A 72,089-nucleotide genomic window follows, 5' to 3' on the forward strand; every position below is an offset into this window, starting at 1 on the left:
TGCTCCTTCGGGGAGCGTGTCGGGACTGGTCATCACAGTGGGGTGACCGGCACTTACGGACACATTAGCCAGGAAGCCCTCCCACCGCGAGGAAAGACAGCAGCGGCCGGAGTGCCACTGGGCAGCGGCCTCTGAGCCTCCGCTGGGATGGCCCGGCCCTGACGGTCTCCCCAGTGTCTCCTGACTGAGAGTGAGTTCGCTGAAGGAGCCGCTGTCGCCGGGGTGACCACTCGCTTTGTTCACCGCGGGCGACATGGTTCCTGTTGCCCCCATCATCCTTCTACACACGCCGTGATCGGTTTGTAGTTAGACGCTTTCGCTTCGGGAAGCCATGTCTTTGTTACCATCTTAGCCAGCGATGCTTCTGCTGAGAGCTTGCTGTGAGTCCTCCAACGAGGCCGGGCGAAGCCGACTTCCTCGCCCGCCCCGTCGCCTCGAGCTCACCTGCTTGTGGTTTGTTTGCGTCGGGGGTGCATAAACTTGGGGTGTATCTGCAGGTGTTCTTAAAGAGTACATTTCAAAACTTTGAGAATGACATCATGTTAAGTTGTATTACGTTGTATTACATCGACTTCTTGAGACAAAATGGTATGAAGCAGTCTTGCCACGTGTCTGAAAAGCGAGGTACATTTGGAGCCATGATCAGTATTATCGAAAGTAACATATCGTCCTTAACAAAATGGGTGAGGACGATGACCGAGGGTGGAGGTGACACCAGCGTCCTGTGTCGTGGCTGCTGCCTGCTGAGCAGACACCGGCGAGATCGCCCCTCGGAGCGGGGACGCTTTGTCAGAGATGAGGTGGCACCGCACGGTGCTGAGACGTGTCCTAAGGGACAGAAATGTAATTTCGACTCCTCAGGGCTTCTCCAGGGCACACCTCCGCTTCTCCCTCCTCCGTGCGAATGGTGGCTCCTGAGTGTCCTAGACGGGAGTTGGGGCGAACGGCCGGTCTCGGGGTGCGACCCGCCCAGTGTGAGTTCCTGTCCTCCTCTCCCACTGCCCGAGTGAGGAAAAAGCGCCGACAGCAGGGTGTGCAGCAGATCATACGCTCTCGCCGTTCTGTGGTTCTTTTGCTGTCATTTTCTGCTCTTGACAGATGCTGATGGATCTGTTACAAACACTTGTGCTTTCGTTAGATGCGATCGGGGTCTCCAGTGCCTCTTGAAAGTCCCCCTTCGATGTGCGTGCCCTCTCCCACCAGCCAACAGCAGCCGAGAGGAGAACGTAACAGAAACTCTCTCCCCTTTATTGTGTGAAGTTCTTTTCAAGTGGGACGTCGCATAGGCTGTGGGAAAATAAGGACTTTAAAGACCTCCTCTGCCTTCCTTCCGTATGCACCTATCACTATGTGAAAGGAAGAGGAACAGAATGAAGATAAATACGATATGCAAAGAATACTAACGGGGGAGGAGGGGCGGGGGGAGGCAGCCAGTCCTCTTCACAGACAGAAACTAGCGTTAATGCTTGTTTTACTGCTTTCTAAAAGTGCAGTCTACTTGCAAAATGCAGTTTGCTGTAATAGAAAGATATGGACGGCACTTACATTCAAAGCAAGACCACGTGGGAAGGGTATTGTAACCCCCCCTGCGCCCTTCAAATGGAATTGCCTGTCCCTAAGATTCTGGCTCTGAGAAAGATCTTCGTAGCTGTGAGCCACTGCTGTAAATGAGAGGTATGGTTAACGCATCAAGTATTTCTCTTTGAAAAAGGTGACGTCCTTTGTGATGTGAATTAGGGGTTCTCAAACTGCTGCTATGTGGTGGTGGGGGTGGGGATTGGGGTCAAGGAGCTCAGGTTAGAGTCACCTGGGAATTTCTTTAAAAGTTACAAATGTCCAGCCTTGACCACAGACCACGTGGATCAGACTTACCTGGAGGTGAGTCTGGGCATGCTTAGTTTCAGAAATATACAAAGATCCTACTTCTCTTCAAATGATTTAATAAAATTGAGAAAAAACATGAAATATACTTGACCACGTGTTAGAGAAATACAGTGAACATCTACTTCAACTTACAGTGGGCTAGGAAAACTAAGAAAAATATTTTTGCTAAGAACAATTATAAATCCAGATAAAATGTATTAACCTTCTCAAAAGTTTCTATAAGCTACTAAGATAGGGAGGAATTGCATGGCCAAAAAAAAAAAAAGTGAGAAAGATGAGAATCCACAGGGGTAAGATGAAATTCGAAGCCATTTTTCCTGAGGGCATTTGCCTAGGTGTGGAGGTTTGGGGCAGCCTATCTGCGCTGCAGGTGGTGAGCGACCGAAGAGGGAAAGCTGGTAATACCACGCCCACTTCCCTCTGATACCCCAGAGAGGTCTCCACTTCGGGTGAGGGCAAACTGGAATGAAAAGATCCCCTTTTATAGAGTCTCCCCCCTACCAGCATTGATTCGTGTGCCTTGGAAAGCTTAGAAAACCTCAAATCTTGAACATGGCTTGGGATCCTCCTGAACCGATATCCCTGGGTAATCAATAGCAACAAAACTCAAGTCATCTCCATAGCAACATACTTTATCGTGAGCCTCACGTTATTTATACAAATATTTTTTTTCATGATTTTGCCTAACACATAATCAAAAATAACTAGACACATAAACCATCTAGAAATTTTGAATGAAAAACAGCAAAAAATAAGGAAAATAAACTCACACAGCATATGTTAAAAGAAATTAAAAGCGAGCTTGATCGTATATAAAACAAAAATTACGAATAGTGACAATGTAGATTAAAGTGATTTCAAATAAAACGTTAAGAAATAATGCAAGGCTCTAACTGAAAACTGAACGTGAGAGTTTAAAAAATATTAGACATGTCTGAAAAGAGAATTAGTGGAACATAAGCTAGATGAAAAGAAATTGCCCAAGGAGAAACAGGAGAAGACAGAATAATGAAAAATTATATTCGGTAGAATGAGGGGCACACTGATGAAGGGAGATCTAATATCATTTTCATGAAAATCTAAGGGTGAGCAAAGGAGGATGGGGAAGACGTATCCTGAATACCGAAAAGCCTGAAGGATCCACTTCAAACAGATGAAATTTGACTTGATAGTAGCTCCGAGTTTAAAAAAAAAGAAAGCGGCTAATAGGCGGGTAATTCTAACTGCTTAAACTACCATTATATCGTGTTTAACAAATACCGAATTAAAATACGCACCACCGGCAGTATGTAAGTTAGGAAGACTTAGTGTTCTCAATTTGTATTGTCCTCAGAGACTGCATAGGGGTTGATTAGTATTACATTTTGAGAAATAGAAAAGCCGTATGTGATTCACATAATAGAAACAAGAATGGATAACTTCCAAATAAGAGAGCGAATAAATACAAGTATAATAATTTATAAATGACCGAAGAGAAGGTAAGGGAGGCTAAAGATACACAGAGCAAGTGGTTGCAGACTAGCCTAAAAAATCTATTGATGAGAGCTCTGTGTGAAATATGAGGATAAAAAGAACTTAAAAGTAAAGCAATGAAGCAAAATATGCATTTGAAGTATTTTCCCCTTGAAAGAAATTTCTAAGAAATGCCGGTCGTTTCTATTTTGAGTGAAACCCTTTCAGGCAGTACTGTTTTTCTTCCTGACTCTCTCTCTTTCTGTTCTTCTTTTATTATGCGTCAAGCCGTTGTAAACTCTATAGTCACTTGATTTATTATTACAGTTTGATGCACATGTTCTTCCATTCAAGACTAAACCCTTTCTTTATTCATGGAAACTACCTTCTGTACAGGTAGACAAGAGGGAGGTTTGGGAGAGGCCTTCGTGTTTCATGTTTGCAACAGCCAGGGGATTTTTCAAAAATCAAGGCGCACTTTGTCTCCACGGTGATGTTTTCAGTGAGCTCAGAGCAGGTGAGCAAACCTTTCCCAGTCAGAAACAGTCGCTCACTCTGCAAATCTAAGCCTTTTAGGAAACCTGCAGATCAAGGACCCATAAGAGGTGGCTTAGGGGTGAGCCGTAGGCTAAGGAGCGGTCAGGACATCGAGGTTTCAGTTCTGGCTTTCAGAGTTTATGTGTTTTGGACAATCACCAACCTCAGTGCACCTGATTTCTTAAACCTGCAAGATAGGAGTGATGACCTACCTGCGGGCGAGTCTGAGCGCACACGTGTGGGCACTGTGTGTACTCGGTGGGAGTGTTTGCAGGCACAGGTTCTGGCTGATAAGTCCCTGGGGGCCCGTCTTTCCCCTGTGCCCACCGTCGTCACTGTTCTTTGTACAGACATCTGTTATTGCTTTTGTTGTTTTGATAAAAACAGGGATAACAGTATCTATCACAAGATGCCACTGTCATAATTAAATGAACAAGCAGCCAGGTTCTGTCCCCAGGCCTGCCGCACAGCGGGTGCTCAGCAAGTCGTGATGACAGCTGAGCGCTGCTTGCCGCACTGCTGTTATTATCACGATATTTCCATTTTTTGTTACTTACACATCCGTTTCCCGTTTTTATGTCTTGCCTTTCAAGGACAGGCACTCTGTGTCATTCAAAGGTGTTCGTGAACCTTGAGTGAATTTGCAGATCTCAATTTTTAAAGTTGTAGTTTGTGGATTATTGTGTCCTAAGCAAGAATAACCTTCGTAGGAGGGGCCAGAGTTACTGGGACAGAGTGCGGAGGACGCAGTGACCGGCTGGCCCCAGGTCGGCCGCCTGGATCCAAGCCACGTGGCACAGCTCCAAGCAGCACGCCCTTCACCGTGTTCGGTGCTTCAGCCGTGCACGGAAGTGGGTGGCAGGGTGACAGGGCCCAGCTTCTGATTGTTTGTACACCCTCAGTGCACGCACTGCACCTACACATGCGCTTTTGCTATGCTGCACATTTACACACATGCACACACACACACATGGACATGTACACCGCTAACACACGCAGGTGGCACACACACAGGCATATGCACACACACGCGCACACACACGCACACATTTTAATTTTTTTATATTATGCCAGAATGATTCATTTTGTTTCAAAGGAATTTATCTAACATACAAAGAAAGAAAAATGAAAGAGAAAAAAGAAAAGAAAAACAATTGCATAAGGAGTAAAATGAGCAAATAATTCAAGAATGGGAGATATTACTCGGATTTTCACATTATAGAGCTTAAATATAGCTTAATTTTTGTAAGTCAACGTGTGTCTATATCACACAGAGGGAGACTCTGAAATTCACAAATAGCCAGTGATGTATAAATTGATCCAGTGGAAGGATCGAACTCCCTTCTCAAGAAGCAGCATAGTTTTTGCAGTATATTAAACAAGTGTCGTTACTTGCTAAAGATGAATGAATTGCTTTATGAATCCTTCGACTCTGATAACGTGGAACAGTGCGACCTGCGTCTTCAATGCAGGCCGGACTCCGTTATTAAGCATCGAGCATTTAATTCAGTACTACGAAAGCGAAGTGAGCCAGGAGACAGCCTTCGGTCACACATAATTATAATTGATGCACTTACTGATGACAACGGTGTTTTATGAGATATTGAGATGCTTTTGCAATTAATGACAAAAAAAGAAAAAAAATCCCAACTCCAGATCTGCCTGTGTTTTGCAAAGGAGAATGTCTATTTTCCCATTGTGCTTAACCATACACTTCGGCAGAATGGAAGAAAGTCTTGTAACTTATATTTTCAAAAAGCTAAACCAGGTGATTGTGGCCGTCAACCCCGGTTTAAGGAATCATGGCCCCAAAGCAGAGAAACTAGTTTTCATGTACAGTGTTTTACTGTTAGCACAGCGGTTTTATATGGTCCCTCTGGGACAAGAATCCTCCGGCACTCCGTGTAACTCGGCGAAATCCTAACATTTCTGATTTCTCCAAGCTTCCCCTAGAGAAAAACCGACATGATGAAGTACATCGATCCTCATGTCACAAATTCTGTATTTGTGAAATGGCCTCCCTGGGAAAATGTGTTTGTAGCCCCATATCAACACTCGCGGGCGTGCTCGGAGTGGTGACAGGTTAGAGTCACCTGACTGGCGTCTGCATGGCTGCAGCTGCTCGGGGCTCACTCTGCCTCTTGTTTCAGCCCCTGCACAGTAAACCTGTATCTTTTCCTTAGTCTGTTCAGTGTCACGTCTTTCTTATGTTCGTGCTTTTGGTTCATGATTTTACATCGACAGTGACACCCACATGTACTGCGGAAGCACTGTCTAGTGTTCTAAGCTCGAGAAGGCTGGGGTGTCACTCGCGGGGGAGCCACATGTGGGGTACGCTTGTTTCCATGTCAGCGAATCAGCGTCTGCCAGGTACGGTGTCTTTACGCGGAATGCCTGTGAAACAAGTCGATGTGTCGATCTGCTGACGAAGATGAGACCGAAGCTCGCAGGAAACTGACCCCGGGCTCCCTTTGATGTCCCCTCATTCAGCGTCCAGGCCGACTTCAGTGAGAATGGATTCCATGTATCACATGAATTTATCTCACATCTCAGATTAATCTAAATATCATTTAATGGCCTGTTGGTGATTCTTTTTATTTGTTTGTTTATTTACTTATTTGTTTATTTATTTGTTTATTTTTATGGTGCCGTTGGTTAACAAAAGCCATTAAGTTGCTGCTGTACACTTTAACATGAAGGCATATATATATTTACACTGTGTGTTCACCTCCCATATTTAGATTTCTTTCTGTCACCACGTATTTGACCCCCTTTACCCCGTCCACCTCCCCCCTCCCCTCCACTCCTCCACCGTCTGGTAACCACTAGTCTGTTGTCCATGTCCGTGAGTCTCTGTCTGTTTGTCCTGTTCGTCTGCTGCTCTTAGGTTTATATCCCACATATAAGCGATATCATGTGATTTTCAACTTTTCTGTCTGGCTTATTTCGCTCAGCATGGTTTCTCTTTTAATTCTAAGAATACTTTTCTTCGTGACCCGTTTCAGGTCTGCGTGCCAGGGCTAGACGTTGATGTCATCTCTGCCCTGCTCCCCGCACGGAGCGTGCCGCGGGCTCTACGCGCAGCCCTTGCCACACTGCGGGCTGCGTCCCCTGTGCTGTCCTCGGCGTCCCGCGATCGCTGCGCGTACTTCTTCATCCTTCAGCTCTTTCCCTCGACACTCAACTCCCCTCCCCTCAGGCGATCTAAAGAACCTTTCGAATTTAGAAAACAGGGTCCACTGCGAAATGTACATAAACTACGTTCTAAGTTTGAATGAATGTGCCTTTTCATCTGTAACAGTTTTACATGTTACTTTAAATCCCTCTTATGTAAGAACGTTATTTTATTTTTATAACTAGAGAAATACAATCATTATTATTGAGTGGTGACGACATTTACTGAAAAACTGCTAGGTGTCCGGGCTAGTGTACAACGCTACACACGGCTTTTCTCCATTTAATCTTTCCGACAATTGGGGGCACTATTATTAATTGATAGTAACCCCATTAAGGCTCACAGAGGTTTTGTGACTTGGCCCAGGCACTAGGCCAAATAGAACTAGAACCACCCATGAATTTTTATAAAATGCACATGTACTCGGTAGATCAGAGGCGTGTTGGGATAATGACCGTGTGACCTGTGGAATTCCAGTGGGAGAGGGTCTGTACTTTCTCGTCACTGTGGCTTCCTTGGGGACTGTGCAGAGCCTGGCGGGCGGGCACTCAGCAGTCAGCACGCATTGGGGTGTGTGTTGCCTGGGAAGCAGGGTTTGAGCCCAGGACAGGTGCTCAGTGTTACATCTTATCACAAGATAAACAGACCCCGGGAGGACTGTCTCACAGGGAGAATATCCGTCCTCCCTCCGGCCGTACGAAGCGTTGTCAGTGCTGGAACGTCACGGAATCGATCGCGGTCACACGTTTTGATCTGTACCATGGGAGCCTTACCCTCTACCTTGGCTGCACCTCCCCTCTGTGCCAGGATGCTCGCGGGTCTCAAGTGACATGCCGGTTTGACAGCGGTTTCAAACACTTAGGCGAGCAGAACCTCCTGCTGCTCCTTCTCATCCAGTCGTTTCTGTCATTTTGTCATTGCTTCATCCGACATTTAGAGTTTGATGACTTTTTATTTAAACTACGTTTAAATATGATTCTTGATATGTCAGGTTTTCTACTGGTCTTGCCTGAATTTTTATGAGCTGAACCATTTCTAAGACGTACCATGAAAACGAAAAAGAAGATCTTCAGCAATTTGTATTTTTTATGTTTTCTCCGAGTTAATTTTAAACTAATTTCTCATGTCATTTTTGATTACTTATCACTCAGAGTACATCTGAATTTGGCACTAATTACCTCTTTACTCAGCCATCTCAAGAAGAGATTAAGGTTCTTGTAATGGAAGACCCCCCTGCATTGAAATGAAATACATCAGCAAAGGAAAGCAGTGACATTTTATTGTTCTGTCAGTAGCAATCAATGGAATAAATTTTTTATTTTGCGATGTAGAAAATTTCTTTATGAACTCAACTTGAGTTCATTAGGTGACGCTTAACATTCTGGCTTCATCTTCCCCCAAAGCGGATAGTTTAGCTTTTCAAATGGCTGGTAGGAAAATTTAAGAGCTAGATTTTAGATTAGAGCAATTTATTTCATTTTTATGATGTGATACATTTTGATGCTTGATAAGCTCAATGAGAAATGAGCTCTGCGAAGCATTTGCTCAATAAATATTAATGTGGGTTGATCTACGATGGTGTGGCCTGCCATCCCTTTATGCTTTAGGGCAAGGCATTTAAAATGGTAACTGACAGAGGATGTACTTCTTAGATGGTCCTCGCCTTGGTCCGCAGACCGGGGGACTTATAAACAGCAGAAACTTATTTCTCACAGGTCTGGAGGTGGGAAAGCCAAGATCAAGGCATTAGTGGATCTGGTGTCTGGTGAGGGCCACTCCCTGGTTTGTAGACAGCCTCCTTCTCAGTGTGACCTCACGTGGCAGAGGGACACAGGGACTCTGGGGTCTCTTTCAGAGGGGCACTAGTCTCATTCGTGAGGGCTCTGCCCTTGTGACCTAAACACCTCCCTAAGGCCCCACCTGCTCACACCTCACAGAGGACCTCAGGATTTGGTGTAGGAATTGTGGGGAAGCAAATTCATGGGGGTCTCGCAAGGTGTCCCGCTCAGGGTCACAGCTGACATCCCAGCTGTGGCAATGCCGGACTTGGTGCTGGAGCAACGAGGCGACCTCAGGTCCTCTGTGTTCTCAGTGGAGCGACGCGGGGACATGAGCCGAGGGGAGGAGACGCGACACCGTGGAGTTTCCATGTCGGTGGGTAGAAACCTCAGTTGCCCATGGCATGGGATTGTCCTGTGACCACCAGGCCGTGCTGAGGAGTCACCCGAACTGTGTGTCTATGACTTTAAAATGAGACCCGTCAGCATGAGTATGTGTTCTTATGGGTACAGTCTTGAAGGAGGCAAAGGAACAGATAATCCGGGCGCTTGGATAATCGTGTGCTGAGTAATTCAAAATAGGGCTGATTCTTCAGTACAGCAAAATTATAACTTACTCAAGACGCACACATTTTTGTGCTTTCATTATGATGAGTGATCTACAGTTTTCTTCTGGGCCAACCATTATTATTTTGTGCTTCTATGTATTTTCAAGTACTGTTTTCTCCAACGTGCATGACCTCATCTTTTTCTCCATCCACAAAATTCCTCTTCACTTTTAGAGATCTCGCTCAAACGATCGCACCTCTTTAAGATGCTCTCCTGTCTAACCTTCCAGAATTCAGTGCTGACCCATTTCAGTCAGTGTTGGTTGGCCGGATTCGTTCATTCAACGCATTAATGCTGTTTCGGAGTGATGGCTTCCTGGTACCATGCTCTGCTGCTTCCTGGGCCTTGTTGTCACCACCTGCTCTGCCAGTTATAGAATATGGCACTAAAATACACAGACAGCCCGTGATGCCAAGCTCTCATTTTTCTCATCCTCCTAATTTACTTTCAGTACTTTCCCCTAAATTCATTGAGGTATTAGAAGCTCAAACCCTCCCTTTTTCCCTTGTCCGTAACCCTTCTCACGGATGGCTGGGGGGGATACACAGCCATAAGTGTGGAAAGCGCGAGAGGTGTTTTCTTACTGTAGAGAATACCAGTGCCTGACAAAACCAGCCCGCTCAGCGACGGCGTCTGCAGGAAACGGTTCTGTTTTTGCTGTAACACTAAGCAAAGAACGTGTTTTTACCTCTCCCAGGGCTGCTGCTTTGACTTCTGCTGCTTCTGCTTTTGTTCTGACTGCTCTTGTTAGCTAGAATTTACGGAGGCCTTCCTCTGAGCGTGGTATTTATCTCACAACTGGGATATGTCATCACGTTTAATCCTCTAGAATGACGGTTGTCAAAGCGTGCTCCCTGGCCCACCCAGCAGCATCGGCACCACGTGGGAACTCGTTAGGACGGCAGCTGGGTCCAGGGAAGGCCTGAGAAGGAAGCTCAGCGGTGTGTGGTCTCGTCACCCCAGGAGATCCCGATGCACACAGCGAACCCCGAGAACTGCCAGATGGAAGGATGATGGGTCCGTTCCGTTCTGACTCTCAGATATTCTGTTCATGGCAGACAGATGTAAACGTCAGAGTTTAACACTTCGTTGAGTTTTTTAGTGTTCTCTCTGTTCTTTTCTCAATTCTCTTGGGAATAGCTCCTAAGTACAGCCTGGTGTGTGCAGGCCCGGTAAACGCCAACAGGAAACGGCTTCGTAGTGCTTTCAGACCGCTTGGAACCACTTCACCTGATCGTGTCTTTACGTCCATGCGGCTGAGATTTCGTAAATGCTCGTGATGCTGACCTTGAGTTGCCTCACAGGACAGTATTATTTTATTTTAAACTCTAATACAATCTCTTAGATTTCGGTTAAGGTCGTGCTTCCAGGCTGGCAGTTTTAAGTAACCAAAAGAACTTCTTAGACGTTTAGTTAGGTTTTTAAACATGTCATCAAGAGATCCAAAAGAAAAGTGGGCCCTATAACTAAGTTTTAGAGTGCCCAGCTAGAATAAGATTTTGAGAAGTGACTTATTTGAACTAGAGAAATTCAGTTTTTGACTCCTCTCATTAAAATAATAAAAATAAAATCTATCTTCCTAATTCAAGAACAAAATGATCCCCCAATGCTTTTATTATCAGACTGTCCGAGCAGATTTTACGGAGGGAGATGAGTTGATAAAAAATAATGACACTTTTTATCGCTGGACGTTTTAGAATTCTGATTAAGTTTCGTTAGACTTAAATTTCTGACTTTGATCATGCCTAAAACCAAGTGAGACGCAATAGAAATAAAGGCTATTTTCCCCTCAAATCTTTGTCTTGGGACTGGAAAATGCTGAAGACAGGAGAGTATTTTCTGAAGAAAATGCCAGAGCAGATAGCCAGTGGGAACGGGCTGTTCATGTCACCGCTGTCTTCATTATGACTGAAATAATTTCACCTTTAATAGGAGCCTGGTGAAAAAAATGATTCTAGAATTTTACTAAAATTAATTCCAAATTAAATGCACTAATTAACTACCATCAATGACAATGAATGACCTAATCAATACCTCATAGTTACGTTGACAGATATCCAAGAGGATAAATTTGCATATTATAGCTTATTTATAAAATGATTAACATGTAAGGACTTGCCAATAGAAACATAAAGAGTTAAAATATCTTCTTGACGTAATTAATGTAAGTATAGCATATTCTCACTTGCAGTTCTAAAAGAGAATTTAAAAAATTAGGGAAAAAAACGTCGTGAAGCTCAGACATACCACGAAGCCACGTGACCCGACAGCATGTTGTCTTCTTGGGAATTCTGGGAGCGCTAAGGGGCGGCGGGCAGTTGAAACCCCACAGCAGCCTTTGGCAGTGACCCCTGTGGCGTTTCACCGGCCCTTGGATGCTCAGCTCACGGCCAACACTTTGTTTCACTGAGGTGAGCGGAGGCCCTCAGACCTGATGCGTCCCCGCGCCGTGGGTCATACTGTTTCCTGGACGAGGCCCAGGAAACGACGCGAGACTCGAGGCCAAGCCTTCTCCCCAAGGCCTCGGCCACCTCTGTGACCAGGTCACTGTCCACACAGACAGGACTGGGAGTTCCTAGCCTGTCACCTGGCAAGGTGAGGCGGGTGGATTTCAACCTGTCACCTGGCAAGAAGTCCTCACTCACCGATGAGACAGCCGGCTCCGAGCAGCTCACCTGCCACCACTGCAGCCACTGGTCCTGGAGAGGATGCGATTCCCAATGCCCGTGGCCGTGGCCTCTCTGTCACAGGGCTTCGTCCCGAGGTGGACGAGACGTCGCCTGGCTCACTGAGGCTATTAGGTCAGACCTTCGAGCCCTTTTTGTATTTAATTTCTTCGTGGAGGTTTTTCTTCTTTTCATTTGTTTCAAGAGAATTCTTAATCGCTTGTTGAAGGGTTTTCCTGATGTCTGCTTGCGAACCCTGGTCAGGCGCCTGCTACGTCTGGCTCGTTTGGACGTGGGCACCATTGCGTGTCTTTTCTCGTTCACGTTGTGCTGTTCTGGTTCTGGGTATGACATCCGCCTTTCAGTTCGTTTTGGGTGTGGCGTAGGAGACTCTCCAGCCACGTGAATCTCCATGCGGTGCAGCCTGCGGTCTTGGCGTCCTGCAGGGCTCCGCATCCGGTATCAGTTCCGTTTCAGAGCCGTCGCAGGGCTGTTTGCTGTGCTTCGTCACTTGTCCCCTGAGCTTCCCTTTCTGTCTCTGTGGGTGTGGGCGGGTGGGAGGCTCAGGAAATGCTGCTTCGCATCCTGAGGCTGGATGCGAGTCAGGAGATGCTGGCCCTCCGTCATTTTCTGCTGTTGGGAGGAAGGCCCGGGGACATCAGGCCACCTGGCACCGCGGGGACCGGTGTGGATGGGCCACCCATGCCACTGAGCGTGGGGCCGGTGGTGATGGCTGCCTGCCCAGGATTGGCTGGCGTTTACACTGCTGGCAGATCCAGCCACCACCGTCCAGGTGCCTACTGACTGCTGCTGTGGCTGGTCGGGCCTTCCTGTGCCCAGGTGGGCATCAGACGTGCAGCTCCCATGAGGCCTCTTCTGGTCAGCTCCCTTCTGGCAGTTTGTCGGGGATAAAAGCCCAGCACGTACATAGGAGACTGGAAACAATAGACCTACTCTCTAGCAGTAGAAATTAGAACAGTAGTCCTGAGGTGGGGGTCGCTAATGCTGGCTAGCGAGCTAGGCAGTGATTGGAAAGGAAGATGATGGAACTCTCTAGAAGGATGGGCAGTTCTCTCTCTTCACCGGGATGGTGGTTACATGGGTGCACCATCATTTGTCAAGACGTGTGGAAATGCATCTAAAATGATATGCATTTTCTGCATCAATTATATGGAAATTCAAAAGTGATAAAAACTTGCCTAAAAGTGGTCTGAACAGCTGGCAAGGGCCAGACCGTGAACGGCTTAAACGGGTTAACGATCCGGGCGCTGGCGTTTGATCCTCATGGCACCGGTGCACCAGGGGGTTGAAGCTGAGCGAGCCCCGTGAATGGTGCTTCTCAGCGACGCCGCCCTTACGGGGAGCATGAACAGCATCATCCAGCTCTGAGCTGGACCTGGGGAAGGTGTGGTCCCCGCGTCGCTGGCATCATGGGCGTGGTGTGGCTGGATGTCGAAGGCGGAGGGCAAGCGGACTTCGGGTGGCCCCCGCATCGCCTCCCTGGGTGAGCTGGTCCCCGAGATGCAGGAGGCGGGTGGGAAGCGGGGGAGCCCCGCGAGGCCCAGCCTTCCACGGGCCTCAGACCTCAGCGGTCAAGATCGGGGCAGGGTGGGGAGAGGGCAGGTGGGCGTGTGAAGGGCATGGGTATCGGTGGCGTGTCTTGATTTCCGAGCGAGGATTAGGGGCGCGGCACAGGGACCGTGGCTCTGAACTTTTAGCAGGGCTTCATTCTTTCAGACAGACGAGGGAGGGTGACGTGAAGGGGACCCTGGAGCCACGGGCTCTGACGCTGCGGGTTGACCTTACACACGCAGCTTTTCTGTAGAGGTTTTTATCAGTCTCAGCGTGATCCCGACTCAACAGGTTGCGAATTACTAGAGCACGTTACGCCGAAGCAGAGAGAAGGTGACATAAATTGTGTGTGTACAGATTTTTTTTTTTTTAATTTGGTGAAATAGGAAGCAAGGTCATTTGAAAGGGAACCAATGGAAGCACATTTGGGAGGCAGAAGAAAGTGGAATGGCTTTAGAACAGCTGCTGTGGAGAATTAGAGAGAGAGTCAACTCCAGATAATTAAAGAGATCGCTGAGTGTCACCGAGGGCTCAGCGGGGTAGTTCCGGAGCAAAAGGTTTTGAAAATAGGTTTTTCATAGTGGCATCACAATGGAATAAGGACGTATCTAAGACTCTCTGGACCTCTCTGAGGTAAACAGACTTATGTACACATAAGTTGATTTGTTCCCTAAAATCTCAGGCATATCATTTTATAGCCCTTACTCGTGTTAGAATGTTAAACCCAAATAAAGTCTTTCTGTTAGAGTATATCTTAGCATGCTTGAAAATGTTGACATTAAAACTCCTTATGTACTTGATAAAGCAATTTCCTTTAAGTAAACACTTTACCGGTCCTACCAACGTCACGGCTCAGGAGTGTTAGAGATTTAACCGGAAAGCAAGCAGCATATTGATGCCAGGAAGATTCTGGAGCCGTGAAACCGTAATCCTCTCTTAAAATATGAAACTGTTGCTTTGTCAGAGGTGAGAGGTGTCGTTTTGCCAGGAAGTAGATAGAGGCGTCGGAAGGTGACCAAGGATAACGAGTCAGGGTGTTTTTCATAAGTGGGAATCAGAGATGCTGCCCTGCGCACCTGGCACTTCATTTTTATCTAAGGAGGTCTGTGACATAACAGTCGAGTAACTACGTTCCACTCCACTCAGATGCACGTGATCTAGCATTGCAAGTGTCACATGACCTCCCAATGAATGAAATGAATGTGTCGCAAATATTTATTTTGCAAATATTTATTGAGCGCCTGGTATTTTCCAGCTTCAAGATGGTAACAAAATGCATTTATATGGGGACTAAAGTATGATGCTATAATCAGGCAAAAGCATTACTTGAGTAATAAGAAATAAATACAGAGAAGATCATATCATGATAGCTGTGTACCATGTCAGAGGTGAGTTACAGCACTGGAAAAACTATACATATAACTAACTATACGTACATATGGTTCCACTTAAAATATTTCCCCATTTTCTCTGTCCCCCGCTCCTGACAGTCACCATTCTTAAACATAGGACTAATCATAATTCCTTGCAGAAACTTTCCCTATGCCCGCAGTGGGCGTTGACTCTTCCCTATTTACAGTTCTGTGACATGTACCTTTCTCTTCAGTTTGTGTCATTTATCCATTCTGCATTGAATTACTGATAATTGTGGGATTCTCTCCAGCAACATCCGAAGCGAAAGAAGCCGGCTCTCCCTTTGTCACGAGTCTCCCTGTGTGGCGTCCCGTGTCACCGTTAGCATCCAGGGCTTGGTGGCAGTGGGGGCAGAGTCCACACTCGTCTCCCTTCACCGGGCTCATTTCACCAAACCCAGCAGCACCCAGGGCCGCCATCCACCCCGCCCTCTGCTGGGTTTGAGAGAACCGGGGGTTTCCGCCCTCTCAGAGGCATGCACAAAAACACATTTAGAAAACTCTCGTTTTTATTATTTAGATAATGTACTACATTAAAAACAACAAACTGTGGGAGCAAACAAGCCCACCTCCCAGATCTCGTAGAAGGGTGCCTGCTGGCTAATTCTAACCGAGGACCATATAGGAATAAGTCCAGAAATATGATTCCAGCTTGACTGAGCTGACGGTAGAACTAGACCACACAGCCTTCCTGAGCCTCAGCTCCCTCTTGAGTAAGATGCAGGGATGTGGGAACAGTTCAGTGCGATAATTAAGCACTTCACTTAGTGGCTGCCTTCGAGTTAAATGTTTAATAAATTTCCTTCTCGTTACCAGTATTATTACAAAATCATCTGTGTCCCCATTTTAAGGGAAATAGCTTCATTGACATCCAGTGCAGAAATATTTTTATTATAAACTTAGTTAAATATATGTTACTATAAAAAAGAAATAAGCTTCTTAAACTTATATAATTATAAAACACAGTTAATCCCCTTAAAAAGTAAAACTAAAAAATTAAATTAATAGCATGTATTTAATGTAAGAGACGCAGAAATGAATTTTCTCTTCAAAAAACAACTCCGGGCACACTGCCATGCTCTCGGTGCGATGACTGAATTCTGCTACTTATCTCTCCATGAACTTCAGAGGACTAGGCGGCAGCACATCGTGCCGTGACTTTGACTTTCAGCTGGCTGAAATTAATCATGTTACAGTTTCTTCTCCTAATGAGATGATCCAGAGACTCCACAAGCACAGACGGAATCAAGGGCAATAAAAACATCGGCTAAAGTTGGAAGAGAGAGTGGTCATTCAGACGACCTGAAATGGTATCTGCCATATGCCTTGTCCTCACTCGATAATTTGCTTTTTCACTAATCATCGCATTTTTGAGATATATTATGATGCTGTATGTCTAATTCATTTAAAAAATATATACCGCAATTTTATGTAATCGTTTCTATATTTATGAAAATTTGAGCAATTCCAGAACATTCTCTCTTTGAAAGTTAATGCAGTAAATATCCTCGTATGTGTTTCCGTGTGTTGCCAGCCAGGCGTCCTGCATCTTGTACTCATCTCCAGGCTCACATGTTATATTCTCTCCTTCTGTCTCTTATCTGTCTGCCTTATCTCTGTCTCATCGCGTCCGGTTCACTCCACACGTGTGCATGTTTATGCACGCGCGCACACACAGTGTTAGGTTGCTGTTATAAAAATCGTATGTACTATTTTGCACATTTCTTTTTTTGTTTCGTTTTGATTTCTAATTATGGCAAAAAACACATGCCATAAAATTGACTGTCGTAACCATTTTCGAGTGTACAGTTCTGTAGCGTAAGTACGTGTTCACGGCGTTTTGCAAGATCTCCAGAACTTTTTCACCCTGTGAAGCTAAAACATTCCACTCATTGGACAAGTTCCCATTTTCTCCTCCCAGCCCCTGGCAACCACTATTCCACTTTCCAATTCTGCAGATTTGACTGCTTCAGATGTCTCTTGTAATGGAATCATGTAGAGAGCCCGGAAATAAATTGCACATATAATCAAATGATCTTCGGCAGGGATGCCAAGGCCATTCGATGGGTAAAGAGCAGCTTCTGCAGCAAATGGAATTGGGAAAACTAAATATTCCTATGCAAAACGATGAAGTTTTGCCCAAGTTTTATATATCATATGCAAAAACTTTAAAAAATGGATCAAAGACCTAAACATAGGACCTAAAGCTGTAAAACTCTTAGAAGAAAGCGTAGGAAAAAGCTTCATGACAACTGGCTTTAGCAACGACTCCTTGGATATGACCTCAAAAGCCAGAGGAAAAGGAAAAATAGATAAATGGGGCTAAGTCAAACTTAAAAAAGTCTGGGCATGAAAGGACCCAGTGGACAGCGTGAAAAGGCGGCCTTTTAGAGTGGGAGAAAGTATTTGCAGTCAGTCATCCGACAAAAGGCTATCAAATGCCAGACCACAGCTAAGCGAAGTGAACTCAGCAGAAACCAGACACGTTGGAAGGGCTGTGGGGACTTGTCTGACTTTGGCCCGAGGCATACGCCTTTTAAACACTTACTGATGTCACCTTTCTTCACATTTTTCATACCTTTATGTCTTGTGACGCTCCAGGCGGTGTCAGCCGCTTGAATATCTGCTCCGGTTTTACTAGTGTTGTGGGCACGTTTGAAAAACTGACCTTTCTATCATCAACTTAGAGTAATTAAGAAAACGCTACAAAATCCTGCTTCCTTAGTTCGCACACTCACACCGCTCCGGTTGTACTCAGGGCTGGCGGTTACGTGCTTTCCTTGTTATTCCTGCAATCACAATGGCAAGTGGCGTCTGACAGGATTTAAAACATTATTTTCGCCTGCTTAATGGTTCTGGGAACACTTGGCACATGGTCTCCGTTCCCCGTTTCTCACCCAGCTGGGTCGCGGGGTGCAGCAGCTGAAGGTTATGCTGTAACTCCGGTGAGGCCACGCTGTGATCCGACATACTGTGTCGTAACCTCATTTCTGGAACAGCCTTGATTCCATAGGCCCATAATCCAAGTTGTTTGCCCTTGTTTTTGTTCGATTCTCTCAGCATATGAACGTTTATAATATGAAGAAAAAGTTCTTGTTTTTTCTTATACGGGTAGAACTACCCTCGCCATTTTGGTCTTCGATGTAGGCTGATTTTAAGAAGCAAAGTCACCCTTGTTTAATATCTGCGACATTTTGCCTTTTTGCTCAAGGGTCAGGACCTGAATCTCATAGGTTTGCGGTGATGACTGTCACCAAGTACTGGGATGTAAATTGTAAATTGGCATTCACCTTTGATTATGAAAGTGCCAGAGAAAATGCCGTCTTTAAACTATGTGTTCATGCTAGCTTTTACATCTTTTAACTTGGCTCTTTTAGACAAGTAGATATATTTTCATCGAAAAAAATTCAGCGATCAAGATGATGCTCAATCATCTCCCCTAATCTCAGTCTTCTTTCTGGAAAGAGCCACTATTATCGTGTTGAATTATAACCTTCCTAATTCTTAAAAATATACTTGTATATAAAACATATATATAATATTTAGACATTTAAATATATACATAACATCAGAGATTTTTGTATCTGTCAATCATCTGCCTATGAAATCCATCGTGTTTTAATTTTAAATGTAAATGGTATTGTATCCTGCTCATTTTCATTTAACAAATAACATGCTGGAGATCTTTTCTAATTCTCTGCGTAGAATCTCCTGTTTCAAATCTGTCCACCACTCTCAGTAGGAATTTGGGTAATGCACAGTTATTCTGCTTCAAACATTCAGTAGGAATTTGGGTAATGCACAGTTATTCTGCTTCAAACATTCACGCACTGTACATCGTTATAAGCATCTTTTATATCTGTGTGACTCCTTTTTTCCAAATCAATGCAAAATTTTATAATTTTTGTATCCTGGAGTGATATATCAATAATATTTTGTTTTGAGAACCCTTTAATAGACTAAGCAAAACTTCCCACCATAAGATACGTAACAATTAAAAATTTTATCAGCGTTTATTGTATCTTCACAGCAGATTGTTTTTCAAGCTTCTTAATTGTTCCAGTGTGGCAGTCAAGAAAAATTATGTCCCAGTTTTACTTGGCATTTTACTGATAATTACTGCATAGTGGAACAGGACAAGAGCTGGGTCTGTCATGACACCGCTAAACCACTGTTTTCAGTGCCGAAATACTAATCATAATTTATCTAATCTTGTGCTATTTGGGTTTTCTGTGAAATGTGACCAAATGCACTTTTAACCATTAGAAACATAAACCAAATTCCAACATAATCATATAATTCTGTTTCTAGCCTATCTGTTCCAATCATGTTGTTTATTCCTATATAACACCACAATAATTTAATTATTATTTAATTCATACAGACTTAAGTATGTTTTTTAGTATGTGGAAAGACATAACCTCATCCTTTGTTCTTTATTCAAATTTTTATAAACTTTTATTCTCTCATAAAGTTTTAAAATTTATTTTGCCATGTTCCCTAAACAATCCTTTTTAGATGTGGTATATGTATTGAATTTTGAATGTTTTGTTTGTTTTGCTTGGCACATAAAATGATTGTGGATTTTTCTAATTATTAGTGTAGATAATTACAGTAAATGGGTTATCTAATTTGGACTATCTTGGATTCCAGAGCTAAATCCTAGTCGATCATGGAGTTTTTTTATATTAAGATATTTGAATACATTTTGGTAAAATATTACGTACGATCGTGCGTCTATGCTTATTACTAATACCAGTTTGTAATCTTTCGTTTGCTGTCATTTTCTGGCACAATACCATGGTTACTTAGGTTTCAGGAAATGATTTGGGTATTTTTCCATTGTTTGCTCTGGAATACTTTGTATAAGAAGGGAATTATCTGTTCTTTGAACACTTGGCAGAACTTGCTCATAAACTATTTAGAGGTTATGTGTAGGTTTAGTTCTTCAACTTCTAGGGTAGAATTTTTACTTAGAATGCATCTTTCAAATATCTTATATAATAATGAATTCAGTATTGTGAGGTTGCTGATTTATACTTTGCTTTGTAATTCCCAGATACACAAAGAAAATAAAATGATGAGATGGATATAAATTCTGTAGATTAACAACGTTTGTAAAAGAATAGATAACATTGAGTTTTTGAGTTTAAGTAACAAAGGGAGTCCTTTATAACAAAGTCACATTTCTTTTAAGAAAGTGGTCTTAGAAAATTTGATTTTAATTAGAAACATAATTAAAAATACAGATTCTAAATTTCATTTAAGATATTAACAATTGATATTAAAAACAGGAATGATGTAACGGGAAGGTTATTGAGAAGATCAAGCAAACACCTGACAAAAATGTAAAATTCTAGAGTCTCATATAATTTCTTACAATATTGTTTGTATGATTATAGACATTTTCTACAATTGCCTTTTTGAATCAGTAACAAAAGACCTATTGTTTCCTGAAAAAGCAGGCACCTATTATTCTTCTGAAAAATACTGAGCACAAAAACATTTTATATTCAAGTAACAGATGCATCCATAGTCCCAGTTCTCTTTTATAAACATTATTAATATGACTTATTAGCTTTTAAGTTAACTTTTTTATTTTAATATATTTCATGGTAATATTTCATACAGCATGACTTTCATCTGGATGTGTAAATCATCCATTTAGACAACCTGAATCACTTATTTGGGGGACTTTTTAAAATAATAAGTACACATATTGCTGTGGACTGAATTGTGTCCCCCACGATTCGGATGTTGAAGGCTCAGCTGGCCCCACGTGATGATGTTTAGAGATGGAGACGCATAGGTCATGGGGGACCCTCATAGCAGTTAAGCTACCTAGTCTGTGGTATTTTGTTATAGCAGCCTGTGCTGACGAAGACAGTGTATTCTTACCAACACATCTGCTGTGTCCACCAACACACACACACATACACACACACACACACACACACACACACACACACACACACCACGATGCCTAAGTGGAGAACACCTCAGATTTGATATAACTTTAAATTAGATAAATTTCACTTTGTCAGGACTATCATTTTGTTTTTCATGTCTGACAAATAATTGATCTAAACTAAATTATAATCATGATCGATAATATTTTATAAAAGCTAATTTAAAATCCACATCGAATTTTATAATAATAAAATAAAGCCCAAATGTATTTTTAAGTGTCCATATAGGAATATCACACAATAATGATATAAATCACCTTCATGTTTTCAAATGGCATATTATATATACTAATTTTCATATGTGGCACACACATTTGTGATAAATGCGATATGTAACATAAATAACAGGCGTCAATGGCATCATAAATTTACCCCCAAAATTGATTTGTTTGAAAGTTTTAAAAAAACGTCCACTAAAGATTGTTAAATTTTTTTTTTTTTTTTACTTTAACAGATAGTGAAGGCTTTTATACCAAAAACATTTTTAAAATTTACAGTTAAACATTTCTTTTGAGTTCTCATCAAGGTTTATTTTCTTTGTTTTGTTTTGCTTTTAAACTGCGAGGCTAGCAGCATAGTACCTGGAAAAATTAAGGACGTTAGGAAATCAAGTCATTATTGATACTTTGCAGGGCATCCATCCTCATATTTTATTATATGATCACTGAATTACTAGCGTATAAATAATTAAAAATTAAAGACAGCAAGCAGCTTCAAGATCAATCTTACAACATCGCTTTAAAACAGCCACTTTAAATTGAGTGGAGATTGTCAAGTCTATGATCTGTAACATTTTACCACATTTTATAGTCTGTCAAGCTGTCCCACATGAGCTCACGATGTTTCTGTGAGACGCATACTCGTACTCAGACTTACTTTAAAATGGGAACACGAGGTGCAAGGAGTCATGATTACTTAAATAATAGATCTGAGTTTTCTAAATTAAAGCCTTCTAGTTTTGAAATAAGATTTTCTTATTATGGAATCTCCTGATTCTCAGAGAGACCCGTTAACTCCTTCATGTGGCTGAAGCCAAGGAGAGTGAAGTGCGTGTCCCCTATTTTGGAGACGGGAGGATATTTCCTTCCGAGTTGTCTACATAGAGGATTTACCTACTTAGAGCCTTTTGAGGAGAACTTTAAAATTAAGGACATTGTTTCAATGAATTTCGAGACTTAGTCTTAAATGTTGAAAGAAATGTACAGTTAAATATATATATTTTTAAGTTTTTAAAGTTTTTTTTGGTCTGTTTTGTTTTTAAACTGCAAGACTAAATACATAGTGCCAAAAAAAAAAAAAAAAAGAGAGAGGCAGACACAGAGACACAGAGAGAGAGACACGCAGAGACTTAGGAGGAGACAGAGGCAGAGGGGCCTCGGTCTCTCTCACTGTCTGAGAGTCTCATCAGCCCGGGGTCTGAGCCTGTGATCACGTCGTACATGGAGTCGTGCTCTGCGGTGTGACAAGAGCAATTGTGCTTGGTGAATGACAGCTGAACGCGGGAGAGCTCAGCTCCCGCCTCTGCTCCGGGAGAACAATGGGGAATTTCTTTGCAATTTTGCTATATTGGTTGTTTCAAAGTTATATTATTTTGATTCCTAGTGAGGCTGAACATGTTTCTTCTGTGAATTTTCTTTTCATTCTTTGCACTATTTTTTTTAACGGAGGTTTTAGTGGTTCTGCTTTATGCAGGCCACAAATGCCATTACATTCTTGTTATTTACCCCCTGCTGTGCTAGCTTTCGCCTGCCAGTTCCCCGGAGAGCAGATGCCTGGGCGTGTTGGCTACGCAAGCTGTTTGCTGGGGTTCAGGGCAGATGCAGTACAAGTGGCAGGAGGCGACAGCACTCAGAAGAGCCCCAGGTCGTGGTGCTTCTGCCATCCGGGCCTGGGAGGGGAAGGCGGGGTGGGGCTGGACTGGGCTGGGCGGGACTAGCCACCCACTGTGCCCATGCAGAGCCAGCACAGTCAGGGCCGACCCAGCATGAGCCCAGGACACAGGCTGGTTGTCACACACTGGACAGCAGTGACCTCGTCCTGGTGGTGCCACCAGGCTCAGAGCCTGGCTCTGCTCTGACACGGCCCCGGGACAGCTGCTGGCGGGTGTCTGCACTCTGCACTCGTCACGGGGGAGGGAGAAGCCTCTTCTTGAGGAGACAGCCGGCCCTTGGCCTCCACGCGGCCCCAGAGGCGCTGTTGCAGATAGAGAGGCCCAAGGGAGACGTGCGCCCTGCGGAGGGAGCGGGCGGTGAGGTGAGGGCGACAGTGTGGATGAGCCGCCCCCGGGAGCGTCGGGTACCGTAAGGGACACGGCGCACGAGAACTGCGACGGTGACGGGGAGGGACACCGGCGTGCTGCGTCCGCCTGTCCCAGCGGGGGAGCAGTCCGGCCGCGGGGGTCCCGGGCTGTTTCTCCGAGGCGCAGTCGCTGTGAGGCTCAGGGCCCAGCCGTCCGGAGGAGCGTCCGTCCAGCACCTTGGACAGCGCGCCGAGGGAGGCGGGGAGCGAGCAGGACCTGCTGACGCTCCGCGGTGGCCAGGCCGAAGGACCAGGACCACCAAGGGTGACTTCGGACTTTTATGCCGGAGCCACTGACGAGCAGATGATGGACTGCTTTTACTGGTTTTCTAATCTCTATTTGCAAGAGTCTGTCAATCATACTTCTATAAATTATATTTCTCTGATTTCTCTTTATAATTTTATGGTCATTTCTGACACTAAAAAGTTAAAACATGGTCAAGTCTATTTATCTGTTAAGATTCATGCTTAGGAAGTCATCCCCACCTACCGAAAATGTCACCTTCAATTTGCGTCTCTTAAAAATTATTTTTTAACATGCAGCTCTCTAATTTAGCAGAAACGTATTCCATGGTATGACATAAGCCTGTGTATCCTTAAAACGGAGTCTGTCCCATGACCGCGCAGTCATGAGTAGGCGGGGTGCTCACGAACGAGTGGGAGAAGCCAGAGAATGGTTGGGTTGACTCCGCTCCGCTCTCGTGGGTCGTGAGTGAAGTGAGGCAGATGCTGCAGAGGACAGGCAAGTCTTCCCTGTTTTTGCTGCTCGCAGGCGGGACGCGGGCTTCCTCTTCTGCTCTTTTATTCCATTTTGCTGCCATCTGGGCGGCTGCCTCATTACCGTCTTCTCTCTCACAGAATCTGATCCCCACGGCCGTGCCCCGTGGCTCAGCCCCTCCATCTCGAGCGACACCGTAGCTGTCTCCCCAACGCAGACGACGGACCAAGCAAATGTGAATTTATTGATTAGCATTTGAGAAGTCCTGACGACCCTCCTCTTTGACATGGAGTGGAGATTAGCTAAAGGAATAATAATCATTTTTAATGGAGTAAATCCATTGTCTAAAAGCAAAGTTGAAAACACAAACACACTTAAATTTCGAAAGTCTCTATCAGGAGGATCTGAAGTTATATTTCGAAATATTTTGGTTTCTAGTCTTGCCACACAAAAATGGGAGTTACATTAGTTGTCAGGCCAGTCAAATTTGTATTCATTCTTCCATCTCTTTGTTGTGTTTTTGTAGCACAGTTTAATAAAGCAGTTACTAAATGTCACGTTAGTTTTTAGGTATCAGGAATTAGAAGATGGGCAACATTCAGCCTCTGCCATGAAGCCCCCGACCTTGGTGAGAGGTGCAGACACGTAGATGATGACATGAAGATGATTTACTCGGGGCGGTGATCGTGATGGGGATAGTTCGTAATAAGAGCGTACGGACGGTCGCCTTCCCCTAACTGGGATGTGGTCAGGGAGGCTTCCGGAAAGAAAATGGCACAGGCAGCACTCGTGTGCTGGCTTCACACCAGGGAGATGCACCCGTAGTGACGACATGCAGAGGAAAGGCACCAGGTTGTCTAACTCAGCGAGCCTTCCAGAGTCTCCATGTGGTAACAGCGCGTGCTCTGAGCTGTCAAGTGTGCCCTCCGATAGTGAGCCCCGGCCCGTAGGTCATGAAGCCGGGGTCCCGGAGCCCGTGGGTTTTTGTGCCTCGGTTCTGCTGGCCAAGCCTCGGGGGTTCGTCCGGGCCGCGCACTGGTCAGACAGCTTTGGAGTCTGTAGAAGAGCCACACCTCCTTCGAAGGGAGTAGAGATTACAGCTCATTTTGGCTAATATGTTTGCAAAAATGCATGTGATATTTTAAAAGTGTGTAGGCACTCTAAACAGGTTTGTAAATTTGTGTGAACACCAGACAACGCTTATTTTTCCTGCGGTTGCAAGACGTGTTTTCCTGGCCAGAATGTTTTTTCTCTTTTCGAGGAACTATTTCTAGGCAGAGCTGTCAAATTTTACCTTGGGGTTTATTAACAAGTGAAAATTTTTATGATAAATAACTAATTAAGAGATTTGATAACATTTGACAAGATATTCAAATAAATTAATAGTTTGCCAGAAATGAAAGCCAGTATTTTTCCGTTGATAAGTCCAGCCAATTAAATTGCTTCTTCGAGTATTTCAGATTATAATGACGCCATGTCTAACCACTGGCAGGATGTCTGCTCACTTTTGTTACAATGAGCATAAGTGTGCTCTAGGGTTAGAATAAGAGGCATTGGCTCTTAGAAGAAAATTATATCCCCTGACGTTTTTGAGATAAAATATATTCTTGTCATACTGGCTGAGAGATGACCTTTTGCATGTTTTTTTCTAATAGCTTCAAAAGATATTTGATTTTCTAAAATTGAACAAAAGGAAGCATAAACATCCCATTGTCTGTCAGTCTGTCTGTCTGTCTGTCTGTCTCTCTCTGTCTGTCTCTCTCTCTGACGGCTCACTTTGAATTTCTTGGACTTCTTTTCAAAGATGTTCTTTGAACTATTCAAATTAGAGTCAAATCGATGTCTGCCGTTTCATACAGTCGGAGAGCTAGAAGGCGTCCTCAGAAGTCCCGTGGACTAGTCAGTGCTCCTGCCCACATTTAGACAGTCCAGAAAAGACTGGTTTCTAACCTGACTCCCTTAGAGTTCCTATTAAAAAGTCCCATTTTATTATTATTTAAAGTGTATCTGTGTGTGTGTGTGCGTGTGTGGGGGTGGGGGAGGCGGGAGGGGAGGAGGGGGGAGGAGGAGGGGAAAGGGAGAGGGAGAGAGAGAGTTTCATCCTCTATAAACTCAGACCGGGTCACATAGAATTGCCTTTACTAGAAATTTCCTTAACGGATGGGGATTTATTTTCTCAGCATCTTTGTCCTTACACCCACCCTATTTCCTCCGTAAGGTTTGCCTCCATCTGGAGCTTCTTGGTGGGTTTTTCGCCTTTTTGCTGGTGCTGGAGGCCCTGTGCTGCCGTGTGGCAGAGTGGGACTCAGCACTGGATGGGGAGAAGGGAATCGGAGCTCATGCCGGCTCTGTCAGAAACAGCCATGTCCTTAGGCAGAGCGTTTAGCTTTGGCTCCTGTGCCAGGATCATCCCATTCGCTGTGAAGGTTATTTGAACTTCTCGTTAAAACGCGAATCAGCTGGCTCTTGTTTTTCTCATCTGCCACATCACCAGGATGATTGTGTTTATATCACAGGGATGCTGGAGAGCTGGGATGGCAGAAGGTGCAGAGCTCTGAGTATTGCCTGGCACCTGATCCATGCCCCATGGAGAATGGGGGTGGGCGCCAGGATAGAGGAGATCACGCAGATGTAGGCGGGCTCACCTAGGTAGAGAGTGTAGAATGAGAGGAGACCCCAGAACTGCAAAGGCTGATGCAGTAGTTACTAGTCATTTGTGGCCATTTCTATGGAAATTAATAAAATAAAAACTTCATCACTCACACTAGCTATATAGCAAGTGTTCAAGAGTCACACGTGCTCTGTGCCTATCGATAGAGAACATTTTCATAATCACAGAAAGTTCTATGGAAAGCAGTTATCTAGAAGAAAATCATAAGGAACATAATCCAGTTAAAGAACAATAATAGTACTAATGGCTAACAGTCAGTGAGTGTTTACCTTGTCCTGTACTGTGCTAAAGCTTTAATAAATTACCTTTATTTTTCCTGAAAAACTCTACAAAATACTCATCATTATTACATTTTATATCAGAAGAAACCAAGAATCCCTTACTTTAAACAATGGCTCCAGGTGACTTGTCAAGGAAATCCATGGTCCAAATCTGAAGTTCGGTTCTGAAATAGCAGATCAGTTTTTCATTTAGTCGCTGCCAGCCCTATTAGAGCATAGCACTAATGAGCTTTCTGTAAGAAGTATTGTTCATACTAAAAAAAGTTCATTCTTTATGTGTAAGCTTGCTTTCTATTTTTGAAATTGCTGTATATTTTGTGGTGACAAAGAATGACAATAATAATGAGACAGGTATTTTAAAGATATTTCTGACTTTTCAAATCTTCTTAAGCCAAAAGATGTAGAACACTTAAATGATTTACACAATAGTGCATGTTTTTTTCCCATTTTATTGAGTTGTAATTGACAAAAACTGTGTATATTTAAGGTGTTCAATGCGATGGTTTGATGTGTATGTGTATATATGTGACATCATTCAGTATTTTGTCCTTGTACATCTGGCTCATTTCATCCTCCACATTTATCTATGTTGTCCCAAATGGCAGAATTTCCTTTTAATAATATTTCATTGTGTGTGTGTGTATATATATATATATATATATATATATATATATATATATATATATGTGTGTGTGTGTGTGTGTGTGTGTGTGTATATATATAAATAACATTTCATTGTATATATATATTTTAATAAATTTATGTTTTTATATTTGTATCGTCATATATATAATAAAATGTAGTATACATATATGCTGCATTTTCTTGACCTGTTCATCCATCAGTGGTTATTCGGGCTGGTTCCTTATTTTGGCTCTTGTGAATAATTCGATGATACATGTTATCGAGTGTCTGGCTTAGGAGTAAAACCAATACTTCAGTGACAGCACAAAATCTAGAACCGGTTCTGCAACCTTCAACCTGATGCCTCCCACCTGTTCTCTGCCCTGGCGTCTCCCTGAAGCATAAGTGCAGGCTCAGAGGGCTCCCGATGCGTTTACCTTACAGCCCGTCATCAAACGTTGACTGAGTACAGTTGAAAATCGCTGTATCTAGTGAGTTCTCCTGTGTGTGTCGGTGTCCAGATTTCCTCTTATTATATATGGACACCTTTTTTGTATATATGTGTGAAGGAAGGAGGCAGGAAGGAAGATGGAAGGAAAGAAAGAGGAAGGAGGGAGGAGTAGAGGAGGAAGGGAAAGGCAACTGTGTGAGGTCATGGATGTGTTAATTAGCTTGACCGTGGCGACGATTTTGCAACCCATACGTATTTCAAAACCTCATTTCGTACACCTTAAATATACACAATTTCGATTTGTCAATTCTGCCTCAGTAATGCTGGAAACAAATAAATGGACTGAGATTTTGAGATGCAACTCGAATTTAAATAAATTCTATAACATTAAATATTGGGATGACAATAGTTTGTCAGAAATGGATTACTAGGTGTGAAGCTATATTTTTTTAATTTGCGATATAAAACATAAAACACATATAATCTGCTGTTATCTTGTCTGTTTCTTTTTCTCCCTGAAAAGGAAGCTCTCTGGCCCCCGTTTTTGATTCGTTCTGTTTTGCATTGTGTCAACAATCAAAAATGTTGAACTGTTACGCTTGCCGATGTTTTGACAAAGCTGTACGTCTACCGTCAGTCACGTTAGCTGATAAAATTAACACAATCAAACCCTATTGTAGTCGCTCTGAAGTAAAAAATTACTTTTTGAGGCTAACAATAGCTTCTTGCCAAGACTCTGCCTTCTCCCTTTACTCCTGCAATTGTCGTTGATACTTGGCACGTGCCAGTCTCTTCCACGTGACACAGCTTCGCATTTATTCTTCTTAAATGACATTCTGATGATATATGACTGATGTGATGCTAATAACACTTTGCATCTTCAACTCATTTTTGTCTTATATAAGCAGAAAATTACTATATTTGTGTGTAAAAACAGTTCGATAGAATTATCCGTGGACTTAGAGAATTACTATTTCAATTACACGCTAAACATATCACTGTTTGATTATTCCTGCCACCCTATCAATCACACTCTGAGATGTCACTTCCAGAGTAAGAGAGAAAAATGATCTCGAAAATAAAAATAAAAATCCAGCATTTATGCCTCAATAAAACCATGACACCAGCCACACGTATCAGGGCCGTCTAATTTCAGAAGGGCCTTGCCATTTATTTTCATGGGAAAGTATCATTTCAAGAAAATTATTGTGCAGAATACTAAAATGATTTATAACATTCTTGCGTCTACTGTATATGTTCAATAAATATTTCTCGACGGACTAACAGATACCAGTTTTTACGCTACAGTGCTTTTACAGAGTTTGTATTTTAAGAACTTTAAAAATATGAAAATTATAGAAAAACATGTGTTTTGATGCTATGATACAATGTTTTATGTTCATAAATTTTTCTGATATTGTGCAGCTGAATATGTAATTTAACAAGGAATTTTATCTTTCTTTTGGGATTTTATGTTTTTTAAAACAAAATAACTCTTCTAAAAACTCCATTTTGTGAAGTAGCACCTTTAAAAATATATATGAAACAAGACCGATATGATAAATTAATTAGAAAATTTACATTTCTCTTCTTCCTTGTGCCACCTCCATTCAAGGCATTGTGGAAAAGAAAATAGAGATGCTGACCTCTATATTCAATGGTCTTGCACTCAACCAAAAATACTTTTTTAAAAGAAAAATGATTAAATACGATATGGGTAAGAAAATAATTTTCAGCTACCTAAAGAGCGCCGTTACTATTTTTAATATCTGTTAGTGTTTGAGAAGTATTTATCGAAGAATTGGTGTTTAATATAGACCTTGAAGAAGTGATAAGGTGGATGAAAGTCTACAAAACCTGTGAAAAAACATTCAGCCACAAGTGATGACTAGAGACAAATAGTTATTTAGAACATCCAATAACTTAAAAACCATAAAATATCGTTATTTTATGCCATCCAGTTTGCCCATGTAAAAAGTGTCCTTTGCCACATTTGAGGACTTTGATTTCTTGTCATAGTAACTGCTTTCGCCAGTTTCCTTTCGTAAGACTGGACATCTCTGGGGGCTGGGGAGCCTTCTGTGGTCCTAGGCATCGATGCTCTTACACAACCTTGTCTTACATGAGGGCCATGGTCAAATGGGAAGTGGCGTTGGCTGTCATGGACTCGCTCACTTTGGTGCTAGAGACGGAACTGGCTGACTGGACATTTACCGAAGTAAAAACCACGGCAGATCAAGTCACAGAGGCTATAACCGTTTCTAATACTGGGATAAATTATTAACAACAGCAAAAGGATGTAAGAGGAAAACTTCATTGATAATAAATGAAACCTGTCCTAAAAAGAGCTTTGTGTTAAACACGGAGAGCTGGTCGGCGAGTGGGTGTTTTCTCTCTGAGAAGTGATACGTGCTACAAATGCAAATAGTCAGTGTCTGCTGAGATGAGAAGAACACAGAATTCAGGGTTAGAGCCCATTGACCCAGCCCTGCGGAGGCGGCGGAAGGAAACAGTTTCACGGCTTCTGAAAACTAACCTTAGAACGGGGAGAGAGCCCTGGGGAGACGTGCCGCTGACTCACGGTGCGGAGGACGAGTTGCTTTGCTCTGCCTGCAGGGACAGAGGACCACGGACAGGATGACTTCCACGACAAAAGTTTCCTGTCTTCTGGTCCTGGAGGCCAGAGGTCCAAACTCGGGGTGTCAGCAGGGTCGGATCCTTTGTAAGGGCGAATCTGTGCCAGGGCCCTTTGCTGGCTTCTGGTGGTGCTTTGCCGGCCACTTTTGGCGGTCCTTGGCCTGTAGATGTGTCACCCCAATCTCTGCCTCCCTGTTCACGCGGAGTCCTCCTGTGCGTGTCTGTGTCCAGACCGCCCCTTTTCATATATGGACGTCTGTCATAGGAGAATGGGGGCCGGCCCACTCCAGGATGACCTGGTCGTCCTTTAACTAATTATGTCTGCAGCAGCACAGCTGTCTTCAAGATCGTACTTCCAGATGCATACCGAATCACGTGACTGCACTCTTTACAATCTTCGAGGAACCTGCTGTCTCTTTCTCAAAAAACAAAAGCGATCACATCATCCAGCCTTTCACTGCATGACAGCCCCAAAGCTCACCTCGCTCTCGCACCGTTCACCCTCGTTTCCTAGATCCCGCCCGTCCGTCCCAAATGTTTGCAGTTCCCGGGTGTCCCACCCACGTGCAGACCAGCCTTCCCCCTAAAGTTCTTCCACTGAAAAATAACCGAAAACTTAGCTCATTTTCCCTCTTTTAGGAGTTCGTCTCTGCCCCCGTCATTCCTGTGCCTCTGGATCCACGTCAGCTAGTATCCGGCAGATCCCCAGCACATGCGTTTATTCTCACGCACGTTTGCCTTCCCACTGTGGGCTTTTGAGACAAAGAACCATGTTTCTTTTCATCATATTTTTAGTGATAAAAGAAACTTTGGCTCAGCTGTGGTATTTATTTGAAAGAGTGGAAGAATTAGTCAAATGCCTCTTGCCGCCGTCGTGCCCTCAAGTGTTCTGTTTATCAGGTTTCTCTGTTCTCATCAGAAAGGAAGGTTGAGTCACTACTTGCTCGAAAGAATTACCTATGATTTGGACTTATTTTAATCAAAATTTAGATTATTCTGTGCTTTCAAATTTTTCAAAAGGATTGTTAGTATATATGTATGTATGAAATTAAATATCTAGTATTATATTGAAAACAACATTAGGATAAAGGTTTGTCTGAAGTTCTCTTTACATTGGAACCAGAGCTAAAGGGAGAAGAGCTGCTTATTTTTTTCTTGGTGATTCTGTGTTTCGTGGGCCATGTCTCCTATTACTTTCATTGGTATACATATCCTATACGTTGGGTTGGCTCATAAATGATTTTATTGTTCCTAATATCTTATCTTGGCAAAGAATGTCCGTCCACATGTTGCTGAGATGGAGAGCAAAGATGTGCTTTAAAGTTTGCATCTTCTCAGGGAAGAGAGACGGTGTCAGAGCCAGAATATGCTGTTAGTGATAACTCGGAAATGAGATTTTCTGTAAGGCTCCGATGAGCTCATAAAATATTTAGAGAGTCCTTGTGCTCATATCATATCGAGGGAGATGCTGCATTCAGCGTTATGGGTTGTAGTAACTGAGACGAAACCAAAAAATAGCTTTTCCATTTACTTGTGGCGTTTTTTTTTTTTGTCCTTTCACTGTGAAATGTTACTTATGAAAAAGCGACTTCATCTCTATCATCATAGCTGGTGAAAACCAAGTGCTGGCGGCTAGCGCTCCGTGCTCCGCACGCCTGTCCCCTGTGGGAGTCGTGAGCCCTAGTCTGTCGTGAGGACGGTGGCGAAGCCGTTCATCCTGACACCTTTATAGATGGACATCAAAATGGGACGGCGAAGGTAGCCTTAACGTGTTTGGTATCAGTGAATCCACTTCAAGTCCACAGATGACGCTGAAGCGGAGGAGTTCAGAATATGCCGCCCCGAAACGCGCCGCTCTGGCGTAAGGATTGTTTGGGCCTGGGGGCGACTGAGAGGAAGCAGACAAAGGGTGACGCCTCCGCCCACCTGCCCTACGCGTCCCCTCCCGAGGGTCCCCCGCCTGCTGCCCCACACCGGACACAAGGCACCGGGACGCTCCGGAAACACAGCTCACCCTCCCTCAGCTTCCCTCCTGCGTTTACCCGCTCACCGTTCGCCACCCCTGAACTCCTAACCCCCTAGTCCCTTCTCAGCAGGTGCATCGTCTTCGTTGAAGTGCCGTACGCGTCCCACGTCCTAAACACCCATCGAGGCTCCTGCTCACCGCACGTGACAGTAAACTGTTTCCCTCCCATCCGTCGGCCTCCTGCCACTCGGATTTGCGGGGCCCCAGCTACGGAACTAGGAGAGCAGAGGAGAAAGTTTTTTATTTCCGCCCCAGAGAAGTAATGGGGAAAATCGCAGATTCTAATTAGAATATTTTCTTGGGCCTGCGAGTAGGATGGATTTTGAAGGAAGAGGCGGCTTCAGCATCTGCGTAAACGAGGCTCGGGACACGAGCAGGATGCCGGGCCGCAGAGCAGCAGAGCAAAACGTGTAGGTCCACGAGGAGCGCTCAGCACGCTCCGCGCGGGGGAGTGGAAAACGCAGGAACTCAGCGCTGGTCCATTCCCCAGAGAGATGGTCTGGCTCATCTTTTTAAGAGGGGGCACTGGATTGATTTGTCAGCATATCAAGCTGTCTGTCTGGTTGGGGATGTAGCTTGGAGGTGGAGTGTGTGCTTTGCATGCATGAGGCCCCGGGTTCAAACCTCGGCCTCTCCAAGTCCCCGCTCCGGCCTTTTCTTTAGGCTCATTTGATAAATATATGTGTCTTCACAGTGGGCGTTTATCACTGGTCATACACATTAGTGTAAATTACAGGTGCCATCTTACTATATATAATAAACGAACTATATGCAAAGATAATGATGTGGCAATGATATTTCCTTTTGGTATTTATAACTTCTTTTTTTTCATTAATCCAAAATAAAAACCTAGCCTTTCCAAATATGACTCATTGACATCACTGCTCATATCATATTTATTTTAATAAAACCACATAAATGGTCAGATAAACCTGGTCCGCCATGGGCATGGCTCAATTAAAGAAACATATTTATGACTCTCCTATTTCTAAAGTATTTCACACACAATATCATTTTAGTATTCACAGCCAAGTTATATGAGATAACAGAGCCAGGAATGTCTCGTAGGCGTCACACATCCTAATGCTCTGGCCAGTTTTTTTAGACATTTACGTGGTGACAGCTTCAGTGTCATCCACTGACTTGAAGTGGATTCATTGATACCGAACACGTTAAAGCTGTCTTCACCATCCCATTTCGATCTTCCATCTGTAAAGGTGTACAGGATGAAAGGTTCGAAAACAGCTCCTGCATTTCTTGGTGAAGAGCAAATTGACTCAGGCCTCACAGTGACTTGCGGGTCACCCAGCACGAGTGACACCTGCTGACGTCGGGTGTTGTTAGTCGTGAGGTATGGAAGGAAGTTACTCCTTCGCGTGCGATGGAGGACATTGTCAGTGCTTATGAGGATGCGCGTATTTACGGCTTACTCTGTGCTGTGACGTGTTAATCCACGTTGAAGCACGTTAGGTCTTTCTCTGAAGAAACGTCAGTGACATGAAGTCACGTTTGCGTGACATCACGAGTAAGTCCGACGATGTCGGTGCATCTTTCTTTTCTGCGTTATGGATCCATTTGAGTATTTGCTCGCATACCTTGACCCCGACATCTGTTCACTCGTGTTCACTGCTCTAATACAAGCGGCGTTAAGATTACTCGTGACGCCAGCCACCCTTGGGATGACACACAACCGTGTTTGCCGTGAACGAAGCCTCAGCGTCCGCTGCGTGTGGAACATCACCTGAGTTTGTCGCCGATCGCCTTTACCCATTTGCATTATGAAAAAATCGCAGAAACCAGTGGTTCAACACTTAATTTGCGAGGATGAACCTGAGACCTTCAGATCAAAGATCTTTAATTATGTAATACAAGGTTGTACATGGATTCATACTTCAGAGGAATATTAAAAACTCCCTTAACATATTCACTATCTTCGAGAAGCTCTTAAGCCTGAGAACTGAGAACTAAGCAGTTTCTCTAATTACCAACATCTATTACAGACTTTATTGCTTCGTCTGAAGTCGTGTCCGTTCTCGGCCTGCCTCCAGTGTCAGAGTTCCCCCGCTAGCACACTGAGATGCTAGGGAAGGGAGAGAGGAAGGTGACATGCGCCAGCTGTGTCCCCGTCACTCCTGCCCGGAGCTGTGCGACAATACCCACGGTTTCCTGACAGCCGTAACTACACCCTTCTTTTCTTCTAAGCACTTAAGTGTGTCTAAACTGTCAAGCTCTTGAACTGAAGTCAAATATCATTTCATTTTTTTTTTAATATTCTGGAAAATGAGAGTGTCGTAAAACCAGAAACTGTAAAACAAATAAATTAAGTATTGGGTGTTTTCTGTGCCATAGACAACAAAGAAATAAAAAAAAGAAATTGTATGACAACTACGTATAATGGTAGTATTGGCGATAGCGACCCAGCTTGCCATGTCGGTCGATGCTCTTGACGCTGTACGCGCATCATCCCGTTCATTCCTGACGCGAACCTTATGGAGTACGTGCTGTCGGAAGCCCCATTTGAAATCCGAGGAATCTGTTGAACCGAGGTGTTCAGGATTGCTTCAGGCCATATGTCTAGCGAGGGGTGTGGCCACTACATGGCAGTGAGAATTGGTCTGGTCCATCGCTCGGTAACGTTGTAACATCGAGGTGTAAATTGGCCGCACGGTCCTGGTTCCTTTGCTTGCACAGAGGGGGCTGTGTTCTAGGACAGAAGTGGTCTGGGCTTTGTCGCTGCCTGAATCCCATTCAGGATGCTGACTAGAGGGTCGGGAAGGTTGTACACATCAGACATCGGGCTTGTTCAGGGTAGCACGGCCGTAGACCATGGACTAGGACTCCATTTCCTTATTTTTCAGCAAGCACCTTTTCCCCCAGCCTGTCGCACGAGGTTGGTCCCACACACTTGCGACACAGTTAGATTCTCTTCTCAGAATGAAGTTCCGTCCTAGGACACCTGACGATTTTCTAATTTGCATGCCTTTTGTCAGTAAGTTCTATAGGTCTGGGCAAATGTCTACTGTCATATATCCACCAGCACGGTATCATAGCGATTAGTAAATATAAATTAGTAAATATGAAAAAACCCTGTCCCCCGTGCTTCACCTACCCACCCCCCACCCACCCACAGACCCCTGGCGACCACTGATTTTTTCCTTGTCTGTGATTTTACCTTTCCCGGGATGTCATATAACTGAATCATGCAGTGTATCTTCTGCAAGATGTGCTATTTAATGTGTCGATATACGTGTCGGATCCCTCCATGTTTTATATGACTTTATAACGCGTGAACGATAGAAGTGAGTGACGGAAAGGGAGCTTATCCGCGTGCGAGTGGCGGAGGGGTTCATCTGCAGTGCTCGTCCTCCGAACACGAGACCCTAGGAGACACTGGGCTTATTATTTTCGTCCTTTGATTCGCTTTGTTTTTGCTATAGCAGACGACGATCCTAGCGTCCGTGGGGACCTTGGTCTCTGGGTACGAATGAGGGTCTGCGAATCTCCGAGAGGATGTGTGGAGGGTGTGTGTGGACGTGCAGACACTGAAGGGGGCGATGTTACCTTCCTCTGGTACCCGGATCTGCTGAGATCACACGCGAGCTCCATCGGATAGCTGTTAATAACCAATTAAGTGCCTTCCGTACCACCACAGATCAGCTGTTGAATTCAGAATTGCTGGTATTGATCATTAGAGGAAAAACTATCAGCTTGCGGGTTTGACCTGCTGTTGTTTTTAACTAAACACCCAAGAAATGTTGTGTTTACGGCCATTACAAGATGCATAAAAGCAGTAAGGTATGTAAATACGTATTACTAATAGTTTACAGTTTGTAGCCAATTAAATGCATCTATTGCAAACTGCAAGTTAGAGAGTTTAAACGATCACGTTTTCCTCTCATGTTTGCTCTCCTTCAGACTTACTACCCGTGATTAATCCCGACTTTGTCTTGAAACTTTTTCATGTACGCGAACAATGCTGAAAATCAAGATACCGGTTTCTGCAGCTCAGTTTCCGTATTCAGAAAGGCGGACGAAGCGGCTGCCTGAGTTTTCACTTGGCAGACCCTGTGACCCTGTGACCCTGTGACCCTGTGACCCGGGACAGCGACAGGGCATTGTAGCCCCGTCCACCCCATGGGAAGCGGCTCTGGAGGCGGTAGCGCTGGGCCCGCCCTGCGCCCCGCTGTCCCTCGCCGGCTTGCGGGGCATCCCTGTAGGGTATCCCCGCGGAGACCGCGTGGGCCGGGCGTTGTCGCCGCTGCCGCCGGGCTTGTCCTCCCAGGGGCGGGCGCCACCGCCTGCCCGGCCCGGTGGCCCGGTGGCCCGGGGGCCCCGCACACGGGGAGGCGCACAGGGCACGAGGCTGTCGCGTGGACACGACATAGGCTCTCCTGCTTGCTGGCCACCATATCGCCCAGCGCCGCAGGGGACACGGAGGCCGAGACGGCGGCGTGTGTCATCATCGGGTCGCCTCGCGCAGTAGAGGTAACCGGTAGGCAGCAAGCGGCCTAAAATGCAAACCCCGCAGAAGTTTCCCTTCCTTCCTTCCTTAGGAAATGCAGCAAAACGTAAGTTTCCAGGATGATACGGACAACAACTGCCGGGGGTATTGAAACTCCTGTCAGTTTCCTCACGTCATGTGCTGAGAAATGTCAGCGCTTAATGTCGCTCAGGAAATAGTTCACCTCACGTGCAGGTTCGCGCCCTTGAATGAGTCAGTCCCGACTTCGCGGAGCATTTCATGCTCTTGCAGTGGTTCGGTAAAGTACTACTTTACTGAGAGTAGCGACTGCTAAAATTTAAGCTCCTCTGATAGCTTTTGTTGGTTAGATAGCGTCCATACATCTATGGACTCAAATGAAGAAGCGGGGTCATCACGTTGTCACAGACTTTGCAATGAATTACCAATGCGGTCGATTAATTTGTGATTGAAAAAGTTGTGATGTGTCTCACTTAGATGTTAATTTCTAGGAAGTGCCATTTATGAGGGCAAAAATCTGTTTAACAATGACGAACATTTGAAAAAAAATATTTTAAGGTATGGTTTCAATTTTATTTACCAAAAGTACACATCAGATTCCATAGACTGAAGATGCAGATATATATGTTAAAGCGTTACTGTGTATATCTTTCTTCTGACCCTTTATGTTAAAAAATGCTTCGAAGTCTAGGACAGATCTCACTCTATCTGTGCCAGCGATAACCAATAAACGTACTGAGCAATATGATAGTGTTCCAGTGACTCCGCTCTGGGGTCAGAATTTCTCCCCCCATTAACAGAAGTGACCTTCGCCTAGTGATTCCCCTTCACTGCATCTCCGCTTTCTCTGCTACGAAGAGGAAAATGATAGTCTCTTTCTCATGGGGTCGTTGGGACGGTTCGATGACGGTTCGATGAGATAATGTAAAGCATTGTGAACAGCGCTAACTACTATTTATTTGCTAACTACCGTTATCTCATTTACCTTTATCAAAACTCTCCGAGTTAGTAATTTTTCCATTTTTTGAGATAAACATCTCCCGAGATTTAACCATTCTAATTAACTTGCCCAAAGTCGCATATCTTGTAAGTATTGCAGCCTGAGTTATAACCCAGGTTGTATGATCAAAACTCACGAGTTTTATTTCTATGCTATAATTTCTCCATCCACATGCATTTTTCCTGACGTTTCCACTTTTCATTATCCTCGTGTTTCTCCTAAATTTTCCACCACTGATGAGGCTACGGCCCAGGTCAGAGCTCACCTGCATACTGCAGTGTAAACACAGTTTTCCCTGAGTTTGGGTTTTATCCGCCCAGGTAGGTTGGAATCTCATGACAGGCATGGGTTGCGCTTTAAATAACACAATGGTGAGAGGGTAATAATGGCTTAGTGACATTGCGTTATCGGTACAACGCCGGAAAGATACGGTGTAAAAACATACGCAAATTCCATTACCGATTTCTGTAAAAAGTTTCTGCAACGCTGGCCAGCATACTTGGCATGATCGCTTTCCCTCAGTCAGCAGTCATCATATCGCTCCCGAAAGGGCTGACTGGATTTCTGCACAGCTACGACTAGAGGAAAACACGCACGGGCCAAAACGGAAAACATGTGAGCGACCCCCCGGCCACAAGGCACGCGTGATCATTTAACTGCGCGGTACACGCGGCATCGAGGGTCTGTGCTTCCTCCGGTGGCCAAGTCAAGCTCACTTCATAGAATTAGAGTTACGTGGAGCGATTCCGAATTACGAAGTGGCAGTCTGCGAAGAACATCTGTGCCCTAACCTCTAGCACCGTAAATGTGGAACGCGTTTATTCAGGGCGATCTGGAATCAACGATGCTCCCTAGAGTTAGTGAGCTACGACCTTGAGTATGAAAGGAACAGTTACCTTGTCTCAGGCAGCTGCATACTTACCGTGTCATATTTTGCATTATAGAGGCAATAAATCAAAGGCCATGGTGGGGCTAATGACACATGTGGTGGGGCTAATGACACGTGTGTAAGAAGCTTAGTAGCAGCATCCTGTACCTTGACCCGTTTCTTCACCTTTAGGTAGGCGTCTGTGAGCTGCAGCAGCTGTGAAGGACCGGGATGAGTACAGGAGTTTACTCATAGTCAGTGGAAATGAAGACGTCACGTGACTACAGACGTTCTAACAGCATGTGCTAAATCTTTGTGAGAAACCGTTTAATGAGGCCATGTGAAACGTGGTCACGATGGAATATGCTCATTAATGTGTGTGATTCTGCTGCGTTAATTTACATACACGTATTAAACATGATCGCTTTAAAAATACATGAGATGCTAATGTTTTAAGCAAGGAATGCCATTTCTGTTTCAGCTTGGAAATAAAGGACGTTTAGAAAAGTTTCGATCTGGATTATAGTATCTTCGCACACTACAATATGTCAAGCTCTTAACTGATAAAGCATTTCTCCATCGACAAGAAGTTTCGATGTTATAAAAAAAAGAATATTTTAATACTGAACAATCTCTTACAAAAGGAACAGTAAATCTCATTAAACAATTTTTTTATAACTAAATTTGTCCATTAGCCCTGTCTCATGGCTAGTGAAATGTCTAAAATGGGTTTCAGTAGCCAAATATGGCCCATACTTTCATTTCTCACCGACATTTTAGCACGTTCCCCTCGAAACAAAAATCGTATCACGTGATCTTTTAATTTCCCATTATTTCATAACACAAACTGTGATATACAATTTTCTCAAAAGTTTGAGACTGTTACATTTATCTAAAGTAATTTAGTGATCAAATTTAAAAGGACAAATTCGTTTGAGTCGATCAAATTTTAATTGAAAATTCTAAGTAAATATGAATTGTAATTTCACTGAAAATGACTCATGCATTTATTGATATCTTGAATATTTTTTAAAAAGGAGTTAAAGTGGCAAACAAGAAAGAAAAATTAGTAAAACCGAAACCTTAAAAGGGGCACTGATAAATAAAAACGAAGCTTTGCAGAAATTCAGACTGTTGAAAACGATAAGATAAGATGGCATCTGGCCAGGGGATGTGGGACACCCAACTCAGTGGGGCCTTTTTTAAATGAATTCGAAATTGTTCTTAACCCTTCGTCATAGCCCGCCTTAACTGGAACCTCTTTTTCTCTGCAGATGTTAAATCTCCTCCTCCTCTCTCGAAATCTCCTTATTCCCTGTCCCCATTGCTGAGGTCACTGCGCTTTTCCAGGTCACACTTTTGATTCCCTGGTATTACCTCCGGTGCCTAGAGAGAGATGCAATAGCTCGTGACCACTGGGCACGAATTACTCTTCTGTCGTTGCCGTAGCCAATTACCACAGACGGGGCAGCGTAAAGCCACACCCCCGCATCATCTCATAGTCGTGTAGGTCGGGAGCATCCGAAGTCTGCCGAGCTCTGCCGTGTGCTCTGTGCAGCTCCTCGTAACCCTCCCATCGGGTGTCCCTGTCTGCCCTCGTCGTTGGCGGTCTGGGGAGATTGCTTTCCGGCATCGTTCAGGGTATTGACGAACCGAGTTTCTTGTTGAAGCTGTTAGGAGGCCCAGTGACCCGCTGGTTGTCAGCCAGGGGCCAAGCTCAGACCCTAACGGCTGCACACTCTCCTTGGCCTGTAGCCTCTCATTTTGTCAGAGTCGGCGGTGGGGTGTCACAGCGCCCTGGTGCTTTGAATCTGTCTGAATCTTCCTTCTGTTTTTAAGGGCTCGTGGGATCGCGTGGGGCCACCTGGAAAGTCCTTGCAGTCAACTGCTAAGTAACCTTAATCGCATGTGCAAAGTCCCTTCTGCCATGTGAGGTAGACTGTCATAACTTGGAGGATGACGGGTGGAGTGGCCGTTCTCACTATCTGTTTTGTCATTTTCACTCATTAGCTAAAGACTTTGGCACCCACGCCGCACTGTTTTGCCGCCCCAACTCTGGGTGATTTCTAGGTCAGGGCGACTGTCCTAGCGTCTGGCTTTCAGCCTCATCTCCACTGACGTGCGGGCGCTTGAGTCTGTGCTCATGACGGTCCTGCTGGCTGTGCTCTCTGAAATCGTGCTTGGGATCCTGTCCTGACCCCGACCTTTTGCATTTGCCTGTCCCTCACTCCTTGACATCGTTTACATCTGTCTGAGGTCCCTGAGAGTCGCAGCGCCTCGAGCCTCCTGCTGTCGGGTGAAACCAGCCTCTTGGGGCCTGGGGTTCTCCTCGCATTGACCACCTCGTCGCCGGTGCTCTAACCCTCTGTCCCATTGTCCTTTAGTCTTTTTCTTTCCCTGAAACTAAAATTTACTTGAATCCAGTTAGATGCCTTCTATGCGAATTTAATTAAAACATAAATACAAAGTAAAAAGTGAGTTTAGGAGATTATGATGTAAAAACCAAGTAGGATAAGAAGAAAAAAATTTTAGCTTAGATATCAGAAAATACCACAAACAAAACAAAACCCTCTCTTGGAGAGATAATGAAAGACCTTCAGCAGGGCGGCCGTGGATATCCAGCCAACGTCCTGGTCATTTATTTTCAAGAGCCGAGGCCGATGGGATGAGTAATGTTCATAGCTGGAAACGGCGGCACGGTGGGGGGTTCAGATGCCTGCGTGCCACACGGAATCCTCCCGCCTAAGTCACATCTGTTCCATTTAACAAAGAGGAATAAACATCCGATCATCTCTCATCAATATAAAATAAGAGAGTAGCAACGTGCTAATGAAATTTTTCAGCCTCTTTAAACATCACGCCTCCCTCCTTTTGTAAAACATTTCAGGAGCGGGCCTGTGTTTCAGAATTCTCGCTTTAGGACCGTTCTGTCAGGGGGTTTTACTTAAAATAAGATTCGGATCCATCTGGTGGAGCAGAAGCCAGAAGGGAAGGCGCGCGGCTCAGGCGCCTTTCTCACGCTGGAGAGCTGACTGTTTTCTATCTTTCTCCAGTCGGAGCACAGTGAGTGGCGTGAGCGGGGCGCAGCTTCTGCTCGTGAACTTGGCCAGCCCCCGTGGATGCGTGAGCACTTCAGCTCGCTCTCTGCCCGCTTGGGTACCTGGAAATGCAAGACGACCTGACTTTCCCGTTGGCACATGAAATACCATGAGACGAGCTCCCAAGGGCGGTCACTTGCTCAAGGCCCGTATGCTCCAGCGTCTGTCTTAGCTCATCTTCCAGGCACCAGGGTGAACACAGCAGCTAGATCCTGGTCACGCGAGCACGTTGTCAAACTTTTCCTCTTTCTCAGTATTTCACGTAACTCGAGAGACAACAGACAGCAGAGAAAATTGAAAAGTTTAACGAAGACATTGTCACCCTCACCTTGGTATCCTATATGGGACGGAGAAACTAGTCTGCTTTGAAAAATAGTTGTCTTCTTTGCAAATGAAATGTTTGCATGGACAGATGGTCTAATAGGAACCAGCGTGGTTCTAAATTAGAGCTACTAATTAATAAGGAGCAAGAGATTTTATTTGATGAATAAATTAGAAGAATAGCAGAGGGAAAATGTCTGATGGAAGAATTAAGAAATACACGTCGGTGTGTTTCGCTTTTTTAGTGAGTGTACGTATTACTAGCTAGGTCATGAGAATTTTATTTCCCTCGTTTTCCAGAGTGAAGCTAATTTCGCTCCTCTGAGTCTTAAGATAGCACTGATACCGGTCTCACTGACAGCCCTCCACGAGAAGACATTTCGTGGCAGGTTTTTGCTTCTCCTCATTGATGTCAAGCATGGAGAATGCAGAATATAGTTCGTGTAACTATGGCAGGCTTCGGGAGCACACACGTTGGGATATAAAAGGGAGCGAGAGTTAGTAGACTCTCAGCACACTGGCTCTGGACAAGGCAGACAGGCAGAATGGCAGTCTTAAGCATGTCTGCAGCAGTTGTGAAGATGCGTCTCCCAGATGCCGTCGCTCCGGTGGCCAGATGCTCCGTTCCCTGCGTCCCTTTGCCAGGACCGAGCGGCTCTTCTGACTGCTGTGTGTTACGCTTCCCTCTGCAGCTCCGTTTCCTCCCTGGTTTCTGCGACACCTTTGACCCCATCCTTGTCTTCACTCTGTAGATGCTGGTGGTCAGGGTGGTGGCCTCACTTTGAGTCCGTCCGCTTTCTGCTCTGCAATCCCATGGCAGAGGGCCGGGGGCACTCACTCAACAGGGCCGACCTGTCGCACATGGAGCTCGCTCTGCCTCCATCCTGGACCACCCAACCCACGCTTGCCCTCCTCGGTGGTCTTCCATGGGGTTGACGACGGCCCTCCCACCACCCGGACATTTACCGCGACAGCACCGCGGACCCTCCCCGTGCACTTGCCTCACTAGGAGTCCTGCTACTTCCTCATTCTAGATGTTTCCGAGCTCCATCCTTCCTCTCCAGCTTCGCTGCTCGTGGCCAAGACCAGTTCTTTTCCCGTTGGACTCTTCTCTCCGATACCCCGCCTCTCATATCGACCGAATAAGTTCTGTTAAATACACGTTCTCTCATACGGCTACTCTCTGAAATCTTTATCATATCCCATTGCTTTATTAGATCCTCTCTGAAATCTTTATCATATCCCATTGCTTTTGAGTTGAGTTCTGATGCGCTGCCTACATGTGGGCTGAGTAATGAATTATGGGAAAACAATTTTAAGGAAAGACTCAAATTCTATTTCTTAGCAGTTTCGCCATATTCATAGTCCCTCCCACATCATAGATTCACAGTTCCCTACAAATGATATTTTTACATCTTTCAGTGGGCTATCATGAGATACATTAAATGTAAGATTTATTGTTTACATAGAACGCAAAAGAAATTCCCAGTTCTTATCGTTCTAAAAAAATAGTCTTTATTAAATGTTTCTGCTGCGTCTGTAACCTGCAGTACTAATTCATCGGGCTCGCTCTTTGTCACCTTCTAAGTATTGCAGTTGCTCATTCTGCTCTGTTGAAGCGGTAAAAGTCTCAGTTTTCACCTTTGGGAAGTATGTCTCGTTTTCAGCATGTTTTCTCCTGTTCGTTCTGTAAAAATCGGGCCAAGACACTCCGAAATGCAGAACTTCTTGGCTCCTATCCTTTTGCCAGTCCTGAGATCCTGGCATGCTCGTCTTTTTCTCGTCAGATGTCAGATGTTACGGCTCTTTGAATGAGGTCGTCATAAGAAAACGAGGGGGTGGGGGTGTCATCAGTTGCTTTACTCACTGTAACCTGGCCAGGAGTAAGGCTTGTTTACCCCAGCTCCTGTGTGCCCCGAGAACGCTCGCCGGCAGCGCCTGTGGCAGCGTTCACCCCGAAATAACTCCTGGGGTTTCAGTCCCAACCTCATCCCCGAGGTTCGCCATGAAAGTTTTGCTTGTACTATTATTTTCCCATCGCTCTAGTCTATCGATAGTCTTTAGAAACAAAAAAACATCATTCGATTCATAGCATTCTGTTTTTAGTTGTATTATTTCCATTTACCAAAAAAAAAGTAATTCTCGAGCGCTGAAATGTCAGACCCTGGAAAACTAACATCCCTGCGTGTGGTGTTTAATGAACGCTGGCAGCGAGCTGCGCTCCTTTTTTTCCTAAATGGGAAAAAGTGACGATGCAGATGCTCCACACTACGGGTCAAAAATCAGATTTTATGACTTAAAATGACCCGCTTATTAAAACAGCAAGAAACAAACTGAACAGTTCACTGTACATGTTTTCTTTATCAAGATGTCATTAGTGAGGTGTAATTAAATATAGGAGCGCCAGAAAATATCTCCTCGATTTTATGTTCCTGACAATTACATGTAGAAACACAATTTGTATTTACGTTTTGATCATGTATCTAACAGTTTTGTAGATTGTTGACTTGTATCTAAATTATTTTAAAACAATTTCCATTCTGTACCAGACCCAACATACTGCTTTCTTATATATTTCAATATGCCAATAAATACACACAAAAATAAGAGAAGAGCGTATTTTAAAATATTTAGTTAATATCATTATATGTACAAAGTTATTTAACACTAAATAATTCAGTTTTCTTCCAAGCTAATTATTTCTCAGTCATAGTTCTGAGGCCTGTCTTCAAGGACTCTGCTTTTAAACATTAAAAAATATTTTTAAAGGGTAACTTAATAAAAGTAAAAAGGTAATAATAGAAACTTATTTTTTATTTAGAAATTTTAAACACAAAAATGAACAAAGAAATCATAATTTTCTAAGTTATATGGATAATGTGTTTTGACCTAAAATGACATGAAATGAGTGGATACTAAAAGTCTGAAGAAGAATAAAAAGCTTGAAAATGATGGAGGCCATCACTAAAAGGTTTCATATGTTCTTGATGTATTTTTAATCATTCTTCTAAAGAAATCGGAAATCAGAGAGGGTTTTCTTCTTAAAGTTCTCTTATCTGTGAATGTAAACCCATTAATCTATGGAAGAACATATAAAACGTGAATTACAGCATTTCTGAATAAAGTTAATCACAAGTTAATCAAATGCTTAATATTTTATGCTCCTAGACACAGCTTGGGTCTGTGAAGGAGCTTAGTATCTATAGCAACTATCACAGGATAACAGCCTATTTTTCCCAGACCACTTATTTTTGTTTTGTTTTAGATTAAGAAGAATTCTCGAGGCTTATCGTTAATATTTTGTACTAGCAAACTGCTGAACCAAGGAAAGGCTCTTGCTAACAACTGTGTTTGAGATTAACTTCCAAAAAGTTAATTTGCTAAAGACAAGAATGAAAGCCAAATGTTTGCAATAAATATGACAATCAAATATATGAAATTATAGGGTCATTTAAAAGGTCAAATTTAGAATCACCAGCTGTGGATATGATTGAAAAAAAAACTGATTTTTTTTTGTTTTTATAGTTTCTGAGCACTTGGATATCTAAAAACATACATTTGACAGGAAACCAAACTCTAGTGCTAATCATTGCAACCACTCAATATATCTACCAAAGAATAATGGATACAGATAGGAATCTTTGATCCAAAATCAATGTTAATACTTTATTATTTATTTACTTATTTATTTATCAAAGTTTAAATTTCCAACAAGGGGAAAGTATCTTGGTTAAAAGTTAACCTTCTGAGAACATATAGGAAAAATTTATAACTCAGTCATTTATATTTCTACAAAGTAAGAGTTGATGTTTTTCAATGTGACAATAATGATGACATTGGTTCTTATCATTATTTTGAAAAGATCTTTTAGGACTGTTGACCAAGGAAGTTACAAGCACACCGCCTAACTTACCAGATACATAAACGCGGGTACTTCCTTTTGTGCATCACATAAATGCCTCGGACCAGTTGTTCTCAAACTAGCCCGTGTCAGAGTCACAGAGGGTTCAGGAAATCATGGATTGCAGCCTCTTCTCCCAGCCCTGAAATTCTGCTGCAGGAGGCCTGAGTGAGGCCTGACGGCATGCGTTTCCCACAAGTACGGAGGAGGAGGCGGACTTTGCGGTTGGGGACCAGCCTCTGGCTACCGCTGCCTTGGGATGCAAAGCGTCTCCGCGTGAAGTCCCCTGTGATCCCCTGTGCTCTGGTCTAGAGGGTTCCTGCCTTGCCTTCTGCAGCTTCCTGGAAACTTCCTTCATTCCGTCTTTACCTCCAGATGCACACAGGGAACCGCAAACTGTCCTTCTCTGGGGCATTTGAGACCTGGTTTCCTGGCATGTCATTTCGGTTCAAATAAATTCTTATAAAAATTCAGGAAAAAAATGTAAAATGTAAAACAGCTCCTACCTTCTAGAACTATTTAGAATGGGATACATGTAGGACTGGCATGTGTTAGGGCTCGTTTAGCAGGTTCCAGCGTTTGCGTAATAAAAGGCTAGCAGCGGTCAGGTTTTCCCATGGGGCATAACATGACCTCGCGTCACGAAGAGTGGCCAGGTCGTCCCCCAGCCCTTGTATTTGGTGTGACCCACATGCACAGATCAGTGTCATCCGACTTATTTCATAGACATTTACTAAAAGCCTGCTGTGCGCCCAAACCGTATGCATTGTTAATCTTTTTTAAGTTGACATCCCTTTGCTTGCTGGGACGCATCCCTTTGGTGAACTCGCACACGATCTGTGCCCTGGTTTTGTTTCGGTGTCTGATCTGAGCGCCTCCCTGGCCTTCCCGGTACCGACCAGCTCTTCCGCGGTGGCAGCTCCCTCCCGGCCTCCAGCACCTGCAGCCCCGCCCGGCTCCCAGGCCCAGGCGTCTGGTCTTCCGAGCAGTGCCCTCGCTCCTGCTCGTCCCCTGTCACTCCGGTTCCTGTCATCTTTGGCTCCCCCTTTCGCAGTGTCTCACGTGGTCCTGTGCCCATGTTGTCCTCGTTCAGGTGGGATCCACGCTTAGGCACTAGAGTGACTCGTCTGATGCACCCTCAGAACTCCTGCCTGCCCCCCACTCCACAACGTGAACGCTGCTTCCCCCATTACACTGCACTCTATCACCAGGCAAAAGCAAATCGGCTGATTCTTCCCCTACTTCCTGAGTAGCCAGGTTAGACCCCTCTCTTCTCCCCTTCTAATAATGGTTCTCTGAGGCTGCTGTCATGGTCTCCGCATCTGCCAGAATATGTTTGCTTATGTGGCAGAGGCGGTTAATATTGCTAACCAGCTAATCTTGATCCAGGAGACTGGCCGGGGGGCTCCGGGTAGCACAGAGCTCCTAAGGGGGATTGGGAGAGAAAACCCGAGTGAGCCACAGGACAAGCAGGCCCAGTGCCCCGGGCTTTGCACACCGACGAAGGGTCACAGACCGAGGCGTGAGCGCAGCTTCCGAAGGCTGGGCAGGGCGGGGCGCCTCCTCCCCTGCAGTCCTCAGGAAACACCGCCCCTGACACCCCGAATTTAGCCCCTTCAGACCCCGTTTGGTCTTCTGACCCAGGAGTGTAAGATGGTAAGTTCACTTTACGTTACTAGGCGTGTGGTAGTTTGTCGCAGTGACTGGAGGCGCCATGTAGTTGGGACCTAGACATGGACGCAGGCGAACACGAGTCCATGCCCAGCAGGCTTGGCCTTGAACCTTGTCCACCAGCCTCCCGTGGGACCGTGATGACTCCCGGGAGTTAGGCTGATTCCCTTGCCTGCTTTCTCTCCCACTGCCTGCTGGGCTATTCCATGCCCACTCTTGGTTTATTTAAATTTTGGTACATCCTCAGTCTCAGTTGGCGGCCTTCTGATTTCACTGAGGACGGAGGATAGAGCCGCGGGACTCCGCCCCCTGCCCGGCAGCACGCGGAGCCTCATCCGGCCTCTCCCCGACCTGGCCTGGATCTTCGGCAGGTGTATCAGCGACCTCCGGCCTGTCATCACTTCTCAGTTTTCTGACCCACCTCAGTTATTGGTCCTAGCAACAGCATTTTTATGTTGATTATTTCTTTGCAAAATATTTTCTGGATGTCCAGGAACCAGCGGGGCCCTGGTTTCTTTCCAGCGGTCTGGCTGTTCTTCGGCCTCATCTCTCTGCTGTCACTCACCCCTGAGGCTCACAGCTAGTCCATGGCTTCTGAGGTCGTCTGTTCGCTAGTGACTCTCCAATCCATTCCTGCGCCCGGATCTGTTCCCTGACCCTTCCCGGAAATGTAGGTCCATCTGTCATCTCTACCTGGGCATCTAACAGCCATCGAAAGTCAGACGCACCCTAACTGTTGAGGACCAGAGAGCGTCTGCCCTCGTCCGGCTCACTCGTCTCCGTGAAGGAGCATTTCATTTGCCTCGGTTCAGAAACCGCGGCGTTGTCTTTGCCGTGTCTCCCTCCCTCGCCTCACCTCTCACCTGTCAGCTGCCTGGAGCCACTCAGCACCCTTCAGCCTCCCTCTGTGACCCCCGCTGTGTTCCCCGCATTCCTCTGCCGACGGAGTCCCAGGTGGAGCTTAGGAAACGTGAGTTAGACATACTTGGGTTCTACTTGGAAGGGGAACGAGGGGCAAACGCCGTACCATCCTTCCTCCCGAGAGAGAGATGCGAGCTTCTCAGCACCTTGTGCCAGGGTGACTGTGACGTCGGTGATTTCTCGTGGGTCCCAACAGGACGGCATCTGAACACAGACTCTACAGGGAGCAGTGGCTTCTGCTGACCTTCAGGTCTCCCAAGTTCTCAGGCGGTTCTGTTAAGTACGAAGTTGCCCGTGCCATCTCTCTCTCTCTCTCTCTCTTTCTCTCTTTCTGTCTCTCTGTCTCTGTCTCTCTGTCTCTCTCTTTGTCTCTCTGTCTCTCACTCCCTCTGTCTCTTTGCGTTCCTCTCTCTGTCTCTGTCTCTCTCTCTCTCTCTCTGACTAAATACCGGCTGACACGGTGGGAAAGTCACTGTCGAGTCTCCTTTCAGATGTATTCAGGTTCCGATGCCCTTTCGCCATCTCCCGTGCCGACCACGCGTTGCTCGCCCGCCCTCAGCCAGTGACGCGTTTGCTCAGGACCCCGCCAGCGGTACCGTCCTTGCTTCCCCGCTCCCGTGGTGGCTGCATTGAGTCTGTTCTCAACACAACAGAGTGTCTCGCAGAAATGTCAGCCGGCTCATGACGTTTCCCTGCTCAACAGCGTTTAAGGGCTTCCGATCTCACTCCAAGTACCAGCCAGTTTCCCCGACTTTCGGGGTCCTCTCGCCTTGTCGTACGCTGCACCCTCCTCACAGAGTGTCCCGGCTCACCACCCGTCCGGCAGTTTCTCGTGCACAGCAGCGTGTCCTCCTTGGGGCCTGGGACTGGCCGTTAGCGCAGCCTGGAGTTCCCATCTAGAAAACTCGTCGCCAGTTCCTCACCACATTCTGGTCTTGTTTCAGATGGGACGTTTTCAGTGAGACATTTTCTGACCTTTTTATCTAAAATTGCAATGATCTCGTCCCTATCCCCAGGCCAACGCCAGCTCTTCGGGGCTCTGTCCGAGATCTTAGGTGTCTTTGTTTGTTATTTCCTGTCTGCCCCGCTGCCCAGGCAGGGATTTGTGTCGGTTCTGATGGTCGCTGTGTCGCTGACACCGGGATCGGTGTTCAGGTGCCCGAGGCTCTTCAGTCACGTTGGGATGAGTGAACGGGCAGCGGTACCACCCTATTCGGTTCATTTCAGCAAACGTGTGTCCAGCGCCCGGACCACCTCCCTGCCTCTCGGTGCCTCCTGATGCCGAATCCGTCAGACTTAGGGACAGGGTCGCAAACTAAGATGAAACAGGTAGGAAGATGATGTTGAATCTGGATTGGACCGATGCTGTTGCTTCTAGTTTCAGTACAGGAAGAAGAAAAGAGATTGGCTTTTTCGGGGGAAGAGGGCAGGCCAAGGGCATGGCACTGTCTTCCTCTGCTGCTGCTTCTCCTTCCAGGCGGTGTCCAAGACGGCTGTGTCCTTTTCCATTCAGATTCTTTTCAATAAATTTTTAAGCTCTATGAAAGTAACTGGATATGCCATGGATTCTAGTTCCGTTTTTAGCTCGTAAACTCTTCATCCATCCACCCACTCATCCATTAAAAAATATCGAGGAGTATCTGCAGTGAAGAAAGGCATTTTGATGCCACAGTAGAATATAATTGTAGGAATATAATTATAAGTCAAGAAACAGGCATCAAATTTTAGATTATCTTCTTCGTCCTTGAAGAAAGCCCGATACTTAACAGCACAGCTTTATAGGTTAAATAAGGTCTTGGCCTCAAATTTCTATAATCATAGTAAGGCATAGACTCATATATCCCACTAATGTGTGGCCAAAATGGAAACTGTTTGATTCCCATTTTGAATAAAAAGAGTCTTGGAGAGACTTAGAATACATTTATATACTACTTGAGCGAGGGGCTGCATTAAGCCACCTTACGGCACCCTATTGTGGTCTCAGTCACGGAGAGAAGGCTGCCGACTTGGGGAATGTGAGTGGCTTTCAGCCCCGAATAGGGCAGCCATTCTATTTTTATTCTGGAGCCAACCTAAACAACACATATTTCATACTCAGAGCTAGTGCCGTGCTGAGGTGGCTTCGAACTGCTGACCTGGAAGTGAACAGACTCATTTTTCTTCATACCAGACTCAAGGTATCACTTCCTTGGTATATTCAGAAATGAGCTTAGCAAAATCTGTATCTCTCTCTCTCTCTCTCTCTCTCTCACCCTCACCTTTGCCTTCTCCTCTCCCCTCTCTCTCAAAGCATGTTTGCATTTCTTTTTACTTACATAAAGGAAATAGAATTTTGCTTTGTTCCTTTCCACAGAATAATATATCCGAGAAATTATTCTAGATCAGTTTATAGAAATTCCTCCTCCTCCTCCTCCTCCATAGCTGCAGCGTCTGTGCCATGCCAGGCCTTGCAGTAATCTTTGGCAGGAAGTAGGTTGTGGTGTGGCGACACTAGCTGAGACAAACCTCTCCTCCCACAACACATAACCCAAGAAGCCACTCCCCGCTTTGTCCGTAATGCGGTCCTCCCCTAAGGGAACGGCACAGAACGATGTAGGTGCTAAAAGCGTGCGAAAGGGACAGCAGAGGGGGCGTGATCCATGCCGCGTCGCTTCATGAACCCGCCGGCGTCCGTGAGGAAATGCGCGGTGAGTTTGCCTCCGTTGGTCTCGCGTGGCATTTGTGTTCATTCGACACAAAGTGTGTGATGACGGGGCAGTGTGGGCACCCCGGCCACACGCCGCCACTAACTCTGTGACCTTGGATCCGTCGTTTCCATGTTTCAGAGTCCTCATCTCTAGAATGACAATGCTGTAGTAACTGTCTCGTGATGTTATTGCTGTGATCTAAAAAGATCAAAGTTAAGTTATAAAAAACACATCACATGTGCTAAGCATATATTAAATGCTCGGAAATGTTATGTATTATTACAGAAGCGTCAAGTAAGCATCCAGTTATTTAAAACTACTTAAGACAGCTTTCCTTCCTTCTCAAACCCACCACCCCATATGTCCACACATTACTGTGGAGCCTTTGTGAAGACGTGGCACACTCCTGCAGAGAAGCCTGCACCCACAGTCACAAATGGAGCACGGATCCGCCTAAAAACATGCGAATTTATGCTAGTAGCTACATAGCTGTGTTCCAGGTGTGCGGAAAACCCAGTTTCAAAAGAGCAACAAGCGGGAAGGTATTGTCAGATGAACGAAGAGATTGATGAGGAAAGAATGTAATATTATTCCGTCTCTGGTTTGCTTCTTCCCGATACACACCGTTACTGATGGCCTTTACCTAGTAGATTATGAGGTTTATTCTTTACAACAGCTAAAACGAGGTGGCAACAGAATGAACTGAGGTTCAGAGGTGCTGGGTAGCTCGTCAAGACCCTCAATGTGACCCCAGGACAGGCGACTCTAAAGTCTGTTGTTTTCTCCTGAATGCTCAGGGCCCTTCGTGTTTTAGAAATGTGTCTTTTTTCTTAAGAAGCAAAATGGACGAAGAGTTCGGTCACGTGCTCCTTGCGCCAGGCGCTTACAGGACAGCTGCGTCCGGGGGCTGCGCAGCAGACGACCGGCCACCACGGTCACGGCAGCCGCGCAGCACGCCTCGGACTTGGCTCTGCCCAGTGTCGGGCCGGCCCTACCCCGGCTGCTCTTGTGGGGCGAAGGTTGTGACAGAGCTCGACCTTGACCCAGCTCACGCGCAGCCGAGCACGGCTGATGCGGCATGGTGGGCGAGCGGTCATCCCTCACTGTCCGATGCTCTGAGTCACGTGCCTTCGGTTCAGAATTCTCACGGTTCCTGGAAGTTTCCATTGACTCATGCACGTCACCTTCTGAATTCCAAGAATGGCATCATTTTCCAGTTGTGTCTCAGTATCAGGAGTAGTAAGGAGTGAACCTGACAGATGTATTTCAGAGACTTCTGGATGACTTTGATAATTTTCATCTGCACCTACCTGGTCTACCCCGAAACATGGGGCTTGTCCTCACTATTTGTGAATTTCATCTGTGAGCCTCTACATTGTTTGGCTCACACGTGTCTCTGCTTCTGCCACTCCGATTAGGCGTGTCACCACCCCTGCCGTCCGACCAGACAGCAGCAGCGTAGTAGGAAGACCTCCTTACTGGTTCCGACGCTCCGGCCTCCATTCCGTTCTGACCTGTTCTCCATGCGGCAGCCAGAACCGTTGTCCCAGCCTTAACTGAGATCACGGTAGACTCCTGCTTATAAACGGTCCCGTGCAGCCTTAAGTGGACTCTGCTGTCACCTACAAGTCTGCTTCCCCAGGCTTACCCGGGGACACTGAAATCTGTTTGCTTGCTCGCTTTTATAGATGTGGGTGGTGTCAGTTCAGATGAAAAACACTTGAGAGCAAGGACGGGGGTCCCTCCGGGGCGTCCCCTGCCCCCACGCACGCCCAGACTCACGTTTGAGGTGTGGGTTCCATGCTGTCCGTCTTCGAGGTGTTTGGCATTTGCCTGTTTACTTGCTTGTGTGTCGTTTCTCTGGTTCCTTTCTTCACAGTCTCGTAACTCCCGGTGGCCTCTGTCGCAGCTTCTCGCCAGCACCTTGCTTCTCCGCCCACTGACCTGTAGGTTTTAAGCCTCAGATCAGCGTCTGTGCCTCTGTGCGTCACTGGGGTCACACTTCAGTTTTTTTTCCAGGGCAGTGGATTCTTAGAATTGTCTCACGTTTTTCCCAGCCAGATATAAATGCATGTGCACCCACGCATGCACGCACGTGCACACACACACACGCGCGTGCACACACACGTGCACACTTGCACACACACGTGCATGCACACACGCACACACATGCGCACACACACATGTGCGCACACACGCACACGTGCACACACACATACACTGCATACACACACACACACACATACCTGCGCGCACACACACACACCTCGCCATTTTAGTTGTTTGTTACCAGAAAGTTTTTTCGGGCTACCTTGTCTGCCGTAATGCTAGACACAGAAGTCCTCACAATAGTAATTTGTCTATAGATTGAAAGAAAATGTTTCATAGCACGCAAATTAATTTTTAAGCAATTTTATGAGAATAATTTCATATATAATATAAAATGTAACATATATTGAGACATTAGACACAAATACTTGTAATATAGATGTGTGTTTTCACACCACACCAGTGAAAATGTGTCTTGGGCTTTTGGATGAAATTGTGGAAGAATTCACGAAGACTCGCTTCACTTCTACCTCGGGTGTCTGGTAGGGAAAAAACGGAACAAGAAATGTGAAGAATGGAGTTTTAAGTATTAGTTCCTTAGGCAAGTTCAGTATTGCTGGCATTTTCCCCATTGAAGAAAAAATATAATTACAGAATATATTGTCAACAAAAATTGAAGCCCGTAGCTCTTTAAAATGTTTCAGAAACAAGACTTCCAAAATGTAGTGGAACGAGGTCTTCAAAGATAGTGTCTTTCAAAAGAACACGAGTGAAACCCGGAAAGGACCGCCTCGCTGGGGACTTGGGAGACGTCGAAAGAAGACTTTTTGCTGGGACAGGAATCGTAAAAGGCTCTGAAACGAGGAAATAAAACCAAACGACGAAAGTAAAATGTGGCGAAAAAACAAATGATTGCAGGACAAAATGAGAAAATCCAGCCCCGCGGGGTCTGTGCCGGATGCTGACGTCTTAAGGAGAGAGAAATACGTTTGGTAAACGCAGGCAGCAGCGTGGGGCTTCGAGCTAATCGTGTAGATGTCATGGAGACGGTGTGTGGCCTGACCCTCCTTCAACACGTGGCCTCTGAGAATGTGGGCGGGAGCTCACACCCCTGGTCGTTACTTTGGCGGCATGCAAAACGGGGCTAGTGACGCTCGTCATGTCCTAACGCACAAAACTGTTATAAAGGTTTATGAAGTATTTTGCAGGTAATTTTAGATGAATGAATTCGTTTTAATGATTCTAAATAATATTGTTTGAAATCATTTTGCCTTTACAGATTGATTTAATAGGATATTCAGTCATATAGAGTTGAAGCCACTTTAGTGGGTGGTTATCAGGTTGATTAAGCCCTGGGCTGATCAGTGACAATGACAAAGAAGAGACGTTCATTCGGCTGGGTATCAGCAGTGATCGAGGGTAGAGGTGGTGGAGCTGGGTCACCTGGGCTCAAATCCCAGCTCTGTATTAATTAGCTATGTGGACAACTTCAATGTAAAGGTTTGTGATTTATTTATCTTGTCAATGAGATGGAGATAATCTTAGTACTTTCCACGTATAACTGTTATAAGCATTAAATCATATAAAGTGCTTTTGTAACTATGGTAGATACATAGTAAGTATTTGTTATCGCATTATACGTAACAATATGAATACAGAACTAGAACCGGATTGGGAAGCACAGATTGAGCTGAAGAAATGTTTCTATGTCGTGGTTACAAAAGGAAAGATAGAAACAACAGCACGGGGAATTCAGATGTAGGATAAAACATTTGAATATACTGATCTAAGACTCCGTATGGCAGAGAGGGCCAGAGACTGAGTGCCGTCCTCTCTGAAAGTCTTTAAAGCAACTGCAGTGCCCTCCCGGCCTCCTTTCCACCTGTCAGAATTCCAGCCATCGTTTCAGGTCCGCTTTGCAGGGCCCTGAGCTGTCCAAACACTTCCTCTCCATCCCCTCAACCACCTTCCTATTCAAAACGTCTCTATTGCACATTTGTGATTTTTTTTTTTTGGTATTTTAATGGTTCGTTTCTTCCTTATCTCTCTGATAGACTAGAGGTTCTCAATCGTAGGCTGTTCTGCCCCCAGGGAACATTTGACAATGTCTGGGGACGTTTAGTTGATCACAGCTGGGGGCACAGGGTACTATTAGCATTTCATGGGCAGAGGCTGCCGATGTCACTCGACAGAGGCCACGGATGTCACTCGACGCCCTGCAGTGAGTCAGGCCGTCCTCAGAAAACATCTGCAGTGCTGCTCTGGGAAGCCCTGAGCGAGGTCATAACGTCGCGTTTTAGAGCTGAGAACATGCCTTCCTTACCTTGTATTATCTGTGTCTAGCACACAGATGTTTCAAAAAAGGTTTATTGAATTTTGGGATACTTGTTCAATTGTGTAAGTAGTTTTGGAGTATAAAATGTTTTCATGTAAAAATCATTTCATGCTGCAAAAATGTCTTATAGAAGATGTCTATCTCAAAACGCTAATGCACGGGGCTAAGAATCAGAACGTTTAATAATACGAGCAGCCAGACAAGAACAGATGAGGCTCGACAGCCAGCATTGGCTAAGTCCCGGGTGTCTGTCTACACCGAACACAGCCATTTAACTTTTCCCTGACTGCACTCTAGACGGCATTGTGTTCCAATAAACTCCGAGGGATGGAGCATTTTATGATACAGACACTAATGTAAGTGAACCAGAGCCTTCCTCTGAAATCGACAGCGAACTCGTTAGGACCGTGAGTTTGGAACTCAGCCTCCATTATCCTCTTACTAGATTTTTTTTTTTTTTTGGACCACCACGTCTTAATTACACCGGTCCCAAAGTGATAGCAATTTCAATGTTCAAAGCATAATTTAACTCTTTACATTTAATTTTTCCACTTACCACACTGCCACATGATGCTATTTAATCACTTGAAAAATTGACTTAATAATGCTATTTACACATCTAGAGATTGAATGAATGGCAATTTTATTCCATTTGAAAGGTAAAACTCCTCTTTGAATGATCTCAGGATGCATCGTAACTGTGCACTTTATGATAATAATTAATTTAAATATTCAACATGGCTCATTGGGTCTTTTTTAAATAACTCATTTAGAGAATTGAAAATTGGTTTTGAATAATTTATGCTCCTTAGAGAATTATTATATTTTCTGTTAATCACAAATTTGGGAACCATTGCATAGTTCTTAGGGCTATGAATATTGTGCTTCACTGCTTAATTCGGCCTGACTCAGATGTCTCTCCAAAGAAGAGTTATTTAAATGTAAAGTTTCTGTAGGGATTTCTTAATTAGTTTTTAATAAGAGAAAAATAGGAGCATCTGCCATATCATTCTTTTTATTCAGATAAGATAAGAAATTCCAATAACGTAACAACATTATCTATATTCTTTTTGAGCACTTGAGAATATTCCATTAAGTCGATAGAGCAGGACGTAAGAATTTGTTCATAAATAATATGATGACTGCTCTTAATTCACGTCGTTTGCATGCTTTGAAATTACAGCTCACAGGAAATTGATGAAACCTAACTCATTATAAACATTATTACACAGTGAAAAATAAAATGTTAATGGACGGCAACAACAGAATTTATGTGTTTTAATGTTATTGGTTCTAACTAAACTTAGCGTTAATTCAGAAGAACACACTAATGTTTTACTCAGTTATTTTACATGTTGAACTCGTGGGTGCAATAAACTATGTAGGATAGAGAAGATATAATAAAATATGAGCCACGTAATCTTCAAAGTACTTTATCTACTTCATGTATTATTCACATTTCCATATGTACATGGTTTATATTTTTGCTGCTTCTGTTAATGGCGTTCAAAGCCTCCTCTCTCTCCCACCCTGAAGACCACGATACGCCTCACGTTGTGTTGAGAACGTCTCACATCCAAACCCCCTCCCCGTGCCCTGCCAGCTCTTGCCTGAAAGACTAGCTGTTTGAAATAAACACAAGTTATTACGTGATGAAAACACACAGGTGACGGGACAGTTAGCATTCAGGCCAGAACGTGGATGCAGAATTCCCCAGAGGAAGGGAGAAGCGGGGATCGAAACAGATCGTTTTATCCGAAAGCACATGGGACATGTCACCTCCCGCGGATCATACCATCGACTTCTACTTTTTGGCAGCTCCGACGAGTGACAAATGTGGCTTTCCCATGAAAGGAAAGATTATCCCCCTTTCCGAAGAGAAAACAAGTTTCCCCTTTGTTAGAGTATTCTGAAAGAGTCCTTATTGGGTTATAAAGAATGATCAAAACATTAAGTTGTATTTTGGTGAAAAAAAAAAAGCAAAAGCGTTTTTACATGGCCATTTATTTTATCAACCCCGAGTAAAATTTAAGGATATATTATTAAATTTTACTTCAGAGAGAAACAATAATATCAACTGTACGATGACTCAATAAAATGAAAATCTAATAGCTTATCTCTTAGAATTCTGTCAGGATTAATTATTTAGTCCCTTTTTAAAAGTTGTTAGCATTTACTACCTTTCTTTTGTGTTTCATGAAAGAGAAGTAACAGAAATTATAACAAAAGTAATGTCTCATTAATAGTATTTAATGTTTTATCAGACATAAGCTAATATGCAAGATGATAAGCATTCGTCTTATAATAGATTTCTTGTAATAGAAATCTATTATAAGACGAATTCGTTTCTTGTAATAAATTTATTGCTTTTTACTAGAAGAAATAGAACTTATTTCTTTAGAAACATTAAAAATCAAACACGGGATCCAACAGAAATGCAGAACCTCGCTCACTGTGTAACTGGGCGTTGGAAACCGGACTTACTCCCGCGTGCCCGCGTTCACGGAGGGGTCTCGTCGCTTCGTGGGCTGCCGGCAGCAGGTGCTCGTGGGGGGAAGTGTGGCTGCAGGCGTTCCTCAGCTTCCCCGCACACGTCAGTCCGCGTGTGTCTTCGCTGGCAGGCGCTCACGATCGTGGCAGATGCAGAGGCGCCTGCGAATGAGTTGCCGGCGGGAGGCAGACCCCACAAGGGTGCCACCGAGCCGTGTCCCCGGGCACCGCGAGCGACGGCAGGGTGCTGGGCGCCCCCAGCGTGTCCGCGGAAGCACGAGGCAGTTCATGTCCTCGGCCCCTGTCACGGCCGGCCCTTCGCTCCCCGGATGTTTTCGATATCGATCATAATTTATAGTGGGTCCTGGATTTTTAAATGAAATATTATGTAAGTAGAAAGGAGTCGTTTAAAAAAGAAAATCCAAAAATAAGTAAAAGTGTGAAAAAGAAAATGAAAATTTCCCGGCATCCCACATCCCCGACCACACTACCGTGGTGACGAATGATGGAAGGAGTTTTAATTCTTAGGCGCATGTGAAATCGCGATTTTGCTGTTGCAGAATGGGCTGCCGCTGTGCACGCTGTCGCCCAGGGTTTTGTTTGTTTGTTTGGTGTTTGTTTTTGTACAGAACAGTCTAGTATGGATAATTTTTATGTCAGCATATTTGGATCTACATTGTCACTTAATGTCCATGTCATACTTGGTTTTATGGCTGAACCATGTGTACTTAACAGATCCTTTTGAGCTCGACCCTGAGGTCACTTTCATCTTCCCGCTCTTTTAAACCGCGTCGTGATAAGTAGGCTTGGATACTTTTAAAAATTATTCTCCCCCTAGGTTTCGACTAGATATTAGTGTTAGGTTTAACGTATCACTTCTCTAGTTAGTATATCAGATTGTTACCTCAAAGCCTTAGTTTCCAGCGCTGTGTCAAAACGACTTGGGAATTTACTTCTTATACAGCTCGCTCATCCCCATCCCTTGGGAATCAGACCCAGTAGATTTGTTGAAACCTCTCCAGATTGTTCTCACATGCAACCGAAAACTGGTACCGAAGACAAGACCACAGACCTCTCTCTGGCTGGACCAGAAATATTTTGGCAAATCGTGGCAACCGTTTATCCCTCAGGTTGTAACTCAGAGGTAGCAGCCATTTCGCCGCGCTCACTCTCTCAAAGTCTGTATCCTGGGTCATTAAACCTTTCCTGGACGTGAGCACAGAGCCAGCTCACAGGATCACCGCAGGGATTCTGGAGTATCTGAAGCTCAGCTCTGAGAATGTTAGTATTGACAAGTTCCAGGTTCGCCACGCTCGTTCCCTCCTGCTCAGGACCCTTTCACCTTCCCATGCGCATGGCCCTTCGTGACTCTTTGACCTTCTGTTAATGTGAATTCATAGTCCATGATCTCTCTTGTGTAATTGCAGCCCCACGTGAGGTGGGCAGACATCCTCAGGCGCCTCACAAATGATACACAATTGGATTCAGATTTTCCTGATGAATGTGTCTAAGGCAGGCCTAGCGCAGAGGAGTTTCCCCCCTCAAAATGCGTATTAAATCAGTGTTAGAAAAGTAAACTGCTTTTGAAAAAAGCAAAAGCTCTAAGAGAAAAATAGCTTGTGTTATATTTCTAGACAACAAAAAATAATTCAAAACTATGGAGAACGTGAAAAAGACGGGTAAGAGATCGTTTGAACAGCTTAAAAATCACTCATAGCTTCTTTTGTCATTTTCTTTGAAATCTAAGCTACTTTGGATAGTGATTTATTTAGTACCCACGAGTCATGAGATTTCTTTGGTGAAGCTGCCCCCTTTCATTATTAATCTAATCAGAAACCTTGGGGGGGCAAATAATATAATCACGGGTGTATTGAGGTTTTGCTTGCCAATCATTTCAACAGGCGGACCCGCTGTGTAATGACTCTCATCATTTGAGGCCTACCTCTGCCTCAGGAGGCTGAAAATAAAGTATCTGAAGTATTCGTGCATTTAAACTAGGGAAACCGTCCAGGGTGATATCATAAGGAGCCCTAGCCCCAAGGTGTTGGAGGTGATCCACCTACATTCCTACCTATGTGCTTTGAAACGCTGTATGCATTTCCCCTAATTTTTTTTTATCATTTCGAATATCTTGTTTCTGTCAGCTGGATGTAGAAAGTTGTCCTCGTCGTCATTGCTTCCCTTCTGTCTTGTCAGCTGGGGCTGCTAAGTGCCGTCACTCCCTCCCTCGTCCTCCACCGGTTCACCCGGCGCTGTCATGCTCCCGGAGCCTGCTCCCCTGCAGGCAGTTGTGTTGTTTTGATATGGTCTCCAGCGTCTACACGGCCACGTAGCCGGGGACGGCACGTGCTGTCGCCTGTTTGAGGCCAGTCTCCCCACTAGTGAACAGTCTCGTTCCCACGTCCCCCGCCACACTGAAGTCTCCTGGGATCTGTAGCGATTTGAATCAAGCCAGAGTGTCCTAGGTCCCCTGAGCTGCTCTAATAGGCATTGTCAATCAAGCAGTGGAGGTGACAACTCCCTGACCTGTCCTTACACCCCACCCTTAGTATCCCCCTCGATATGCAGTTCATGTTCCAATATATCGTCTATCGAAGACTGCCTAAGAAATGCCTTATTTTTCAGATTTTCCATTGGATAGACATTTTTTTTTTTTGATACTTGGCATCATCTCAGTCCTTTGAAATTTGTTGTAGAACTTATTTTGTTGTAATTTGTTATATAACTGGTAAATATGCTATTCACACTTCTAAAGAAAATTTATTCTGAAATTTATTGGTACAATGTCCTAGTTCTCGAGTCAAGTTATTAATTTGATGTCTCCTTTGATTTGACGTATTCTCATTGCTGGACAATGGGTTTAAATTGCCAACTTTTGTGTCCAACTGCCTTTTAATGCTCATCAATTTTTGCTTTAAATATTTTGTTATTTTATTAAGTAAAAGAATATTCAGAATTATTATTTTATGGGAGGATTAACCATGTTATTATCATATAACATTCTTCATAATACTAGTATTTTCTCTTTTACATTCAAATTTACTCTGTCTGATAAAAATATCCGATACATTAATTTGTGTTAGCTATTGCTTGCGTGATATTTCCTATTCCTATCTTACTATTCCTTCTTTTTGTATTCTTCTTTTAAGAAGCATGTAACCGTATTACATATCTGTTTTTAAAATCCAATCTGACAGTCTGTCTTTTAATTAAAGTATTTCACCATTCGTATGTAATGTAATAACTACTCTTGTGGATTTAAATCTGCCGTCTAACATCTAATTTTAATGTTCTCACATTCTTTTTCTCTCATAGACAATTAATTTTAAGTAATTCAAAAAATTGGTTCCTTTATTCTACTTCTTATTTCTTTACTTCTACATTTATAAGGCAGCTCTTTTTTTTTAACTTGAAAGTATTACATCTTTTTATCTATGTGCTTTTAATATCTATTCTTTCTCATTGTTGTGTTACGCAGACCTCATTTTTATAGGTGCCTTTTTTCTTCATATTTATCCTGCTTTTGTTAATTTTGGACAGGTTCATCCAGGTCTAATTTGCATACCATAACATTCACTCACTAATTTTACGTGTGCCGCGTGGTGGAATGTTGTAGCTTCCGGTGTTCTGCCGCTGTTATCACGGTTTGGTTTGAGGGTATCGTCATCACTTTAAATAGATCTCTCATTTACAGTCGGTCTCCATTGCTAACCCCAGTCCAGGGTGACGATCGGCCCGATTTTCTAATTCTACAGACCTGCTGACCCTACTGTAGCAGGTGGCACATCTGCTGGGGTCTGGGTCTGGGGCTTGGTGTTGTTCATCAGTTTTAGAAAATTATCGATCACGAGCACGTCAGGTAGTGTTTCTACTCTATTCTCTCGTGTTCGCTCCAAATTTACACGACGTTCCACGGATGGATCGCTTCTGCCCTTTTAAAACATTTCCTTTATGCTCTACTCTGTAATTTATTCCTTTCTAGTTACTGAATGTCCTTTTCCCACGCCCCCGCCATGCATCATGAGCCGCCTGAAAACTGAAACTCTTAGCTGCTGCTTTTTCCTAGACTCCTCAGCCTCTAGGCCCCAGAGGTTTGCAAATATATTGAGGGAAAAGGGAAACCAAATTGGGGCTTTCTTCTCTGTTCTTCCTGGCTTTGGCGCCTTGACACTCAAGGCTATCTGCCTTAGGGGCCGTGAATTCTAATTTTAGTTTTTCTAGCACTGTGTACCTGCCTGAAGATCTAATCAGCTTTTCTCCTTTTAGCTGCTACTTAAAAACTTTTATTTCTCAGACACATAAAGAAAAGTAATGTATTTTGAGTTATAGCTTCTGTATCACGTCAACAGTGATTGTAATTTTTAGTTCATAAAGATAATTACCATGCCTCTTCCCTTAAAAATAATTCCTTATGCACATATATTCCTCAGGACATATATAGGAGACCTGAATTTGGCTAGAAGTTTGCTAATTTTATCACTTTGTAAGAAACATTCTGTCAAGTTGAAAAATAACAGTTCTTGGAATGTCTTCAAAATTTGTCAAGTTCATTGATTTTTCTGAAGCGTTTCATTTATCCTGGAATCTTATGTTATTTTGTGTACAATAGATTATATTCTACGGTAGAAAAAGTATTTTTTATTATTCCGTATAGTATTTTCCCTTCTGTAGAAGATCGATTCCTTTGTAATCGGTTTCTTCAGATTCGTCACCATATTTTTACAATAAATTTCTGATGGAGGAAATCATTTCACTTCTCAGAAAGATTCTAATCAGTTATTCTTTTTCAGTAGGAAAAAAATCATTTTTGCAAAGATTAATTGTTGATGGACATAGCATGGATCATTGACAAATGTGGATATTTTCATGCAACTATAAATAATTAAAATCTGCCATATATTGGATCTTATGTTTGTTAGATCTCTGTGTTTTGATTCTTTGAGAAATGATCATGTATTTCCTCAAGTTATTTGCCATATTTTAGATAAAGGAGATATTCCACAGATAGTTCAACAAATATCGTTTCTCTCATCATTCTTGTTGAGATTTTGTGTTTTGTTTTGTTTTTTATAGATTTATGTAAAAATTGATAATATAGGATCATGTGATATTTGTATAATAATATTAATTCAGAGAAGCTGATAAGTCAGTGAGCAGAATAAGTTTATAATTTCCTGGTGAACTTAATTTACACTAGGGGATACTTAACAGAAGCAATAATTTTGAGGAATTAAATATATATGTTCAGTGGATTGTGGCTGACTTATAATCAATGTTCCTTGATAAGACTAGATACACTCTGAAGTCAGGTCTAGTGTTAGAAGTAAAAATATTAATATGGCAGTTTCATATGAAAAAAATCAGAACTTCACTTTGAATCCTTTTATTTTGTAACAATTTATAAGACCCAAGAAAAATCACTGTAAGAACCAAAACACGTATGTTGTTACCTTAGTGAGTTTTCCATTGATATTTTGAAAAATCCATTAGGTACGATTAATAATGAGACTCGGGGTCCTATAAATTTATAAGCTGATGATAAAATGATTGTTTTTAAAGAGGAGATTTCAAAGCCACATCACTGTACTAATGCAGAACAGAAATCTTTAAAAAAAGGACATCAGACATTTCTGTCCTCATTATATCATCACTTTGATCATCGAGTCACTGCCACTTGCTATGTCTAGTTAATGACAGAACTTCTGTGGAGGTACTCCAGTTTTGAGATTTTCTGAGAAAGAGGAAAAGGAGATCCTAAATCCTTAACAAGGTCAATTCAGTTATTAACTAGAGAAGAGAGCAGGTTCATTCAGCCTACTCAGGAAGCATATTCCAGCATCGTAAAGGTTATACACACATGTATAAATTACATATATATATATATATATATATATATATATATATATATATATAGCCATTAATAGTGAACTTTTAATAAAAGAGCGAGATGACCTTAATGCTAACTTAATGGGAAAAATCAAATGAAGAATGTAACATCATGAACCCTTAGCAGATGTCCTAATTAGATAGCATTAAGGAGACTATTAGATGAATTAAAATCGAGCCTTACATTAGTACCCAAAATATACCCTTTAATTTATAATGAAGCAGTTATAGGCTGCAGTACTCACCTGTGCAATAGATGGAAAGTAGGTCCGAATCCTCTGGAACTGGCGTCTGGATGAGAGCGGATACCTAGTGCTGTTTGCTGAAGGGTAAGGCACATGGTTCGTGAAGTCTTCGAGAATGTTTGAAAATCGGGTTTTTGGTAAAGTAAGACATTTTATAAGTTCAGAGGTATTCTAATGGTAATTTCCTGTCGAAAGACATTTTTAACAAATAATAATTTCATTGTTGAGGTCAGCATTTCTCTGACTAGGGAATGAGGCACGAAGCCCGTAAGCCCTCTAGGATGCTGAGGGTACAGTTCGCTGTTTAGCAGAGATCAGATCATGTGCAGTGGGAGCGACAAAGCAGCGCTGAGTGCCATCCCCACTGGCGCTGGAGCGTACGGGGCGGAGTCCCCCGGCTCTGTTAGCACTGGCCAAGATGAGTATGTGACAAACACCCAGACGACGGTGACGTATGTCTGCCAGTTAATTTCTTACAATTAACTACTATATGTATGTCTTTTGTTGATAGGGTGTGTGTGTGTGTGTGTGTGTGTGTGTGTGTGTGTGATGTGTGTATCGGCAGCCTCGAAATGTGCTTACAGACTTCTTTGATATTTAATTCGCCTGCACGTGTGCTTTCGGCCGATGTTCAGTTGACTTTTGCTAAGTTCTGAGCGAACGTTTCCCACTTAAACCAGAGCAGGCAGAGGCCAAGCAGGCTTCTGCCCACTGTCCTGGTGGCCACCCGCTGTCTCACCCGGGGCCAGGGATGGCACAGAAGGACTTGAACACCGCGAGTCAGTCAGACCTCAGGCTATAGTTCTGTTTCCATAAACCAGGACAAACTCAGCCACGGTGAAAACACAAAAAGCAGATCGGTCTTTGAAAGCATGAATCCCCATAGGCCAGTTTTGATGAATATTTTAATTTTATAACTTTTAAATCTCCTGGCGTACTCAGCATGTGCTTTTAAAAGAACAGTTTTCTCCGTTGACTAATTAAACACCGTGGCCGTGCTGCGGACCCACTGAGCTCAGACGGTTTCGGTTCGTGCGTGTGTGCGGCGCCCCCTCTGCCGAGTCCTGGAATTTCTGTCTCTGGAGATCACTGTGACAGTCAGCACATGCACGACTATTAGATGGAGCAGAACTCCACGTATCAGCAGAGCCCGTCTCTGTTTTTCTGTAATCGTTTCCAGTTAATGTACCAGTTAACTGTTGTTTTGGCAGAAGTAAAGCTTCCTTTTCCATTTCAGGATTTAGAAACCCGGTTCGGTGTATTTCAGCATGTTCCTCTTACATCTGCTTCAAAAACCATCACCCCTTCACCCCCGCCCCCCGAGGCCTGGGGGTGCCTGGAAGGCCGTCACCGTCCTGCTGGCCCTGCCTCTTCCTCATGTCCTCGCTCGTCGGTCGTCCTTCTTGAATGACTGGTACGCAAGGACTGGGCAAGAGGAAGGGACAGACGTCGTATAGAAAGACAAACTGTCATCGCTTCACTTGTCAGGCCGAGTGCGGGTTGTGTGCGCTGACAATCACAACAGCCCTGTGAGATGATGTCATTGCTGCGTCCCGAGACGCTAACGCCCTAGATTTTAATGCAGGTGAATTTATTTGAATGTTTCCTATGAATTATATTTACTATTTCTTACTTTAGAAGTCCTTTCCTGTCGTAAGTCACAGAGATGCGTTTCTGTATTATCTTTGAGAATGTTCTTTTTGTAATGGAATTTTAATATACCGGGCATTAATTTTGGCATATGCTAAGTCCAATTTTAGTTTTCCATGTGAGTTCTGAATTGACCTAATATCATCCATTATACAGACCACATTTCCCTACTCACTTCCAAACCCAGCTTTGCCATTAATCAAATTTCAATTTGGGATTTGTCCCTTTAGGGCCTCTTTATTTCTTCATCCATTTGCCTATCCCTGTCCTAATATCGCATTATCCTAATTTATAAAAAATGACACCTTAATTCTTGATATAGATTAAGAAAAATGCTTTCACCTTGTTCTCTTATTCTAAGTCCTTTGAACCTTCACATAAATTTTAAAATATGCTTTTGAATTTATATAAAATGCACACACCATATACACACATGCATCTCGGCAATATTTTTATTGGAATTACGCTGTCTCTGTCTATAGATCTATTGCGTTAGAAATTATATATACACACACACACACACACACACACACACATTAGTCACATTCATTTCTCCAGAGAAACAAAACCAATAAAGTGTGTGTGTGTGTGTGTGTATGCGCGTGCGCATGCACACACACACAGAGAGAGAGAGAGAGAGAGAGAGAGAGAGAGAGAGAGGGAGGAAGAGAGAGGGAGAGGGAGGGAGAGAGAGAGGAGGGAGGTGTAAGTCCAAATTCTGCAGGGTGGCCCAGCAGGCCAGAAACCCTGGAGAGCGTCTGACGCATCTGGACCCTGAAGGTCATCTGCTTGCGAAATTTCCTCCTCCTCTTCCTCAGGGACGTCTGCTTTCCTCATGAGCTTTAACTGAGTGCATGAGCCCACAAATGTTATGGGGGGGCAGTCTGCTTTACTCAGACACTCCCTATTTAAATATTAATCTCATCTAAAACTATTTTCACAGCAACACCCACACCTCTTTGACCAAATATCATATATTACAGATTCCTCCGAGTGGGGGTTTTGATTTTCATTGTCGCTTTTTGGTTTGTGTTGGTTTGGTTTTGTGTTTTTTTTTGACTTCTTTGACTGAGTTCTCTGTGCACCAAAAGAGAAATTTTTAAACAGGTGCAAGTGTTCCTCTGCATGTTGGTTTTATTGGTTGTTTCAATCTATCTTTTTTTTTTTTTTTCTATTTGGCAACTTAACCTGATCTAGAAAGCTAGATCTAACAGAGGAGAAGAGCTGTTTTTATTTCAGATTATCATCCATAGGCTATCTGTGTCCCCATTAAGCCCAAATTTGGTTTCAGAGTCTTCATGACACAGTTCCAGTGGGCTGTTAGAATCTTTTTGCCAGAGACTACTGTTTAAAAGCCTGCCACTCTGTTGGGTAGACTGCAGTTACTGTACAACTGGAATTCAGTTATCTACCAGCTTGCACAGTCCCCTAATTTTATTCCATTTAGAATTCCAAACCCCTATGTGTCCCAAAATTTTGTTGTGCCTCCAATGAAAGAGAATTTTTTTTCCCTATCAGGGGACATGTTCAAAGATTGAGGAACAGATTTGCCCTCACCATTCATGCAGCGTCTGACAGAGCTCTCTGCCTTAATCGTGTCCTGTTTCAGTGTGGACCAGGACAGATTCCCATCTCTCCCCACCCCCGCCATCACCCGCTCCTCGGCCCCTACTCACTACAGGTTTTGAGAATTCTCCCTGAGCTACCTTACTGTTTTTTTAGCTCCCATGGAGGTGTCCAGACATCTATCGATCAGTCTAACAGCCAGGAAAAATTAGATGTCCTCGTGTTGATTCTATTCTGGATGGTCTCGATGTGACAGGTGAGGTCATTCTCATTTCATGGGAAATTGATGCTGCTGTGAGTGCCAGGCCAGCCAGGTGTAAGCAGAAGGGACAGTTCTATGACCAGGTAGGTAGGCAGCCTGGCATGTGCTGTCCATGGCAGGTGGAACACAGCCAGCCAGTCGGCCTTTCCTCTCATTCCTCTGAGTGTTGTTGTTGTTGTTGTTGTTGTTTTTTCCCCTGGTGCTTTAATTTCACTGGGCATGCTAGAGATATGGGTTTTGGCATCTCTCTCTCTCTTTCCTGATTTTATGCCAATTATTTAGTGACTGCCAGAGAATCAAGCAACAGATAAACATTGGCAGAAATAAACACAGATTGGCCACATTTACCTTCACCAATTTAGAGGGACTGCTGTAGTGTTATCTAACTCACAAATACGTAATTGTATTCTAACTATTTTGATCTATTCGCTTGGCAAACGGCATGCGATGATTAACATTTATATGTCCCTCGCCAAAAAATACAGTGGTCTGTTTGGATGTATGATCTCAGCTGTGTAGTCAAATGCAGTTTATTTTTGTGTGTCACGTTGCTCATCACTTCTAGGAATTTGCATGGCGGGAAGGGAGCAGACGCAATGGAGAGCTCCAGCCACAGCCGTTAGAAATGAAGGGCTACATTTCTGAGTAAGGATTTTAGAAAGGGAAACGATAAAATGATATATGCTCTAATATCTCCAACAGTTCAGAGAAGGAGGTATAAACATGTCCAAAAATATGTTTACAAGAGTGACCCCATTAGAAACCAAAGAAATGCAAATTCAAATGAGGTGCATTTTTTTTTTCATCAGATTGCCCAAAATCTAAAAAACAATAATAGCACTCAGCAATAATTGTTGGTGGAGGCTGAATCTCGGAGAGACATTGTAGGTAGAAGCAACAGTTCACGTAATATTTCTAAAGGCTGATTTAGCTGGGTATTAAAAGGCTTAGAAATGTACATACTATTTATACAGTGATTCTACTTTAAAAAATCAACCTGAGGATATAAATAAGTATGTGAACCAAATTTTAACATCAAGAGTATTTATAATAATGACAGCTCAATGTAAATGGCAAATAAAAAGGGAAAAAAGCTACATCATATTTATGTAATAAAATGCTTTGAGACCATATAATACATGAAATTAAAATAAGCACTGTGTACACGCAGCTGCTACTCAGTATATTTACTTTATACTGACTTGTGTTGAAATTTATGTGCCTTTTACAAGGCTGGTTTTAGAGACATTTCTCGAAAAGACCTGAATATATTTTTGGATGTATTATGCTAGACTTGAATAACTTTAGTATCCCCGCTGCCCTGTGAAATTCAGTTTTGATTTATGAGACAGGGGGTGTTTATTTCCATCATTCCATAAGAAGATATTAACTACTGACAGAAACAAAGATTAAACCGAATAATCGATGTGTAAAGCCCTAGTTAGGATAGCACTTCACAGAGCTTCAGATATTTAGAGAGGCATGGGTCTTAGGTCACAATATCTAGTCCAACAGCTCAAGAAAAAAAGCAGACATCCGAAAATAAATAAATAAATAAATAATGACAGCCCAAAACGCAAAGTAAATTTGTAATGTAAGTAGACCCAAAACTTTTGTTTCTTGACCTCGAAATATGTAAAGGATACACATTCCATTTCTGAAACATACACATATTCTTTAAACTAACATTTTGCTTATTAATAAGATTCTGTTTCATCATAAGCTGAGTCGAGGCATCTGTAAGTGATAAAATCCACTTGTCTTTCCCTGTTAAGAAGAGGCAGTGCATCTTTCCCATACTCTGACCCGGTGCTCAGTGCCTCTGAATTGAAGTTCCACAAATTGTATAATCTCAAGACCAGGCGCTTAATCATTCTGTTTTTCTTTTCCTTTCATAAAAATGGAGGATATTTATGAAATCTAACACATACCACGGTAGAAAGAGTCAATGAAGTAAAATCTGTAAACCACATAAAATAGTATTTATATGCTGTAAGCAATGGGTTATTAGCTACTTAAAGTTTATTATATTTTCCCTTCGCACTATTTTGCGTATTTGGTGTACTTCAGCACTGCATCTAACCTCTGTCTTATGTCTGCGCACGTGAATACATTCGCAGCGGTGACAATGTTCTGTTCTTTAGATGTAGTTTCTGTCGCACGACCAGAAGCACTGGTAAGCACAGGGCACGTCTTTTTACAAGCTGCAGACCAGGTGATTGTAGCCGCATGGGAGTAGCTCGTGGAACAGGTTTGGTTCAGATTCTGTAGGTCTCAGAGTGAGGTTCCTGCTTCTGAGTTTCCGTCAGGTTCTCACGTGATGTTGATGCTGCTGGACATCAGAATTTTCGGCCAATGGAGAACATGTCTAACGGTTTACACTCTGATTAGTGAGTTGCGCGTTTATGAGATGTGGGATCCATTCTTTCCCCTTATTCCTCTATTCAATAACTAATGTACGATTTTGATAATTATTTTTGGGGGCTAATTATTATCCTCTTTAAAATTTACCTTTAAAAGTAGTTTCATTTCAAAGGGGTTTTATGGAAAAGTATATTTCTCTCTATAACAGAACAACGAGGTTACACTGAGTAGCAAGCAAACTTGGGAAAAAATACTAAGGCTTGAAAAAACAGGACGGAGATCATTTATAATTTCCGTATCCAACTGGCTTACAGGAATTTACACTTTGTTTCTTAGACGTTGATGAAACAGTTAAAGAATTCAGCTTAGAAACTACCACCGAGAAGCTTTGGTCAGGAGAAATCGGAGAGCAATTTCACAGTGAGGAGAAGCCCAGGGCTGGAGGCGGCTTTGTCCGTGGTGCTTTTTGTCCTGACTTGAGGGCAAGTAATGAGTGTTCTTGAATTTTTCTTAGAGGTTTCCGCCGTGTGAGCTGATGAGAAAACGCTCAAGCATAGCTTGACAAATGGCAAAATAACGTGATCCAGGTGCAGAATTCTCTAGCAAAGTGTCTCGATATACTAATTCCCATTCTCTCTCTCTTCTCTCTCTCTCTCTCTCTCTCTCTCTCTCTACACACACACACACACACACATTGAGAGAGTAGTTTTTTTTTGAGAACCCTGAGTGTGTACTTTTTCCCTCCAGAATCCTTAGTTCCTGATGCGTCTCCATCACGGTCTGCAGGCACCGTGATGGAGAATTTTCTCTCACTTAGGGGTGGGTCAGTCTATTCTCTTCAGACCTTCAACTGATCGGACAAGGCCCACCTGCGCGGAAGGCGATGTACTGATTAGCACTTCAATCTCATCCATATATCCTTGCAGAAACACCCAGAATAAAGTGACCAGATGCCTGGGCGCCCGTGGCCCACACAGACTGATTCCTGAAGTGAATCACCGCGGCATGGGACGAAGTCCAAACTGACTGTGCACCTGCGGATTCGCAGACATTCGCAGGGGCCCTGCGTGGGCTGAGCCTCGGGAACACGTCGCCAGAACTCTGTCATGTGGATGCGCCCAGCTCTGCGGTGATGAGCGAACTGCTTTAGCTGGCCTTACTGCCATCTCAAATAAAACCAAGAATTTCTTAATGAGGAAGAAAGAGAAAATAGGCACCGGATGGACAGTTACCAGGGTCCGAGCTGTTCAGTGGTCCAGTGTCACGCGTCCATAAGACGACAGACGATTAATATAGTCTATGTCAGATACGAAGAAAAAGCATTTCCCCTGATTTCTCCGCTGGTGACTCGAAAGAGTCACAATTTAGGGAATTCGATTAAAATTTCAGCGTTAGAAGAAGGTCATGCAGGGGGCCGGCGTGGTGACGTAGGCACACTTTTATTTCCGTGGAAATCCGCTTCGTTCTGGGATGACCGGCAGCCTCTGTTCCCGACAGGAACGTCGACAGGACAATGCCAGTGTTGTAATGACCGT

Source organism: Pteropus medius, unplaced genomic scaffold (assembly GCF_902729225.1).
Source record: "Pteropus medius unplaced genomic scaffold, Ma_sr-lr_union100, whole genome shotgun sequence".
Classification (NCBI taxonomy): Eukaryota; Metazoa; Chordata; class Mammalia; order Chiroptera; family Pteropodidae; genus Pteropus; species Pteropus medius.